Genomic DNA, 70,255 nt, shown 5'->3' on the forward strand with positions numbered 1-70,255 from the left:
CGTTCCTTCCTTCCTTCCTTCCTCCCTTCCTTTCTTCCTTCATTACTAGCTTTCTTATTTTTTTCTTCTTTCCCTTCTACCTCTCTTCCTCCTTTTCGTCAAGTGCATCATCATTCTTTCTTTCTTTCCTTCCTTCCTTCCTTCCTTCCTCTTTGCATGATCTAAAAAAGGCGATGGGTGCGAGGATGGTTTTAATAAGAGTGCACATGAGTTACATTGGTTTAAGTTCGATAAATTCAGATTCACCAAAGACATAGGCAAGAATTGGTTTACTAGCAGGGTGGTGAATGAGTGGACCAGGCTTGGCAGTCATGTGGTGAGTGTCAATACGATGGATGTATTCGGGAAGAGGTTGGATAAATTCAAGGTTAAGTTCGATAAATTCAGATTCACCAAAGACATGGGCAAGAATTGGTTTACTAACAGGATGGTGAATGAGTGGACCAGGCTTGACAGTCATGGGTGGGTGTCAATACGATGGATGTATTCGGGAAGAGGTTAGATAAATTCATGGATAGTGAGGTTAGGTGAGGTTAGGTTAACAGGAGTTGACTTGTATATAGGACTATCGGCCTCTTGTATATTCCTTATGTTCTATCGTCACAGCAGCCACATGCATCATCCTTCCTTCCTTCAATTTTTACCTACTTCCTTCATCACAGCTGTCAGGTGCATCATCTTCCCCTCCTCCATTCCTTCCTTAATGTTTTCCTTAATACAGTTGATTGCTGTGGTAATTTCAAAACTAATATTGTCGGCATGACGAAGCAGCTAATTTGAAAAGAAATTTAAGTAATGAATTTTAAAGAGGAAAAATAAATGAAAAAGAGAAATGTAATAAAATAAATATATGGAAATAAATAGGTATACATAAATGAATTAATATATAGGTAAATAAATAAACGGAGGAAGAAGAAAGGAAGAAGGGAAGGCAGACTGGTTTAATGGGCTGGGATTCACGTGTTCCTGTGACGCGGTTTTGTGGGAGGGAAAATGATCATAAAAAGATTAAAGACCTCGGTGGAAGTAATGGACAGGTGTGTTAAGCCCGCCTAATTACATACATATCCTACCTAGACATTTTATTTTTAGCTTCAGGACCACATACTTTTTTCCCTTACTCCAATCATGAACTTTCTTATAATTTGTCTTCCGCATATCAAGGAAATTTACACATGAAGAATAAAATAAAGAAGAAAATAGCCCCAGATAATTTTGAGAAAGGGCATACATATTGATGAAGAAAAAGTTAATTGATATGAAAAAAGAGGCTCAGAAGAAAATTAAATAGCACTATAGGTAAGTTCATAACGAAGGATATTAATGAAGAAGATGATTTAGTTAACGTAGAAAATAAAGAGAAAGAAATAAGGAAGTGAAGGACAAAATGGAGAGAAGAGAAGAAAGAAAGGATGAGAAAAGAAAAGATAGAAGGAAGTGAAAGAAAAATGGAGAGAAGAAAGAAAAAGAGTAAAATAAAGAAAGTGTGAAAAGGAAAGTGAAAGACGAAATAAAGAGAAGAAAGAAAGAAAAGATAAAAAGAAGAAAGGGTGAAAAAGGAAAGATGGAAGGAAGTAAAAGAAAATAAAGAGAAAAAAGAAAGAAAGAAAGATGGAAGGAACTGAAAGGCAAAATGGAGAGAAGAGAAAAAGAAAATAAATAAAGAATAAAAAGGCGAAAAAGAAAAAAACTGAAGGAAATGAAAGACAAAATGGAAAGAAGAGAAAAAGAAAAAAGAAAGAAAAAAAGAAAAAGCGAAAAAGAGAAAGAAATTAGGAAGTGAAAGACAAAATAAAGAGAAGAGCAGAAAAATAAAAAGAAAAAAAAGAAAGAAATAAGGAAATGAAAGACAAAATAAAGAGAAGAAAAATAAAAAAAGGAAGAGCAAAAAAGAAAAAAAAATAAGAAAGTGAGACAAAATGAAAAGAAGAAAAAAAAAAATAAAAGAAAGAGAGAAAGGTTGAAAGAGAAAGAAATAAGGAGATGAAAGACATTTTTTTTCCATCTTGTTCTTTATTATTTTTCTGGTTTCTTTTTCTAATGAACTGTTTATCGCTCCTCCAAAAACAGCCTCGACAATTAGTTCTTATCGCAAAATCTTCCCGCCTTCAGATACAAATTTGTCCCGTCTCCTTCCCTCCCTCCCTCCCTACTTTCTTTCTTTCTTTCTTTCTCTTTCGCCCTTTCTTTATTTTTTTCTTTATTTTTCTTTTCATTTTGTCTTTCACCTCCTTATTTCTTTTTTTTCTTTTTACAGTTTATTTATTTCTTTGTTTATTTTTTTTCTTCTCTTTTTCTATAATTTTCTTTCACTTTTCCTTATTTCTTTATTCTCATTTTATTTTCTTTCTTTTATTTCTCTACATATATTTATTTTATCTCATTCCTTCATTCTCACTCCTTCTTTTGAGAGAGAGAGAGAGAGAGAGAGAGAGAGAGAGAGAGAGAGAGAGAGAGAGAGAGAGAGAGAGTCTTTGTGGTATTCTCCCTCGGGATCAATAAAATAATCAACTATAGTTCTCTCCCTGACTACCGGTATTTCCTCCCTTTCTCTCCCTCCCTTCCTCTCTTTCCCTCCCTTCCCTCTCTCCCTCCCTCTTCTACTCTCCTCTGTCGTTTCATCTTTCCCGCATTTCTTCCTTCCTCCCTTCCTTCCTTCCTTACCGCATTTCTTCCTTCCTCCCTTCCTTCTTTCTCTCCCTTCCTTCCTTCCTCCCTTACCACTCCTTCCCTCCTTCTTTCATGCACTTTTCTTTTCTTCCATTTTCATTCACTTTCATCACTTTTTTTCTCCCTCCTTCTCTCCTTCTTCAACCCTTCCCTTCGTTATCCCTTATTCCTCTTCTATTATCTCTCTCTCTCTCTCTCTCTCTCTCTCTCTCTCTCTCTCTCTCTCTCTCTCTCTCTCTCTCTCTCTCTCTTTATTTCCTCTTCTATTCGAGTTACATTCTACATTTTTATCATTTTATCTCTTTATTTTGCTTTTCCTTTTCTTTCTCTCCTGTTCCTCTTAATTTCTCTCAAAGTTTGGTCATATTCTACTTATCTTTATCCTTTTTATCTCCATTTATTCTGTTTCTCCTCTTTTTGAAATATTAAGATACACACACACACACACACACACACACACACACACACACACACACACACACACACACACCATTTATACAATCCACCACATATTTCACTCTCCACAACCACCATCATCACCACCTCAATCCACCACCACCACCACCCTCACCACAACCCCTGCTTCTCCAATCTCCATCTTCATCCTCCTCACCACCACCGTCACCACCCACTGAGGAGTCGCTAATGCGTTCTGATCCCATTATGAGTCCGGGCAGCGTCAAGGTGGTGTGAATTACTTTAGTGGTCCCAGGAGAGGCGCGCGGCCCGGCCAGGTGAGGCTGAGATGAGGGGGAGCGGCCGAGGCATACCTGTGTTGTGTTTGTTTGTTGAAGGAGGCTGCGGCGGAGGAGGAAGGAGGAGAGGAAGAGATACTGGATAAGGTTTGCTATAGAAGACATTGGATCAGTTACTAAGGGATGGATGTTCTTTTAAGATGACTCACGGCTTTTCATTGAAGGTTGTGGATGAGTAACTAAAGAAAGGATGTTGATATAGAGATGAGTCAGGGCTAAATTAGAACGACAATGATGGGTTACTATGCGAGTTGATGATGATTTTCTAGAAGACATTGAGAGACAGACAGAGAGACAGAAACAAAGAGACAGATAAACAGACAGACAATGACAGACAGACAGACAGAGACAGAGGGAGAGTAGTCAGGTGGCATACATTCTTTAATAAGTCGAGGGAGGTCATGTGCTCCCAGGAGGTCAATGACACCCTCGTGATGACCTGCCCGCCCCTTGCCTCCCCTGGGACACGCCGCACCCCCTCACCCCCACCCCCCAACACCCCCTTGCTCACCCCACCCTTAATCTTCAGCCCCCCCTTCCCCCCTCGCTCCCTCTCTGTTTCTCTCCTCTCCCTTCCATGCACCGTCCTCCTCCTCTGTTCCAATCTCTTACTTATTTTCTCTTTTCCTTCTTTCTTTTCGCCTCCACTTAATTTTTTCTCCTCCTCTTACTTACTCACTTTTACACTTGCTTTTTACTCCTCCCCCTTACTCATTTACCTTCCTGCTTACCAATTTACTCCCCTTACCTTTTCTTCTGCTCCACTTAATCCTCTACTTACATACCTTCACTTATCTGCTTCTCACCTTCATCTTTATTTTTTCTCCATCTCCCCTCATCGTGTCCCCAACTCATCCCCTCACTCGTCTTCTCCCCTTCGTATCGCTCTCCCCCGCTCCCTACTTCCCACGTGCACTCTTTAACCTTCTCCCCCCTTCGTCTCAGTTCTCCTCGCCTCCCTCTACCTTTCCCTCCCTCTCCTCCCTCAGCACACCTCTCCCCAGCATCATTTCCACCCCCTCGGCGTCTTATCATCTTAGCAAGTCCGTCCAGCTGCTCATCTCCATTCTTCCTCTTTCTCCTCATCTTCCTGGAAACTCCTCGCCGTCTTCCTCCTTCATTCCTCTTCCCATAAAGTGTACCCCTGAAGGCTGGTGATGAAAATATATGATGAATGAATGGTGTATACATGGTAATATAGTGATTGATGTTAATAATGGTGTTTGCAAAAATTATCTGATAGAATTTTGGCACGTAAGATCTTGACCGCATGAAAGAGAATCAAAGACGAATTGTAGAAGAGAGGCAGACAGACAGATAAATAGACAAATAAAGAAACAAATTATGAAAAAAAAAGCGAAAAAAATAATCTAAGTGAGACAGATGGACAAATACAGACAGACACAAAGGAAGCATGAAAGGGAAAATAAGAGAGAGAGAGAGAGAGAGAGAGAGAGAGAGAGAGAGAGAGAGAGAGAGAGAGAGAGAGAGAGAGAGAGAGAGAGAGAGAGAGAGAGAGAGAGAGAGAGAGAGAGAGAGAGAGAGATGCTTAAAAGCCCTAAATACCTTCTTCGGTTGTTTATGTTTAACTAATCTTTACATCATCTGCTTTTCAACACTCCCCTCCCTCTTCTTCCTCTTCTTCCTCTTCTTCCTTCCTCCCTCCTTTCTCTGTTGCTTTCCCTTCTACGTTTCTTTTCCCTTTCCTCGCCTCTTCATATGTACATTTCATGAGTTTCCATTTTCTCCCCTTTCTTATTTCCTTTTCCTTTTTTTCCTTTAATACTCTTCCCTTTTCTTATATACTTTTCTCCATTCCTTTCATGTTATTTTTTCTTCTTTCCGTCTTTGTCCTCCTCGTCCCCTTTCAACCTCTTCACGCACAGCTCCCGCTCTTCTTTTCTTCCTCTCCCTTTTCCCTTTTTTCCTCCCTCATGATGGCCGCTGATGGCACGCTGATGGCGGCGGCGTGGCACTGAGGGCGGGGTCGTGTCGGGAGGCAGGCACGGTAAAAGCACCATAACTCACACACACACACACACACACACACACACACACACACACACTGATGCTCCCATCTTGAAAGTTTAGATCTCAAGGAGGATATACAGAGGAAAGGGAGACCATTCCAATGTTTAAAAGCGGTGAAAGAGGGAAGACTAGGGTTAACTCTTGCATTAGAAAATTGGACAGCATAGGGATGAGCGGTGGATTACAAGGAATGAAAGACAAGCCCGCATCGGTATTGAGACCTTGATCACAACCTTGGCTGGAGACTGACAACATTTATGCTCAAAGAGAGAAAGAATGATTAAGGTTGGTATTGTCAGATGCTCCCACCCCTCACACCAACTATTTCTAAAGGCCAAAAAAGGGGTTAATCGAGTTCTAATGAGTGTCCTTTTAAGTTCACGGTACAGAAGGCGGGCTCAGACTACCACCAGGGTCATAAAAGTACCCCTGGAAATGCCCTAAACTCCCACGAAAGACTAGTAAATTACGTGTTCTTGGGCGCAGAAATGTTTAAAAATATGGCCCTAAGCCTGCCCAGTATCAGACTATTTCAGTGGTTGGTGGCGTAGTTTTTGCGTAGACTCTCGCCTGCTCGTGCTTTTCTAACCTGTTGCATTATACTCCGCTAACTCGCCTCAATACTTCCTTTTCCTTTACCGAGAGCCAAGGAAGAATAGGGTACACGGGAAACAGACTCAGGGCTGGTTAATGAAGGATGCGATTGGCGTCTCTCGTGGGTTGTGAGGTTGAATATTATTTGCAGTGACGCCTTTGCTCTTTGGTTTCCCCACGGCCTCAGACTTACATAGATGACTACTCTTTCCCTTCACTGTTATTATTATTGTTATTATTATTGTTTAAACTTAGCGCCATCGTTTAAAAAGGATGAAAGAATGAAGACAATGGTTAACTCTTGCAATAGAAAGTTGGACAGCATAGGGATGAGCTAGAGTAGAAAATCTTACGCAGGGAGATCAGGAAACGTACAATAAAGGGTCTAATGTCTGTTACCCCGATACACCAAAGATAGAGTAAGGAATAAGGTGAATAAAATAAGAGATAAACAACTAGAGTAAAGCTTGGGAAGGGGAATAGAATAAAACATAGGCAATTTAGAGATAACAAGAGCCCCGCGTCCCACCCCACACTCTCTAATCACTAAGCCCGGACCTGCCTTTCTTTCCGCGAGTCTCCCCTTAACTGCCCTTAATGCCCCCGCAGCTGACCTGAGTTAAGAGTCAAGGCTGGAAGAGTCATTACCTGGCCCAGCTGACTCACCTGGTCGGGGAGCTGATTAAAGAGCTTTACATAGAAGTTATAAATTTCCTTGTGTGTGTGTGTGTGTGTGTGTGTGTGTGTGTGTGTGTGTGTGTGTGTGTGTGTGTGTGTGTGTTCCTTTTTCTCTCCCAAGGTCAAAATACACGAAGAAAACAAAAATATTAACCAATGTTACAATAATTTATTTAGGCCTGTCCACACGAGGAAACTTTGTAACCAAACAGTTTGGAAACAATGCTTCCTGTCCAGACTTGGCGCCTCGCATTGTACTATAATTCACCGCCACTGCCACCGGCCACGCCTGACTGCCCTCACGCGTCACACTCTGTACATATTTACAGCAGGAAAGTTTTACACCAGTACGGACTAGACATATTAAAAGAAATTGCTGAAGTCACATAAATCATCACATACATATGATAGATAGATATAATTAAACAGATAGATAGATGTTTATAGCAAGGGAGGCAGCTCAAGGGCAACAAACAAAAACAACGACCATAAAAAAGCTCGCTAGACGCTGCTCCAACATAAGCTTTCGGGCGGAGGTGTCTTGATACTCTCCTCTTGAAAGAGTTCAAATCGTAGGCGGAAAGAAATACAGACGAAGGAAGGCTGTTCCAGAGTTTGCCAGCCGAAGGGATAAAAAAAATTGAAGATGCTGGTTAACTCTTACATAAGGGATTTGGACAGTATAGGGATGAGCGAGGGTAGTAAGTCGTCTGCAGTGAGGCAATAAGGAGAGAGTTCTTTGACTCCACTCTGTTTAGCCGAGCTGTGTGGGTGGAGCCCCCACACACGAGATGCATACGCCATACGAATCAGCAACAGAGGGGGAAAAGAACTGCCGGAGACGATACAGAACGCCAAACCTACAGGAAGCTGATTTACTGTCACCACACACACACACACACACACACACACACACAATTGTTTCCAAACACTTTGCAAACGCTTGGGAAAGTTTTGAAACAATTTTCCGTGGACAGACATTAAAGTAACACCGGCAGGATCACAGCTGGCAACGCTCTAGGGAAGGAGTCGGGGATGGGGAGGGGATGGGGAGGAAGGGGAAGCAGCAGGGATGGAAGAGTGGGGGATGGGAAGGTAAAGCTGGAGCACACGCTATAACTGCGCGTGGCGGCGGTGCTCATCTCCGTCCCGTTGGCCCTTGAGCCTGTGGTGGGAGAGAGCCATTCATCCGACACGGCCACTGCAGCATCCGGGTTAGCACAGTTTACCTTTCCCAGGTTTCCCCAGGTACCCATTTAACGACTATCCCGAAAGGAAGGATAAACCGCTTGTTGGGCCGCACTCCGACTGTCCAGGCCGGGATTCGAACCCAGGCCCGCAGATTCTTAATTAGGGACGCTAACCACTGCACCGCGGAGGCGCTTGGGGGCAGAAGGTTAATTGTCGTAGGGCTTGAAGAGTCTGGGCGGCTGCCGCGTGCTGGCGGGAGACGCTGAACACGACGCGGAGGACTGGAGTCTGCAGGAGCTGATGGTGGTGGTGACGGGGGTCTGGGGAGTGGAAGGGGCCGCTGTGCTAGAGGGGGCGTGGTAGGAGCTGCAGGGGAGCATGGAGGCGTGGGAGGTAAGGCTTGGGGGGTAGATGAGGCCACACATGCAGGGGTCCTTGAGGGAGGCGTGGCTGGGGCAGGCAGGGAGGTGGCGGGGGGCCGGCGCTGAGGGCAGAGGCGGGGTGAGGGAGTGTGGGGGGGAGTTCTGCGGGAGGGAGTAGGGCGGGGAGAGGATCCCTGGGCGTGGGTATGGATTGAACCTCGGGGTGACGGGCGACTGGTGGGTGAAGCCGTAGGGCAGGCCAGGGGGCGTGTAGGGCTGGGCGGCGGCGGGGTTCCAGGGGGTGTGGGCGAGTGTGGCTAGGGCAGAGGGCGCTCCGTAGGGTTGGTATACTCCCGTGGCGGCGGCGGCGTGCAGGAGGTAGGCGGCGAGGGCGGGGTCGGCGTAGGGCCACGTGATCGCCAGCCGCTGTCGCTTGTCCTTCATGCGTCTGTTCTGGAACCACACCTGCGGGAGGGAGAGAGGCGGTGAGTTGAGGGAGGGAACCAAGGAAGTGAGTCAAGATATGAAGACACATAAGTAGTGGGTCGAGGGAAGGAGCCAAGGAAGGAGGACACTGAAATATTGAGTCAAGGGAAGTTAAGAAAAGTTAGCGTTGAGTAGAGGAAAGGAGCCAAGAAGTGCAACAAGTAGACAGGAAAATGTTGAGTCAAGGGAAGAGTTAGCGTTGAGTAGAGGAGAGCAGCCAAGAAGCACAACAAGTAAAGAAGACGAAAATGTTGAGTCAAGGGAAGAGTTAAAGAGGACAAGATGTGGGTCGAGAGGAAGTGTTAAGAAAAGGAGGAGAGCAGAGGAAAGGAACCAAGCAGTGCAACAAGAGAGGAAGACAGGAACACCAGCATCACCATGGGCACTGTCCTTATATTCCTCTTCATTTTATTTTTCTCGCTTAGTATCGCTTCGCATGGATCCTCATTTAGGTCCTCCTCTACTTAATCACACACGTTGCCTTCCAGTCACGTTACTCTGCTTAATCTTACTCACTAGAATGCACTATATCACCACCCAAAAGACCCACCTTGATGGTAGACTCGCTCAGCTCCAGCTCCTTCGCCAGCTCGCAGCGCCTCGGCCGACTCACGTAGTTCTCCCTCAAAAACTCCTTCTCGAGGCGCGCCACTTGCTCCCTGCTGAAGGCTGTCCTGTATCGCCGTGCCTCCGCTGGGGGCTGCGTGGGGTGCGTCGCCGGCGCGGGGGGAGGCGAGGAACTACTGCTGGGGGCTTCCACTGGACTCTGGCCGACTGGAAGAGGAGGAGAGTTATGTAGAAACGGAAGGCATAGCAACGCTTTACTTATCTCATGGCTAAGAGAGTAAGATGTTTAAAACGCGACTTCAGAGGAACAAGAATCACTAAAGAAAGCAGTAAGGTACTCAAAGGAAAATGTACACGGAAAATAGATAAATTAGAGACACGAAACCTAACAAGAAAACAAGAAAATACACGACTAAGCAAAAAGTAAGACCGTTTGCGACTTCAGAGGAACAAGAATCACTAAAGAAAAGAGCAGTAAGGCACTCAAAGGAAAATATACCCGGAAACCTAACAAGAAAACAAGAAATTACATCACAAAGCAAAAAAGTAAGACCGTAAAGAAAGAGAGATAGAGAAAGGATCAAGATTCAAGAAGTGAGCCAGAGAGGAAGAAAGTCCAAGCTAGCAAATTAAGTCACAAGCAGAAGCAGTCGTTACCTTTCTCATCCTCCTTGCTGGGGTCGTCTCTGGGGTTCGAGGGGGAGGGCGGCGAGGGACTTCTGGAGGAGGGGCTGCTGGGGGGGCTGACGGGCACCTGCTGACCCATGAGGAAAGACAGACGCTCTTCCAGGCCTCCCATGATGACTCGACACTGCACACTCATCCACAACAACACAAGGAAACAGGCGGATGACAACCACGACCACAGCCAATTTCGGGCACACTGAGGAGGACGGCCGAGCGCACCGCCTCTTATGGGCTAACGCGAGGGTCACAGCGCCCCCTGATTGGCCGAGGCGAAGGCAGGGGCGTGGTCTAACTGAAATGACCTCTCCCGCAGCCAATACCACGCGTCCTCCACCACGGACAAACGAAAGTGGTGTGAGAGAGAGAGAGAGAGAGAGAGAGAGAGAGAGAGAGAGAGAGAGAGAGAGAGAGAGAGAGAGAGAGAGAGAGAGAGAGAGAGAGAGAGAGAGAGAGAGAGAGAGAGAGAGAGAGAGAGAGAGAGAGAGAGAGAGAGAGAGAGAGAGAGAGAGCGTGGAGGTGAAGATAGTGTTGAAAGAGGGGTAGGGGCTAAGCTGTTGGTGGAGGGGAGGAAAATATGGTGGGGGGGGGGTGAAGTAGTTGGGGGCGAGGGTGAAAGACAAGAATTCGGGTGATACGAGACAAAGCTGAAAGTCATGCCAGTATAACATGTCTCAGCCTCCGAGTCTTACATATCGGGTTCCCATTACGACAATTTCCCAAGACCAGAGAGAAGGTTAGCCGGGTTTTCTTGGGTGCTTCTCCATACCTGTCAAGCTACTGTGGTGTCTTGCCATAAGATTTTGCGTTAGAGACCATAAGTTTGTGTATAAAAAACGTAAGATTTGACAGGTATGCTTCTTCCGCTCAAGACGCTGAAGTCGTGTAAAACTATCACTAGGATCACAAAGCAGTCCATGAGAATCCCAGCACTTATTCGAGAGGCTTTTCAAACAGGCGAACCGAGGTGACGATACGTTTAAGAATAAGGGTTTTAATCTCAATGAAGGGAATTGAAGCTTATCGTCACTTCTCTTGGACTGTTGAAGGGTACAGGACACCTCGCCTCCCGAAATTGACTTCTCTTTCGGCCACTCCTCTCTTATCTTTTTAGGAGCAGTGAGTAGCGGGCTTTTTTTTTTCATTATTGTTTTCTTTTTTTTATTAAGCCCTTGAATTGTTTCCTTTGCTGTAAAAAAAAAAGTTAGTCAGTCAGTCGGTGGTCCACGGTCTTAATGACTTTACTTCTTAATGAGTCTTTGCAGTGAGAAGTAGGCTTTTTTTTTTTTTTTTTTTTTTTTTTGCTTTTGTGTTTGAACTGCTGTTAAAAAAAAAAAAAAAAAAAAAAGTGTTGGTAGCCACGTGTGTGTGTGTGTGTGTGTGTGTGTGTGTGTGTGTGTGTGTGTGTGTGTGTGTGTGTGTGTGTGTGTGTGTGCTGTACTATATTAGCTTAACGACCCAGCCAATCTCTTTTCTAATATAGCAAACTCACTTACTCATCCTTACTCAGGCGGTGGAGAGCAAAGAAGACAAAGGAGAAGAGAGAGAGGCGGAGAGGCGTAATTAGGATGCGTATATAGGAAAAGGGAGAGACTGAAATGCGAAAGAGGAGGGAAAGAATAATGAAGATAAAGAATAGGAGGGAAAGAAAGATGAAAAACAGTAGGAAAATGAGAATCGGTGACAAGAAAAGAGGAGGTGACGGAAGATGAAGAGGCGAAGAGGAGGGAGAGAGAAACACATCAGCGCTACGAAGAGGAGGAGGAGGAGGAGGAGGAGAAGTAACGGGAGGAAAAGGAGGAGGAGAAGCAAGTGGTAGAAAGGAGGGAGATGATAACGAGGAGGAGAAGAAGGAAGAAAAGAGAACGAACAACCGGAGGAGGAGAAAGAAGAGAATGAAGGAAAAGAAGAACAATAGAAGAAGGAAAAAGAGGAGGAGAAACAAATCCACGAAAGAGGAGGGAGAAGATAACGAGGAGGAGGAGAAGGAGGAAAGGGAGGAAGAAAGGGAAGAGCAGAAACAGGAGGAGGAAAAAGAAGAACAGGAGGAGGAAGAGGAACACATCAAGAACCACCGCCGAAGAGGAGAGAAAGGATAACACGGAAGAAAAGGAGGAAGAAAAGGAATAACAAGCAAACGAAACGAGGAAGAGGAGGAGGAGAAGAAATAGGAGGAGGAAGAAATAGAAACAGGAAGAGGAGGAGGAGAAGAAAGAAAAGAAACAGAAGCAGAAGGAGGAAAGGAGCTGGATTAGAAAGAGACGAAGAAGGAGGAGGAGGAGGAAGAGGAGGAGAAAGAGAAGGAGGAAAAGGAAAAGGCAGAAGAGGAGGAGGAGGAGGAAAAGACAGCGAGAAGAAGAGGAGGAGAAGGAGAGGACGCTGAACACTTCTCACTAGGGCGGCGGCGGTGAAGTCAAAAGGAAGGCCGAAAAGTTTGATCAGTGGGCCCGCTTGTCTCTTGAGGGGCCGGGGCGGGGCGGGGCGGGGCGGGCCATGAGGAGGGAGGGAGAGACCGGCGGGGTGTATGAGAGTCTCTTTGAGGGATTAGCACAGTTGTTAAGAATGGCTTCTCGGGCTGCTAAATAGCGTTGATGAGCGGCTGAGGCGAATTACCGAGGCCCGACGGAACTGGGGAGAAGATTCAACAAAGGGAGAAATGCGCGCTACAAAGGGAGGAGGAGAGAGGATCATTGTCTTCTCCCCCTCCTTCTCTCTCTCCCCCTTCTGAATTCCTCTCCCCCTTTTTCCTCCTCTACCTTGTTTTATTGTTTTTTCTCTCTCTTCCTCTCTTTTCTTCGTTCCATTTTTTGTTCTTGAAAGGAAAACTACGTGAATTAAGGACTATCTGTGTGTGTGTGTGTGTGTGTGTGTGTGTGTTCGCGCGTCTGAACAATTAATTCTCATCTTGTCCTTAAAAGATTCGTTAGCAAGTGCTTGAGATGGGGAGAGGAGAAAGGGGGAGAGGGGAGAGAAGGGGTGGGGAGGAGGGGAGAAAGCTGGGAGTCAGGTGTAAGAGTGGAGAGGTGAGAGGATGGGGGAGAGGTGAAGGGGTGAGAGAAAGAGATAGGGGAGAGAGGAAGCTGAGTCAGGTGTGAGTGGAGAGGTGAGAAAGGAAGAGGAAGGAGGAGAAGTGACATGAGGTGGTGGGGAGAGGTGAGAAAGGAAGGAAGGAGAAGAGGTGCTATACAGGTGAGGTAAGGGAAGGAGAGGTAGAGAGGGAGAGACAGGTAAGGTATGAGAAATGTAGAAGAAAGAAAGAAAGGTGAGTTGAAGGAAAAGAAACGGGAAAGTAAGTGAAAGGAAGAAAAGGAAAAGGAATTGAAGTGAAAGGAGAGAAAGGGAAGATGGAAGGATGTGTGTGTGAGGAAAAGGAAGGAAGATTGAATACAGCAGCAAATGAGAGGAGGAAGTGGAGGGGGCATTTATAGACGCAGTTAGAGAAGGAGGAAGAGAGGTGTAGAAGCCAGTTATAATATACGAGGTGAAAGAGTGAAATAGCGAGTATAGATGAAAGGAATTAGAAAGAAAATATTGGTGTTAGTGATTAGATTGAAGGGATCTTTGTTTTCTTCAACGAGGTCAGGCAAGGATAGATAGAGAGAGAGATAGACAGACAGAGACAAAGAGAGAGAAAGAGACAGAAAGGGGAGATGCTCGACTGTCACTTTCCAATACCATGACACACTATGAAGGTTGGAAGCACAGGTGGGATATGGAGACGATAGAAGGGGTAAAGGGCAGGTGAGATACAAGGAGGTGATGGGAGGGGGGAAGGACAGGTGTGATATGACAGAAGGGGAAGGGGTGCAGGGCAGGTGGGATATGCCGGCCAGGTGACAGGGGTGAGCAGGCAGGTATAATGGGCGCTGATTGCTCTCCACTTCCTTAATCACCCAGTAAGCACCCGCCAACGACCTCACACCACCTTGCCAAGACACCGCGGGGAGGCACACTACCACCACCACCTCCATCTCTTGAGACTGAAGGAGGTGGTGAGGGGGGAAGGCGAAGGCGTTGTTGGTGGTGGTGATAGAAGGAAAAAAAAAAGGTGGAGGTGAATGGTTTGGTGGTTGTGGTGGTGGGGGTGGAGGTGAGGAAGAAGAGGTGGAGTCAAAAGAGGCGATATTGTTAGCGGTGGAGGAGAAAGTGAAGAAGGTAATGATGGTGGAGGGATGGAGGAAAAGAAGAGGGTGAAGATGAGGATGATGGTGTTATATTTTTACGAGAGAAGAAGAGGATGGAGATGAAGGTGTGTGTGTGGGGGGGGGGGTTGATGGCGGTGAAGGAAGTGATGGTGAAGGGAGAGAGGAAAACAGTAAGGATGAAGGAGTTGATGGTGGTGAGGGAGAGAGAGAGGGTTGGGCTGAAGATAGTATTGGTAGGGGGGTGAGGAGGAGGAGGAGAGAGGGTAGTAGATGGGGAAGAAGGGGAGAAGAGAATGGTTGGGGGTGTTTGAGATGGGGACAAGACATGGTGGGGAGGAATAGAGAGGAGCACAGACGTTTATTGTGGAGGAGAGTGGAATGGAGTGAAGTGGAGAGGCCGGTTGTGACTTAGCATAGAGGTGGAGGGGTGGAAGGGTCTTATAATGGTGGAGATAAGTTAAAAAAGAAAGACTGTAAAGGGAGGAGAGATATAGAGAGGAATAAAAACTTGTGATAATGAGGTTGAGAGACGAGAGATTTAAAAGAGAAGACAAGACGTTTAGTGCCCTCGAAAAGATATAAGGAAAGATAAAAAAAAAAGTATGAAGGGGTGATAACGAAGGAAAGGTATGAGAAATGTAGAAGGAAGAGGAAAAAGGTGAATTGAAGTAAAAAAAAAAAAAAAAGGGAAAGTGGAAGGTCTTGAGTGAGGAAAGAGTAGAAAAAAGTGGATTGAAGAAGGTTTGAAGATGAAAAGATTGTTAGGTGGAAGTGGTTGAGGTGGTGCTAATTATATGAAGGACAGGTAGGTTTTGATACAGGTAAACCCACACCTCACTACCACCTGACATCCTCGTCCATGTAGCTATCCAGTCTACTCTTAAAACAAGCTATCGTCCCTGCACTAACTATGTGATTGCTTAGTCTATTCCATTCCCCCACCACCCTATTACTAAACCAATGCTTGCCTATTTCCCTCCTAAATCTATACTTTTCTAATTTAAATCCATTACTGCGTGTTCTATCCTGCTAAGTGAGAGGTGCAGTGAAGGATGCTGTGGGGAGGATAATGAGGAAGAGGGAAGAGGTTTTGATAATGGTGTGGCGGAGAGAGGGGAGATTGAGGGGAGGGAGGGAAGAGGAGAAGAGCACAAGTTGAAAGAAGGAGGAAAATATCAGTTCAGGAGGAGGGAATGGGAGGAGAGATGGGTCGCCGGGGGGGAGGAACGCTAAAATTGAAGTGGAGGAAAGGGGAAGAGAAAGGGAGGAGAGCAAGAATTGAAAGGAAGAGGAAAATAACAGGTGGGTTTGAAGGGAGAGAGAGCAAGAATTAAGGAGGAGAAAGGAGTTGAAAGGAAGGGAAGGGAAGGGAAGGGAAAGATAGGGAAGGGAAGGGAAGAGAAGGGAAAGGAAGGGAAAGGTAGGGAAGGGAAGAGAAGGGAAGGGAAGGGAAAGATAGGGAAGGGAAGGGAAGGGAAGAGAAGGGAAAGGAAGGGGAGGATAGCGGAAAGAAAGGGAGTGAAGAACAGTTAAGGGAGGGGAGAAAAAGGGAAGGGGAGAGGAGTTAGGGGTTTACGTTTAGTGGAGGAGATGAGTTTAGGGAGAAGAGAATGGGAGGGGAGATGAGTTTAGAGAGAAGAGAGAATTAAGGAGGAGAAGAACAGTTTAAGGGAAGGGAGGAGAAGGGAAAAGGAGAGTGAGTTGAGAGAAACAGTTGAGGGGAAGGAAGGGGAAGGGGAGGGGAGGGAGGGTGGTGGGTCGTCCCTTCACCCAATCAACAGGTAGGCGGGCAGGTGAGGTGAGGGGCGCGGCGTCAACAACACACGAGAAACAGGACAGGTGATTGTGTGGCCCAGGTGAGGGGGGGAGGGGGTAATTTATTTTGCATGTTCTTCCTAATATTTTTTACTATAACTTTAATAATTTTCTTTCTGTTCTTTTACTTTTTATGATTTTGTTTTGTTTTGATTTTTTTTTTCTTTTTTTTCCTATTTTTTACTCTACTTTAATCATTTTCTTTCTGTTTTTTATTGTTTATTATTTTGTTTTGTTTTGATTTCTTTAACTTTATTTTTCTCTCACTTTTTCGTATTCTTTTTTTCTTTATCTTTCTTTATCTCTTTGTTTTTATTTCTCTTACTTTTCCTTTATCTTTTTCTCTGACTTTCTTTACTCATTTACTCTCTTTCTTCTCTTCTTTCTTTCCTTCTTTCAATGTTTTCTTTCTTAATTTCTTTCTCATTTTCACTGTTTTCTTTCCTATTTTCTCTCTTCCCCTTCTTTCCTACATTATATTTCTTTCTTTTTATTTATTTCCCTCATTTTTCACTAGTCTTCCAATCCCTCTTTCTGCTTATCTATCTATCTATCTATCTGGTTCTCCGTCTGTTAATCCTTCTGTCTATCTGTCTCTCCCTCTGTTTATCCGTCTCTCCGTCTCTCCCACGCTCCCACCCTTACCAGAGTCTTGATAGCGCGGCATCGTAGTGTTGGATCCCTTTAAATCTGTTCTGATCCTATGCACACACCGAGACTCCGTTATTTGCTCATACAAGATTATAGGCGTTTAGAGGAACACTGTGAACTCATTTGTATCATTTGTATCGTGGGAGTGTGGGAGAGAGAGAGAGAGAGAGAGAGAGAGAGAGAGAGAGAGAGAGAGAGGGAGAGGGAGAGGGAGAGATAAAGGGTTCTGGTGTAGATAGGGTGGGAGACAGGAGATTGTGGGTGGAAGGAAAGGAGGGAAGGAAGGGAGGAAGGCAAGAAGGAAGGAAGAAAATAAGAAAGAAAGAGAGGAAAGAAGGAAAAGAAAGGTAAAGGGAAGAAAGAAAGAATGAAAGAGAGGAAGGAAGGAAGAGAAAGATGAAGGGATGAGAGAAAGAGAAAGGTTGAGGAAGAGAGGGTTGAAGGGAGGATGAAAGAGAGAGACTGATAATCGAACTGCTTTCTTGAACTCACTAAATGCATGCACACACATACCCTTGCCCTTCACCCCCCTCCCAAAGCTTACCTGCACACGACTTTCCACTCTAGCTCATCTCAATGCTGTCCAACTTCCTGATGCAAGATTTAACCAGTCTCCTCATTCTTTCATCGCTTTTGACCGGCAAGTTTCCTTCGTCTGTATTTCCTCCTTACTATACGTTACACTTTTAAACGTCATATTAGTATTTTTTAAAAGTTATGTGGTGGGTTTTGAAGAGGGAGTATAAGGCGTCACGGATAAGAGTGCTTGATTATTTATTTATTTCCCCGGATGCCCTTTACGAGGTCACGGTGCCTCGACGCTGCCCTAAACGACCCTTCATGACCTACTGGCGGGGTGAGGAGTGTTGGGGTCTGGGGTCACGGCCGAGGTCAGGTCACACGAGGCGGGCGAGAGTGTGACCCAAGGACGGAGGTCACACGACAGGAGGCAGCGGGGTCAGCTTTCATTAACCTCGCTCGACTTGGCACCGCGTTATCCCACCGATTAAGGGGATTAAGGCGTATTTGAAGGGTGTCTCTTTCCCTTTATTTGTTTTTATGTCCTACTCACGGGATTGTTTAAAGTGGCTCTTGAACCCCATGTAGGAATTATCTACTTCCTACCCTTTCCTTCTTTTCCTTTCTTTTCTTTCCCTTCCATTCCCGTCCTGCCTCGTCTTCCGTTCACTCTCTCACCGTGTCAGTTTCCACAAACCATTTTTAGGAATTGTTTTTTTCTTCCCCTTTCTTTCCTTCCGTTCCCTTCCTTTCCCTCCTATTCCCTTCGTTTCCATTACTTTCCCTTCCTTTTCCTTCCCTTCCCTTCCTATTACTTCCCATCTCTTCTCGTCTCTTTTCATTGCTCCTTCGCTCCCATCCACTTTTTTCCCTTCCCTTCCCTTCCCTTCCTATTACTTCCCATCTCTTCTCGTCGTCTCTTTTCATTGCTCCTTCACTCCGATCCACTTTTTTCCCTTCCCTTCCTTCCCTCCCTTTTCCAACCTTTCATTGTCTTTCCATTCCATTATTTCCATTCCTTTATTCATTCTCCACTTCTTTCCCTTCATTTCAATTCCATTCTCTATTCTCCCCTTCACTTCTTCCTTTCCTTCTCTTTCTTTCCTCTTCTCTCTCTTTTCGCCTCTTCTCCCCGCATCTCTCAAAGTTGTCTAATGCTTAATAATGTAAATGTATTGCAGTTAGTATAGTTTGAGAGAGTTGAAGCGGCAGAAACAAATAGGAAGGTTAAGTAGAGGGAAGAAGAAGTCTGGGAAGGAAACTTTGTCACAGGAAGAGTGAAGAGAATGGAGGTGAATCTTTGGGTGGCAAAATACTCACTCCCTTTGCGCATTCCTTTTTTTCCTCTTTCTCTCTTTCCTTTTCTTCCTCTTCTTCTTCCTCGCACCGTTTTCTCTTTCACAGCAACTTACGACTTCCCTTCTTTTTTTCCCTTTCCTATTCTCATCATTCTTCTTCCTCTTCCTCTTCTTTTTCCTTCTATCGTTTCCCCTCTCAGTTTTTCCTCTCACAGCAACTTGTCATAACTTTCCCTTTTTTCCCCTTTTCCTATCATCATCATCATCCTTCTTCCTCTTCCTCTTCTTTTTCCTTCTATCGTTTTCCCTCTCAGTTTTCCCTTTCAAGAACTGGTCATGGCTTCCCCTCTTTTTTTCCCTTTTCCTATCCTCTTCATCATCCTTCAGTTCCCTTGTCATGTTCTCCTTCTCCTCTTCTCCCTTTTTCTTTTCCTCTTCCTCTCCCTCTTTCTCCATGCAAACTCTCTCTCTCTCCTCCTTTATCACCTTCCACTCACTCCTCCTCCTCCTCCTCTTCCTCTTCCCTTTATCTTCCCTAATGTATACTCTCCCCTCTTCCCTCCTTCCTCCTCCCTTTTATCATCTATCACTTACCCTTCCTCCTCCTCCTCCCCCTCCTCCCCCCCCTTTGTGTTGTGACAGGGGCGGATTATCGGCGCCTCGGCAGGGGATTGGCGGCCCCGACTCGATGGAGGTTTGGGAAGACAAGATTAGCACGGATCGGACGGTTCTTAGCGCCCTGAGATGGTGTGTGTATGGGGTGAGAGGGAGGGGGGTCGGGGGTAGGGAGGGGGTGTGTGGGGGTGGATTTTTGTGTGTGTGTGTGGGGTGGGGGAGGTCTGTGTCTTTTTGTCTTTCTGTTCCTGTCTGTCTGTCTTTTTTTGTCTGTTTTTTTTGTGTATGTTTTTTGTCTGTCTGTATTTCCGTTTGCCTCATCTAAAAGCGTGGAATGAACCGGTGAAACACACACACACACACACACACACACACACACACACACACACACACACACACACACACTGACAAACCAATCTTACTATAATAATTTTGCTCTCATTCAACAAAATTCACCTTCATCTTTTATTTTTTCTTTACATTTTGTCTTTTCCCTTCGGAGGTCGCCACTATCCACTTCCGTTCTTTCCTGCATGTCTCGCTAACCGTTGGAAGGAAAGAGAAAATAAAATAGGAAAAATATTGAACAGGGAAAAGAAGAAAACTCGAGGGAAAAGGGGAGTAAGGATGGAAGAGGTTGGAAGGGAGGGAGGAGGAAGGAGAAGGAAGGAAAATATTAAAATACGAAGAAGAGAGGAGGTGGATGGGGGAGCGTTGGAAAGGGGGAGAAGAGGTTAGAGGGGAAGGAGGAGGAGGAGGGAAGAAAAGAAAGGGATTTGGGGTTGAAGATTGACAAGAGTTGAGAGGTTGATAGGGAATGATTTTGAAGTATTATAGGAGGTTGAGGAAAGGGCGATGTAGAGGGACGAAAGGAGGGAGGTTGAGAGGAAGAGGAAGGAGGGGTAGGGGTTGACTAGTGAAGGGAGAGAGAGAAAAAAAAAGAGAGAAGAAGGAGGAGGAGGAGGTTAGAGGGGCAATAGGGGAGGAAACTTGCAAAGGGGAGGATGATGGAGGGGAGAGGGGAGGAAGATAAGGGGGGGAGGGGGGGCGGGGGAGCGTGATTGCCCACTGAGGAACCAGCTGAGCCCTGGGACGCCTATTAGAGAGAGAGAGAGAGAGAGAGAGAGAGAGAGAGAGAGAGAGAGAGAGAGAGAGAGAGAGAGAGAGAGAGAGAGAGAGAGAGAGAGAGAGAGAGAGAGAGAGAGAGAGAGAGAGAGAGAGAGAACCATATATATTATTACCAGTATCTTGTAGCTTTGGTAGTATGTATCTGCATTGGGAAATTTCTTAACAACTCTCAATTTCATTTTATTATTAAGTTCATTATACAGAGAATCTTACATCACTGGCACCCAGGTACACTTATACAGCCATTCTTTAAACTCATTGCACTTTGAACTTCATCTTTTCAATCATTCTTCAAAGTTTTTTATATGTGTAACCTTACAATCCCGGTGTGTTATGATTCTTCAAACACCTTATAGTTATACACAGAAAACGTTATTCATCTCATTATTCTTGAAGTTGATTTTTTTTTTTTACGTCTATGCCTATAGCGCCGGTAGGCTTGCTTGAGGGGCCTGGATGGTATTCGACCCCAGCCCGTCATGGCGCAGGCAAGTGTTTATCGTGGCGCCATCTTCTCTTGATTATGCAAAGAACGTAAACTCATTGATATCGCGGTATACATTCACCTCATTATCCTTGTCATTATCTTCATTTATCTACCTTTACCTACCTTCATTAATTACCTTTACTTCACTATCTATTATCCATGTCCCGAAGCTCAGTATATATATGTAGCAAACTGCCTCACTTCCGCTGTAATAAGGTGTCTTTCTTTTATTGTGTATAGGAATCGAGCGGTCGGGCAGGTGGGTTAATAAGTGGTAGGTGAGTGACCCTGATTACCTGGATGTGGGCAGTGATTGCGTCCTGGTGGTGAGTCTGTGGTGGTAATAGGAGCGTTTACAGCCGAGGAGAGTTACAACAACCTGCCTGCCTGCCCTCCCTGCCTCTGGTTACCCCTTAACTATGGTGGTTAAGGTAATTGGACGGTAATTAAATGCCCAGTTTCTGCTTCGGGAGAGAGGAAGAGATGGATAGATAGAGAGAAACTATTATTTAATTTGGAATCTCTTCCTATAATGTTTTCGGGAGCAGAGCTATAGCGGGCTTTTTTTGCTTATTCGTCTTTCATTTTACCCTTGAGTGGTCGTCTTTCTTGTAAACGTAAAGAAAATGCCAAGGAAAAATAATGGTCACCGATCTAATAGGTGGAGTTTCAAGAGCTCCATCTACACCATCATCCTCTTCATCAGCATCAATATTCATTATTAGCCAACTGCAAGACAAATTAACTTAAGACTATCAGTGACTTCTCAGTGGGAATTGGGCTTGCATGGAGACTCGCCCGGAGGGATCATCGGACTTGGCGTCGTAGGGTGGGCGAGGCGACGCACTCCCCGATGTATGCGCCCTTTGATTGATTGATTTTTCATGCATTGTGCTCACTTCTCACTGTCGGATGTTCCTCTCGATCCAACAATCAAAGGTTATATTTTCATCTTTCCACTTGTTTGGTTCTCTGTCGGCCCTGACTTCTGGGTAGCCACTCAAATGGTATATATGAAGGCTGTGCTTAACTTTACTTATACAAGGTTCATGTTTTCGTTTGATCTTTATACTATACGGGACTGTAGGGAAATTTGTTTATCTCTACATGTAAGAGTGTTATTGAAGATGGCGAATGGAGATGGGGTTGGAGAAGGAGGAAGAGGGGAAGAATTTCATGGTGTTCGATGGATAGAGATCGGAGAGGGTCATCAGAAACAGCGACCCCAAGATATAAAAATGGGAAAAAATACCAAGACGGGAGCTGTATAGTCATTCCCTCTGGCTCTGTACTCTCTACGCATTGAAGCTGAACCAAGGGAGAAAGAGTTGAAGGAGGAGGGGAAGAATTTTATGGTGTTCGATGGATAGAGATCGGAGAGACTCATCAGAAACAGCGACCCCAAGATATAAAAATAGGAAAAATAACCGAGACGGGAGCTGTATAGTCATTCCCTCTGGCTCTGTACTTTATGCATTGAAGCTGAACCATGGGAGAAAGAGTTGAAGGAGGAGGGGAAGAATTTTATGACGTTCGATGGATAGAGATCGGAGAGGCTCATCAGAAACAGTGACCCCAAGATATGAAAATAGGAAAAATAACCGAGACGGGAGCTGTATAGTCATTCCCTCTGGCTCTGTACTTTCTACGTATTGAAGCTGAACCAAGGGAGAAAGAGTTGAAGGAGGAGGGGAAGAATTTTATGATGTTCAATGGATAGAGATCGGAGAGGCTCATCAGAAACAGCGACCCCAAGATATAAAAATTGGGAGACGGACGGGAGCTATATAGTCATTCATTCCCTCTGGCCCCGTCCCTCTAAAGGCTGCCACGCTGTCGATAAGGTTTTCACACTTGGCGGGGGGCGGAGGCACGGCCATTGTTTTCTTGTTTTCGAGATCTCGGGAGTTCGTTATCGCTCGTGGCAATGCCCATCTTGTTTTTATGCAGATCGATACAGCGATACTCGGCGGTGGAGGCGGCGTCGGTAGCTTTGTGTCACATCTCTATATATGATGCTGCCTTGAGGGGGGACTAAATGGGTTTGTGTATGAGGGAAAGTGTGTGTATGTATTTGCGTGGGTGGATGGGTGTGGGGGGGGGACGTCTTTGTGTGTGTGTGTGTGTGTGTGTGTGTGTGTGTGTGTGTGTGTGTGCGTGCGCGACAACTCCATTAGGGCTCGTTGCGGGAGTAAGCAAGAGTAAAGATAAAGATATACATCGTAAGGAGGGATGTTTAAGAGCCTTCCCTCCCTCCCTCTCTCTCCCTTCTTCCCTCCATCCCTTCTCTCGTCTCCCTCCTTCCCTCCACCACCGGCCAGTCCATGCTATATTATTGTCTATGGAAGCATCCCTCTCTACCTCCCTCTCCCTCTCTACCTCCCCTTCCCTTCCCTTCCCTCTCAGCCCCGGGTCGTCGTAAAGGTAAGTGCCTACCCATGCTGAAAACGACACAATGGGGCGAAAATGTGCGAAAATGCCGGCGTATTGGTGGTGTAAATCAACGCTCGGAGGTGACAACCCAGGCAGGCGGTGAAGAGCTTTGTGCCGCTTGCCAATAACTGGAAAACTAACTGCCCGGTGTCTCTGTCTGTCCCTGCGTCTGTCCGCTGTCCACCGTCACTGTCCGTTCCTTCTCCTCCTCCTTCTCCTCTTCTCCTTCCTCAGTACCTGTCCGCCCCTATCCTGACCTTCCTTTCTCCCCTCGATATGCGTCAACCTATCCACCGTCTACTCAACCTTTCCCTGTCTACATTTTTTCTACTAACTGGACAACTCACTGCCGATGTTCCTCCTCTGTTTCCTCTGTCCATCTCCATCCGTCTGTTTTTCCTCCCTCCCTCAATACCTGTCCACTCAAACTTACCTTTCCTTCTGTCCTTCTGCCCTGTGTCCCTGTCTTTTTTTTTTGTATTAGTCACTGAAAAAAATATGGTTGCGTCTGTCTTCTCTGTCCAACTCCATCCGTCTGTTTTTCCTACCTCCCTCAATACCTGTCCACACAAACTTACCTTTCCTTCTGTCCTTCTGCCCTGTATCCCTGTCTGTTATTTGTATTAGTCACTAAAAAAGAATATGATTGCCTCTGTCTATTCTGTCCACCTCCATCCGTCTGTTTTTCCTTCCTCCCTCAATACCTGTCCGCCCCCGACCTTACCTTTCCTTCTGCCCTGTGTCCCTGTATCAATTATTTTACTTTTAACTGAAAAAAAAAAATATGATTGCTTCTGTCTAGTCTGTCCACCACCACCGTCCGTTTTTCCTTCTTCCTTCCTCCCTCAATACCTGTCCTCCCGACCTTACCTTTCCTTCTGCCTTGTGTCCCTGTCTCCATTTTTTTTTTACTACGAACTGAAAACTATTATTGCGTGTGTGTCTCCGCTGTCCACCGCTGTCCCTTCCACCGCCCTCAGTATTACCTGTCCGGCTAACCTTACCTTTGTTTCTCCTCCCATCCCCCTTCTTATTAACCTTTACCTGTTTCCCTGTCTCCATGTCTTTTTATATTAACTGAGTATCTATAACCTATGCCTCAACGCCTATACCTATATCTCCACCTGTCCACCGTCTATTTCTCCCATATTCCTGTCTCTTCACTGTCCTTCTTAACGTCAATTCTCACCATTATGTCTGTCTATTCAGCCTCTATCTATCTCTATCTCCTTCTCCCTGCTACCTGTCTCTGTCTACCTCTCTGTGCACTTCTGTACCTGCCTACCTTATTGCTAAAGAAGATAGTTAACGGGGTTCTTTCTAGTATATATTTATTTTTGTATTAGAGAGAGAGAGAGAAGAGAGAAGAGAGAAGAGAGAAGAATTTCCGCATGCGTGAACCCAAATGCAAATCATCTCTCTACTGAACTTGTTGTGTAAATGAGCCGGCGACTCTGAAGACATCTCATCGTGTTTATGACAGTTCACGGGCCGGCTAACTACACACCCTTGTCCCTCCAGCCTCCCTCCTCTCTCTTCCTCTCTTCCAGCCTTCCTCCTTTCCCTTCTTCCCTTCCTGTTTCCCGCCTCTCCTTTTTTCCCTTCTTGCTTCTCACCCTAACCTAAACCTAACCCAAACCTAACCTAAGTCTAACCCAAACTCAACCCAAACCTATCCCAAACCTAACCAAAAATAACCCAAACTTAACCCAAACCTAACCGAGGTCCACCATCATAGTCCGTTCCTTCTCCTCCTCCTCCTCCTCTTCTTCCCTCTTCTCCTCACTCAATACCTGTCCGCCCTACCTTACCTGTCTGTCTCCTTTCGATATACGTCTACCTATCCACCGTCTACTTAACTATTCCCTGTCTCACTCTTTTACTAGTAACTGGACAACACACACTTGGTGCATACTCGGGTATAGACTACAAATACTGAGGTAGACCTTAAACCTAAGTGGCATCAACGTGTTATTTTAGGCAGTCTGGTCCTTCATTTCTTCCTTCCCTCCCTCACTCCCTTCCTTCCCTCATTCCTTCTCTTCATTCCCTCTCACACTTCCTTCCTTCATTCCCTTCCTTCATTCCCTCCCTTCATTCCCTCACTCACTCTTCCCTTCATTCCTTCCATCCCTTCCTCCCTCCTTCACTGCCTCCCTCTCTCTCCCTCCCTTCATTCCCTCCCTCCCTTCTATTCTCCCTCCTGCACTACCTCCCTTCATTCCCTCCCTCCCTTCCATCCTCCCTCCTTCACTACCTCCCTTCATGCCCTCCTTCACTACCTATAGCTTCCAGGCCTTGCTTATAGGAGGAGGTGGGGGAGGAGAGCTGTATAGGCCGGGCAGGCAGGGCTGGAGACACGGCCGCATGCCCACTGTTTACATTTCAGCGGCTACCCCTCCGCCTCTAAATCACGGCTTATCGGGGCCCTCCATCGCCGCCTCCACCGCCGCCGCCGCTGCAGGCACACACCCTCTAGAGTTGTCAAATTAGCAGACGTGTAGACAGGCCGCCCCGTGACCCCCCGGCAAGGATTATCGCGTGTCTGCTATATAACTCGTGTTTACCTGTAGATCACCTGATACACGGCCCGAGAGCGATTGCCTCCACCTTGACTTCTATTACTACTACTACTACTACTACTACTACTACTACTACTACTACTACTATAATTATTACTACTACTACTACCACTACTACTACTACTACTACTACTATTACTGCGACTGTCACTAGTAGGTATTCTCGTGCGTGGTTGTAGTGGTTGTGGATGTGATTATAGTAGGTGAAGTAGTAGTAGTAGTAGTAGTAGTGGTGGTGGTGGTAGGAGGAGAAACTGTGGTGAAACTATGACTATTACTATGATTAAAGCATTGATTAAAACTATGATTAAAACTATGAATTAAAACTATTATTATTTGCTCTCATTTCAAGTCTAGGATGAAATGCATGAAATAGGTCAACGCTTTTACCTCCTCTCCCTCCTCCTCTTCGTCCCTCTCTCCTCTCTTCCTCCCCTTCACTCTCATGCTCGGGCGGGGAGGCGATACGGCTGACGCGGGGGTGTGAGTGAGGTGCGTCCACGCCTGAAGGGAAGTGCTTACCTGCTGGAGGAGGAGGAGGAGGAGGAGGAGGAGGAGGAGGAGGAGGAGGAAGAGGAGGAGGAGGAGGAGGGGAACGATGATTTACAGTCTGCAACCTCAATTCTTCCCTTCCCTCTCTTTTTCCTCTTCTCTCTATTCTATTGTCTCTCCCTTTCCCAGTTTGACATCCTTATTTACGTACCTGTCCTCAACCTGTCAACGTGGGCTTCCCTTCTCTTCCGAAATTTCTCTCTCTCTCTCTTTCTCTCTCTCTCTTTTTTTTTTCTTCTTTTTTTTTCGTGCTGTGGATTGTGTTGTGGTCTTGCCCTTACCTCGCCAACGCTTGCATATTCTTCCTTCCTAAACTCCCTTTCCCTAATCTTTCCCTCCCTAATCTTGTGCATATTTTTCCTTCCTAAACTCCCTTTCCCTAATCTTCCCCTCCCTAATCTTTTGCATATTTTTCCTTTCTAAACTCCCTTTCCCTAATCTTCCCCTCCCTAATCTTTTGCATATTTTTCCTTCCTAAACTCCCTTTCCCTAATCTTTCCCTCCCTAATCTTGTGCATATTTTTCCTTCCTAAACTCCCTTTCCCTAATCTTTCTCTATTTTATTTATTTATTTCATTGATTTTTGGACATTAATATTATTATTAGTAGTAGTAGTAGTCGTGGTATTAGTGATGATAGTAGTAGAAGTAATAATTATATTCATCCTCTTGTAATCTCTTTCTATATTCTTGCGTTAATAAGTCGTAGTATTAATAATGATAGTAGTAGAAGTATTAATTATGTACAGCCTCTTGTAGTCTCCTTATATCCTCGCGTTAAAAGGGAAAATAGAACCAATTTCCATGTTTCTCACCACCAAGATGTCATATGCTGAGAGCCAACGCCGAGTGCCAGTCAAGTCCGCGGCCCTTTGCTCAGAGTCCCTGCCAGCAAGCACCACCACAGCGGCGTAGGCGTGCTATTTTAGGCCCAGAGAAAGAGAACGATGCGGGCCTGGGAGTGGGTGTAGCTGTGACGTTTGCTCCTGCTTCACTAAACCACCTTTATATCATCATTATCTTGTCATTATTATCATCGTCTTTTCAGCCATTACACACACACACACACACACACACACACACACACACACACACACAGATCAGACCACGGGTGAATGAGAGAGAGAGAGAGAGAGAGAGAGAGAGAGAACATCAAGTCCCGTGTGGTCTAGTGGCTAGGATACGCGGCTCTCACCCGCGAGGCCCGGGTTCGATTCCCGGCACGGGAAGATATTTTTATTATTAGGGTTTTGTTTTAATATGGTGGCAGTGTTTGCGAATTGTGTAAATTTGTCCTTTTTCAGCGGCAGTGCACGTTTTGGGGTACTTTGCTGCCGATGAGAGTGATGATCCTGCCACAGCTTATTAAGAAGTGTTTAACATTTTCCCGTGCATTCATCGAAGGGTGTCGGCCGCGCCCCTCCTTCCCGTGTTGTGCGTTCCCGTGTTGTGCATCACAGGACAAGGAACAGGAAGTTGTCACGCCCAGCCTCGTACTCTGGTCAATGCTCCTCACGCTGGGCAGTCCACACATTATGAGAGACAGGTGTGACTGCGCGGGCTAGCTGTTATCTGAACTGAGCTGATAACAACAACACATCCAATCTATTGATATGATCGCACGACGTTAAAGACACGCACGAACCTAACCAGGGAGACCTTTACTTTCTGCGCGTATTAAGACATCAGATATGAGCTAAGTGTCAGCAGCCTGCTTGGAAAGGACTATCCTCCATCTATGATCTAACTATCCTTGTTGCTTTCCTATCCTCCACCTCACTGTCATCTACTGCCTGGCCATCTTCCTCCTCCTTCTCCTCCCCATCTTCTCCCTGTGCTAACCTCCTCCCCCTTATCTTTTCCTTCCCTTGCTATCCTCCTCCTCCCCACCTTTTCCTTCCCTTGCTATTCTCTACCTCCCCAGCTTTTCCTTCCTTGACCGTCCTTCTCCTTCCCATCTCTTGCTTCCCTGGCCGTCCTCCTCTTCCCCATCTCCTCCTCCTTGCTCTCCTTCTCCCCACATCTCCTCTAGCCCTCCCCTATTCCTGTTCCCTATCGTCTCTTACCCTTGCTCTCCTCATTCTGCCCTTCTACTTCCTCCTCTCCATCCTCCTCTCCTTCATCTGACTCCTATTCCTCATCCCCCTTCTCCTCTTCCTCACCGTCTCCTTCCCTATCCTCCTTCTCCCCATTCCCCATCTACCTCACCTTCCCCACCTCGTCCTCCAATTCCCCTTCCCCATCCTCCTCCTCCCCATCCTCAAAATCCTTCTCCTCCATCCCGCCCTGGGCAGTGATCCGTAATTATTCCGCTAAACGCGCCCGACCCAGCTACTTATAACCCACTCGGCCGCCCACCTGCTGATTTATCGCCAGATAGAGCCAGGCTGTTTTCTCGAGGCCGGCGACCCAGCGCTGCGACGGTAAACAAGAAAGCAATAAAGGCCTTAATGAATCCATCAGCTCAGATCCGTATCCTAGCCTGGCCGCGGCGCCCTGGACACATGCGGCGGGGTTTGTGTAAGGCGGGGTGGAGTTGTTGTTTTTTCGCGTGTGGGTTTTTTGTAAGCTTAAATCACGGTGGGGATGTTACTGATGGTTGGTGGAGGGGATATCTAGCGTGATGTTATGGACAGATGCGGCGGGGTTTGTGTAATGGGGAAGGGAGGGGGTAGTCGTCTTTTATTGTGGTGTTTTTGTAAGAGTAAGTCACGGTATAGGGATGTTACTGATGGTTGGTGGAGGGGATATCTGGAGTGATGTTATGGACAGATACGGTGGGGTTTGTGTAAGGGTGAATGGAGGGGGTAGTCGTCTTTTATTGTGGTGTTTTGTAAGAGTAAGTCACGGTATGTTACTGGTGGGCGGTGTTATAATGTGTTGAGGGGAACCTTGCCCTGATGTTCCTGTTCTTTGATGCGGCAGGATTTGTGTAAGGGGGGAGGGAGGGAGGGAAGGGGTGACTTTATTTGTGGTGGTTTTGTAAGAGTATAAGTCATGGTAGGTATATAATGGTTGGTGCTAGTGTGCATGGGGTGAAACGTGGTGTGATGTGACGGTTGTTTGTGGATGGGAAGAACGTGTTTTATATATATTTTGTGTGTGTGTGTGTGTGTTGTCCTTATAAGAGTAAGTCCGGTAGGTATAGAATTGTTGGTTGAGGGCTCAGTGTGTTGAAGGGAGACGTATAGTGTGCATGATGTGACGGCTCTGTATGGAGAGAAAGAACGTATTTTGTACCTTATTTTTATTTTTAAGTTAGACAAGCATTTGTTAGGTTGTGTTACTGTGTTCAATAAAGCCTTGGAGTTTTTATATGAATAGGGAGAACGCTTCTTTAGGTTTTCTCCTAAACCTTTTACTACTTTTTTTATCCCTTCTCACGTTACTTCTTTCTCTTTTCTTCTTTCGTTAACCATTTCTCCTTCAGTTCATCATTTCTGCAGTCGTCACTCCTCCCTAGACTCTCTTTCTCCCTAATACTGCTTCTTTTCACTTTCCAAGCCAGTTCTTTCTCAGTTCTTTTCCCGCGCCGTCGCTTCACCCTTGAGCCGCGTCCCTGCCTTTATCGCGCTGCTCCCCGGCGTGAGGGCATCGGGGTCGGGGCGGGCAGGGCAGTGAGGTCAGGAGGGCGGCCGCGGGTTACTGCCTGGAGGGGCCGTAAAGCGTTATCGTAGACTCGTGTCGACTAATGGACGCCGCTACTGTGTGTTGTGTGTGTGTGTGTGTGTGTGTGTGTGTGTGTGTGTGTGTGTGTGTGTGTGTGGACCCTCTACCTACCACTGCCACCTTGCTCCCTGCCTGCTAAATGGTCACTAAAGGAGTCTTACCTCGTTCCCTCTCTCCTCCTCGTTCTCCTTCTGCTGTTTCTGCTGATTTGCCTCCTCCTCCACCTGCTGCTGTGTCTGCTACGCCTTCAGTCTGTTCCTCTTACTGTGTTCTGAATTTCTCCGCTCTTTTCTTCTCCTTTCTCTTCTCTTTCTTCCCTCGCTGAGACTGTAACGGTATATTAATCCCTTCTTCATTTATTTTGGCCTCAGGAAAGTTGAGAGGTAGTTGTGGTAGTGTCCTTATCCCTGGCTGGTTCTTCTGTGTTATGTTGTAGTCAGTTCCGATGAAGGGAAAGAGTGAAGTAAGCATAGGAGAGAGAAGGAGAATATCATGGAGGGAGAAGAAAAGAGTAAAGGAAGAATAGGAGAGAGAAGGAGAATGTCATGGAGGGAGAAGAAAAGAGTAAAGGAAGAATAGGAGAGAGAAGGAGAATGTCAAGGAGAGGAGAAGAAAAGAGTAAAGGAAGAATAGGAGAGAGAAGGAGAATGTCAAGGAGGGAGAAGAAAAGAGTAAAGGAAGAATAGGAGAGAGAAGGAGAATGTCATGGAGAGGAAAAGAGTAAAGGAAGAATAGGAGAGAGAAGGAGAATGTCAAGGGGAGGAGAAGAAAAGAGTAAAGGAAGAATAGGAGAGAAAAGGAGAATGTCATGGAGAAGAGAAGGAAAGAATAAAAGAAGAATAGGAGAGAGAAGGAGAATGTCAAGGGGAGGAGAAGAAAAGAGTAAAGGAAGAATAGGAGAGAGAAGGAGAATGTCAAGGAGAGGAGAAGAAATAGTATACGAGCCTGCCTTAACATTCTCATAAGAAAAGGAAAAAGAAAAAGACGAAGAAGAAATGAAGAAGAAAAAGAAGATATGAAAGAGGAAAAGGAGGAAGAGGACGAGGAAGAGGAGGAGGAGGAGCAGAAGCAGCACCTGACCTCTGGAAGGGAGGGTGGGAGGGGTCGGGCGCCATCAGAGGTCAAGGCAGCGTGGCCGGCGGGGCGGGGCAGGCGTCACTTCGATCATGGTAATGGGGCAGCGCTATCCATCACGGGGCGGGGCGGGGCGGGGCGGAGGGCGGCGGAGAGAGTGAAGGGGAAGGAAGAGGGTGGCAGACAAGAGGATGGGAGGCTGGACAAGAAGGGTGAAGGAAAGGGAAGGGAAGGGAAGGGAAGGAAAGGGAATGGAAGGGAAGGGAAGGGGGAGGAAGGGGCGGGGACGATACTGTGATAGAGGAGATTTTGTGCACCTTCCTTTTGTATGTTCTCAGTGTTGTGTGTGTGTGTGGGAGTTATTGTTATTAATGGTTATTTCTATAGGGTGGATCGTGTACGCTAACATACATGCACACACACATATCTTCTCATTATCACCATCATCATTATTATCATTTTCTTCCATCATTTGTATTTGCACACGGAGAGACAAAGGCCTATAGTAACCCAATGTTCTCCACCTCTCTGTCCTGCTTTGGGGAACACTCTAATCTCATGTCTGCTGTGACTTTTCTTATAACAGCTTCTGGTTGTTACTCTGTTTTTATTTTTTCGGTTATCCATCTGATGTCAGTTTCACGCATGTTCCACCTGCCTAAGTTCATTTCTCATTCTTTAGTCATTGATAATCTAACTTTTTCTCAGTTTCCCAGTCCATGATCCTTGCCTTCTATCTCTCCATGGCGTATACCCAGCATCCTCTCTCCATTCCGTTTAGTGCACTCTTAGCCTTTCCTTTATAATGCTTTTCGTGAAGAGCCAAGTCACTAAAACGCATGTTAGGACAGGCAGGATGGACTAATTGGGAGAGGGAGAGGGAGAGTGGGAGGCTGCTGTTCCCTGTGTTGATAGTATTAACAGAAGCACTGTCTCTTTCTTATATTTCTTTCCGATTTACTCTTCGTGACAACAAATCTCTTCACACCAAAGCTTGACACACATGACTCCCCTCCCCTCACTCGCCCTCATCAACCATCCCCCCCCCACACACACACACACACACACACACACACACACACACACACACACACACACACACCGTGGCGGAGCTGTACAGGTGGATCTGACGCACCAACACGAACACCACTAATGAGCTGTCAGCAGGTGACGGCTATGATCGGGAGGATGTATCAGGGCGGGGGCGGGCAGGTCAGAGGCCGGCACAAGGCCCTGGGCCGGCCATGGGCGTCACGCGACCCTAATTTGAAGCCGCGCGGGGCACCGCCTGGAGGACCCTAATGCCTCCCCGACACGCCTCCTGCAGGGCGGTGGGGGTGGAAATATTATTATTATTATTATTATTATTATTATTATTATTGCTGACAACTATAACACTTTCAGTATCAATACGAATAAAAAACACACACACACACACACACACACACACACACACACACACACACACACACACACACACACACACACACACACACAACCACACGCACACCCACCCACCACACACATACGCATGCTCGCAAGCACGCAAGAACACACGAACGCACTGCAGCATAACAGGCGTAGCAAGGCAATGTGAAATCTTCTCAGCTAGTTTTCATTTGGTGACATTGTTCCTATGTGAAGTCATCCTTTGGCCATTTTCTCCATCTAAGTCATTGGTAAATGTAGATAATATTTAGTTACATATTTCATTGCTTCATACATGAAAACTGTTGCCTAACACGATAAAAATGGCCGTTAAGTTTAATAATCAGGAATACAAATTGATTCTCGTCACCCAACGCTGATCTCGGCCATCCATCATTCCTCAGCCACGCCTTCCCTCGGTGCAGGATCTCTTTCTTACCCCTGGGGAACATTTCCGCCCCTGGAGGCCCTCGCTTCCTCCCTGAGGAAGCCGCCTCTCCCTCCATCCCTTGACGACACCGAGCATTAGCCTCATTTGCGTCTTATAAGCACAATTTAATTATGAAATGTAAATAGCGGGAAGGACTCTTACAATGCCTCTTTCGCGTTACCTATCCTCATCATCATTATCATCACCCTCGGCCATCATTAGTCTCCTCAGTGACGAAGCCTTTCCTGAGTTTTCCGCCTCGCTGTCTTGTAGTATTGTGTTCCCTCCTGCTCGTGCAAGTGTTCTAAGTTTATCTCTTCACTCTCTCCACCGGTCCTCACAGCTGGGTGTTCACTTAGCTGCTTTGCTCGTCCATCTGTCATCAGTATTACTCTATTGACATCCACACACCAATATCGCCACCCTCATTAAATAATCGCCTAAGTCATTTTTCAGTGATTTCCAGGTTTTTGTCTACATCAATTTTTTTTTAACATATGACGACCATTTCTGTATAGTTACCTTCATTATTCAGGGTTTGAGTGTTCTGGAATTGGCCTCTGCATTTCTGCCCAGATCTTAAGCCAAATGAGATGATGACAGTTCTTTTCTGATTTCCTGAGAAGTAGAAAATAATGACTTAGTCGGTTTGTTTACGAAGGTGACGATATGCACCATCTGAAAAGGAGTTTTTTTTTTTTCTATCCGTCTTATTAGTTACATAGCGATTTTTATCTAATGATGTATAGATGAAGCATTTATTTAGCTATTAATCAGTCCATTACACTAATCACTCAACCCAGAATGAAGTTTTATGTATAGTTATTTGCATCGGCCAGCATTGTGGGTTTGTATGTTTGTGTGTTATATTTTGGTTGGGCTTAATTGGGTTTTCGGTTGTTTTTGTCAGTTTGGTTGGGTTGTTCCTTGTTTTTGTTTTTGTTCTTTCGGTAACGGGATGGTTGAGGAAAACGCGAGGATCGAGAACGCGAGGATACACTTGTAGGTAGAAGAGGAATAGTCACTGAGCGAGAGAAGTAACGTTTTGGGGAGAAGGATCGGCCGGGTGACAGGGGCGGGGCAGGGCACGTAGGCGGGCGCGCGGGGGTTACCCTTGACACGGGGGAGGGCTGCAGGGTGATTAGGGAAGGTGGGAGGGGCCGAGGGCGATCACGGGAGGAGCTGCTTGGGGACACACACATGTTAGCCACGCACTCCCGCCTTGTCTTCTAATCACTTATATCCTTTCTGGGTGTGTGTGGGGGAGAGGGCGTAGAAGGGGGTTATGTGTGTGTGTGTGTGTGTGTGTGTGTGTGTGTGTGTGTGTGTGTGCGTGGACGTGTGTGTTAGGAAGGAGGGGAGGAAGGGAAGGGAGGGAGGCAAGGGGCGGGGACGCAGGACGGAAGAGGAGCAAAGGGACGCATTTCAGCTCGTCACAACAAGCGGCGCGGAGTAAAAGGTTCCCGCCGATAACATCAAGGCCCAGGAAGTGCTGCCGTTCCCTCTGCGTCCCCCTTAACACACTGCCCCTCCCCCCTCCCCGCTCTTTTCCTCTCATCTCCTCTCCCTTGTCTCTTTCCTTCTATCCCCCTTTTCTTCTCTTAACCCTGCCTCCTTTCTCTTTTTCATAAGAACATAAGAACGTAAGGAGTCTACAAGAGGCCGGTTGGCCTATACAAGGCAGCTCCTGAAAGTCTATCCCCACCTTACCTCACTATCCATGAATTTATCCAACCTCTTGTTGAATGTATCTTTGGTATTGGCAACCACAACATGACTGCCAAGCCTGTTCTACTCATCCACCACTCCATTGGTGAACCAGTTATTGCCTATGTCTTTGTTGAGTATTGAATTTGTCTAACTGAAAACCATTGATACGTGTCCTACCTGGTTCTTTTACAACCAAAACCTTATTGACATCCCCTTCATTAAAGCCTTTCATCCATTTATAGACCTCGATTAGGTCTCCTCGCAACCTTCGCCTTTCTAGAGAGTGTAGATTTAAATGCTTCAGTCTATCCTCATAAGGCAAGTTTCTCACCCCTTGAATCATTTTTGTCATCCTTCTCTGTACAGATTCTAACATCTTGATATCCATTCTATAGTAGGGGGACCAGAACTGAACCGCATAATCGAGATGAGGTCTAACTAGTGCTAAGTAAAGTTTGAGGATGACTTCAGCGCTCCTATAGCTTACGCTCTTTAGAGATGAAACCAAGTACTCTGTTTGCCCGATTTTTAGCCTGAATGCATTGAGCCCTAGGACGGAGGTCAGCGTTCACTAAGACTCCTAAGTCTCTCACACCCAGACCTGCTTAGAGGTGTGTCATTTAAGGAGTAATTGTGTGAGGGGGTAATCCTACCTATACACTCAAAATACTTCACTTCCCGACATTGAATTCCACATGCCACTTCGCCGCCCAATCATAGTCTGTAAAGTTCATTCTGGAGAACGCTAGCGTCCTGGTCTGATTGGATTACTCTACCGATCTTGGTATCATCTGCGAACTTACTGACATCACTATTAATTCCTATGTCCAAATAATTGATGTAAAATGATAAAAAGCAGAGGACCCAGCACCGACCCCTGTAAGACTCCACTCACAACACTGACCCATTCAGGTTTTTTACCATTGATTTGTGCTTCCTACCACTAAGCCACGCCCTGATCCAGTTGAAAAAATATTGTCTCCCATGAGTAACGACCGTGACAGGACTCGAACCTGCAATCTTCGGATCCGAAGTCCGACGCCTTATCCATTAGGCCACACGGTCTTATGTTTCATCTCCCTCGTTTGTTTGTCTGTTGCCTCCTCTCCTCTTCTTTTTCCTCTTCTCCCTATCTCCCTCTCTTAACACTGAATTCTCTCCCCTCTCTCTTCTCCCTCTCTCTTCTTCCCTTAGCAATGTTCCTCCCCTTCTCTTAACACTGACTTCTCTCCCCTCTTTCTTCTCCCTCTTTTCCCCTCTCTTCCCTTAGCAATGTTCCTCCCCTTCTCTTCTCCCTCTTTTCCCCTCTCTTCCCTTAGCAATCTTCCTCCCCTTCTTTTCTCCCTCTTTTCCCCTCTCTTCTTCCCTTAGCAATGTTCCTCCCCTTCTCTTCTCCCTCTTTTCCCCTCTCTTCTTCCCTTAGCAATGTTCCTCCCCTTCTCTTCTCCCCTCTTTTTTCTCTCTCCTTCTCTCCTTCTCTCTCTTCCTCTCCTCTCTCTTCTCTCTCTCTCTCTCTCTCTCTCTCTCTCTCTCTCTCTCTCTCTCTCTCTCTCTCTCTCTCTCTCTCTCTCTCTCTCTCTCTCTCTCTCTCTCTCTCTCTCTCTCTCTCTCTCTCTCTCTCTCTCTCTCTCTCTCTCTCTCTCTCTCTCCTTCCCCTCATTCCTTCCCTTTTCACCATTTCCTCTCCTTCCCCTTATACCGCAGTTTCCCCTCTTTCTTTACCTCTATCTCTCATTCCTTACCTCTTTCCCCTTGTTCCTTTCTGCTTTTCCCTTCTCCTTTTCTCTTTTCATTCTTTCTTCTGCTTTTCTTACAGCTGCATTCCCTCTTCCCTTCTCGCTATCCCCTTCTTTTTATCTCTATACCCTCATGCATTTCCATTTCTTCCCCTTTCCCTCCCAACATCCTTTCCTTTTCTTTCCTCAACACTGTCTCCCTCTCTCCCCTCTCCTATGTATACAAATTTCCGAGGCTCACTTCCTTATTTGTTATTTCTTATTCATTAGTTATTCCTTATCCTTGGCAGTTATTGTATAGTGGTATCGTAGTGTACAGACGGGACATTTTACAAGCATACTTACTTTTCCTTTCGCTGTAAACTATTCCTCCTGAGCAAAGTAAACTCCTCTATACAGCTAGCATGTCTTCGCCTCTCTCATCCCGTCTCGGTTCCTTCCTCCCTTCGTACCTGTCACTTCCTCCCCTTCCCATTTTCCTCCCCTCCCCATTCTTTTCTCCCCTTCCCATCTTCCCCCATCCACCCATCTCTTCCCTTCCCTTCCCTTCCCACCTTCCTCTCCACCCGCACCCATTCCTTCCTCTTCTTCCCACTCAATCTCTCCTCCACCCACCCATTCCTTCCTCCACCCATCCATCTCTTCCTTCCCTTCCCTTCCCACCTTTATCCACTCACCCATTCCTTCTTCCCCTTTCCACTTTCCTCCACCCACCTATTCCTGCCTCCCCCCATTCCCGACTTCCTCCACCCTACCATTCCTTCCTTTCCTCCACCTTTTCCTCGCCTTTCACGTCTCGGCTGCTCCCGCCCATTCTCTCCTCTCCTTCCCACCTTCCTCCTCCTTCCTTTCCCACCTTTCCCTTCCTCCCCGTCCCCCCTTCCTCGCCCTTCACGTGCACAAGGCAGAGGGGGCGCAGCGCCTCGCCCGCCGCCCGGTCCGCCCCGCGCCGGCAATATAAAGCTTCGGCCAATCTCGCGCTCAGGGCTGGCGACCATTTGATGAAATTACGCGGCTGGATTACCATCAAGATCGATTTGGCGCGAATGGCTTCCAGGGGATCAGTCGCCATCGCGGTGTAATTGGACCAAACTGGCGGGGCAATTGAAGCCTTGATAGCACCGCCGCCAAGCCCTTGCCCTCCCCTGCCCCCCGCCGCCCCCCTCCGCACGCCGCCCCTGGCTCAAATCTGCCTTAATGAAACCCTAATTGGTGAGGAGGTGCCGCCGCGGCCCGCCCCTCGCACGCCCGCCCCGGCCAGGCTCGGCGGTGACAAGTGACGCCCGCTATGATGCCTCCGCTGCTTCCCGCCGCCGCCCGGCCAGCGACGCGGCCCTGATACGCCCTATTAAAAACTGCCGGGCTCGATTTTTAGTGGCTCCGCGAGATTTATTGGATGCAAGAAACTTTAAGGGTAGGAAAAATATCTCATTATATCACAATCAATTCTGATCAAAGTAATTCAGCGGAGCCATTAACCGCGGCCGCCAATGGGAGGCTCGGCCCAGGCGGAGGCGGGGCCCGGCGGCACCAAACTGTGTGGTTGGCAAACATGCGGCGGAGGGCGGCTCTCTGCCCCGCCCACCGTGACGTGGCCAATCAGCGGCGGGCGTCCCGGGATGCTGCAAGTGACCGCCTCTGCCTGCTGGTGACGGTCGCTGCGGCAGTATCGGTGTCGCGGGGTTATTTTGAGCAGCACACCTCGCCCTCCCTTACCGCCGGCCGCTGCCCCGCCTCGACTCGCTTCTGACAGTACAACGGGGAGGTTCAGTTCGCGAGACAACCTTGAGTTCGAGGAAGTGAGGAGGATGCAGCCCTTCCGCGGGTCCCCTGGCGTGGTGGCAGGGCTGGGGGAAGGCATGGCTCTCCTCGGGGGACATCACGCGCCCGTCAGCCCCCCGTGCAGCCCCCAAGCGCCCAGCGTTACGCCCCCCTCGCCATCATCACACACGCCGCCGTCACCCACGCCCGCTTCCTTCATCCACGACAACAACGGCAACCTGAAGAAGCCGCGAGCAGGTAAGGCTGAGGCGACGTGAGGGTGTGGCAGTGTTGATTGGTCAAGGTGTGGACCCGGGAATGTGACTCATGCCTTGTGTTGTCCCTTAGAGAGTCCTGCGCCCCGCGTGACCCAAGGACAGCCTGCAGACACTCTCCCGACGGGGCTACATCAGCAGCCCCCCTCAGACCCGCCCAAGGAGGGGTCGCCGTGCCCCCCAACACAGTCTGCGGCAGACCTGCGGCGCTACAGGACGGCCTTCACCAGGGAGCAAATCGGCAGACTTGAGAAAGAGTTCCTGAAGGAGAATTACATCAGCCGGCCGCGGCGATGCGAGCTGGCGCGGGAGCTGAGTCTGCCCGAGTCGACCATCAAGGTGAGGCTTGCTGGGGCTGGTGTGGCATGGTTTTGCCCATCATGATGTGGCTCTATAGTATAGTAGAGTTTGGCATTTTCATAGGAAGTTACACTATTTAAGAATTATTGTAGATATTTGTTGAGTGGGTGGATCTCCTTAGCTATATTAGCCATGCATGGTGTGGTTGTTGTACAGTGGATTGGCCTTTGATTCTGGGTGTGGCTTCTGAATAATAGAGGAAGGGAGACTCAAACAATGAGTGTAGCTCCCTAACATAAGACGTATAGTTCTCTTACACTTTGTCACTTCAAAACACTGCAGTGGATGTTGTTCCCTGAGACAGTATACAACCGTTGTAGTTCCCTGACACTTCATGTTGTTGACACTTGGCCCCAGGTGCGCCTCCCTAACGCTGGCCCTCCCGCAGGTGTGGTTCCAGAACCGGCGGATGAAGGACAAACGGCAGCGCCTCGCCCTGGCCTGGCCCTACGCCGATCCCGCCCTGGCCGCCTACCTGCTGCACGCCGCCGCCGCCACGGGGGCCTACCCGCCCTACCTGCCGCCAGCACTAGGTCACGCCGTACCCTGGGCCGCCGCTGCCGCCGCCGCACAACTAGGGACACCTATGTTCAGCACCCCCGCCCATCCGCCCTCTGCCGCCCGCTTCACGCCATACCCCCGCCTACAGCCCCCCATCCTCTCGCCGCCGTACACAAGGCCGTCAGAGCTGCCCGTCCTGACCCCGCCCGCCGCTCTCAGCCACTTGTCCTCCTGCCCCGCCCGCGACTCTGTCAAGGTCGGAGGTGACGGCTGCTTCTGTGGCTTCCTGTACCCTGAGCTGAGCCATGCCATGTCGCCCGCGCTGGTTGGCTCCCCCGCCCCCCCATGCTCCCTCAGCAGTGCCGCCCCCGTCCAACTCCACGGTGGTCGCCGCAGCCCCATCGGGCGGCCCTCCGCCACCGCTGCCAAGGACGCCCTAGGTTCCCCGCCCCACAAGGCCCCGCGTGGCCTTTTCCAGCCCTACCGGGATGACCTGGTCTCGTGAGGTCACATTGGGAGACCCTCTGTGACCCATCTCTAGGCTGGCCAGCGCCGTGACCTCAGCAGCGGTGCGGCGACCCTTGCCACTGCCTCACGTCCTCTGGGGCCAGCCCGCCAGGGCTGCGCGAGGCACGTCTGGACCACTCCTCCCTAGTCTGCAGGCGTCGTGTTACCCAAGATGTTATCCATGTACAGAATCTGTTAATAAATCTATTTTCAGTTATCCTCCCTTATGCTCTACCATCCTGCACCCATAGAACTAACATTACTATCAGCATTGTCATTATTATTATCATTACTAATAGCATTATTATTGTCTTATTATTATCATGATTATTATTATATCTATTGTCATATTTTTTTTATAATTATTACAATCCTTATCATCTGCATTATGATCATCATCATCATCAATTTTTCTCATGGAAATGAAAGTGAAGCTTAAAAGCAAAAAAGAACAATAATAATAAAAAAAAAAAAAACGATAAGATGGGAGAGATTTCAAGTAAATCCCACGAGAGAGAGAGAGAGAGAGAGAGAGAGAAAAGCAATGTTACGTCCCGTGTGGTCTAGTGGCTAGGATACGCGGCTCTCACCCGCGAGGCCCGGGTTCGATTCCCGGCACGGGAAGACGTTTTTATTATTAGGTTTTTTAATGTGGTTGTGGTGTTTGCGAATTGTGTAAATTTGCTTGCTTTCAGCGGCAGTGGACGTTTTGGGGTACTTTGCTGCCGATGAAAGTGATGCTGCTGCCACAGCTTATTAAGAAGAGTTTAATGCATTCTCCCGGGTTTTAATCGAAAGGTGTCGGCCTCGCCCCTTCTTCCTAAGAAGATGGAGAGTCTCTTAATTCCTCTGCTTCCCTCACTGCACGTGCATGTAGCCGCGTGGAGGCAGCGCTGAACACTCGCCTGACTCACACACTATTGACAAAACTACAGTAGAACAAGACAAGAATATTTCCACAACTGAACAATTAACCAAAACTATCTCCACCATGGGCACCCTCAACACTATATTCCTTCTCCACCACGCACACAGCACCTACCGATCACTATACAAATATACTCATAATAACTAATATCGAAACACTTAGACACCAATGGATGCTGCTCGGTCCCCAAAGTTCTGCCCGTTCCATTTAAAGACAACATTCCTGGGCACGCATTCCACGGCCCATAGTTCCCAGTGTTTGAGGGATGGAAGTTACCCTCGTGGAAGTCTTTCTGGGAGGAGGTTTATGACGCGTGATGGTGGTGGTAGTGGTGGTGGTGGTGGGCCTCCGGTGTGTGAGCTGTGGGTGAGGGTAGCCAACACCCAGCGGGGAAGGGCGGCGGTGGTGACGGACGGTGAGGGTGTTGTGGTGGCGGCGCTCTTGGGGGTGGTGGTGGTGGTGATGGTGGGGGTGGTAGAGTGCCGGTGTTCAGTTATTTGTGGTGATGCAAGAGGTCCTGTTGTAGTTGATAGTGGAGTAGCGTAGTGGTGGTGGTGGTGTATTCGTAGTGATGAGGGCAGTGGTGTATAGCGGTTGTGGTGAAGCGTGCCTAGTGATGTATTAACTATTAGTGATGTATTAATGGTGGTAGAATACATTAGTGCATGGTAGTTTTGGTGGATGGTAAAAACTTGTGATTCTAGTAGAGAGAACGAGTGTGCTTGCCTAATGATGGTTGTAGCTGTTGTTGTTGTTGTTGTTGTTGTGGTTTTATAAGTGGTGGTGGTGGTGGTGGTGACATGCAGTGGGCAGAGAAACAAACGTACGCAGTGTCTTCTTTATTCAGTGGATTTTAAAACTAATTGCATATATTGTTTTGTTGCTACTGTTAATGATCATACGTTGTTTTTTTGTAAGTATGGTAGGTGGTAGCAGAAGGGGTGTTGGTGATGCTTCATGTAGTGGTGGTGGTGGTGGTAGTGTTAAAGGTATGGTGGTGGTGGTGGTGGTCGTGGTGGTCGTGGTGGTGGTGGTGGTTGAGGCAGCTCCAGCGGTGGTCATGGTGGTGTGGAGTTAGCGGTCCAGAGGGAAAGTATAAGCAAGCATAGCGTGTCACTTTTTTTTCCTTTCCTTTCCTTACCTCCCTACCTTTCCCTCAGACTCCTCCTCCTCCACCTCCTCCCTCTCTCTCTCTCCCTCTCGCTATCCTTCCCTTCTCCCTCCTTCTTCCCCTTACTCCCTCCCCTACCTTTTTTTTCTTTCCTTTCCTTTCCTTTCCTTACCTCCCTCTCAGACTCCTCCTCCACCTCCTCTCTCTCTCCCTTTACTCCCTCTCGCTATCCTTCCCTTCTCCCTCTTCTTTCTTCTTCCCCTTACTCCCTCCCCTCACTTTTTTTTCTCCTTTCCTTACCTCCCTCCCTTTCCTTCAGACTCCTCCTCCTCCACCTCCTCTCTCTCTTTCTCTTTACTCCCTCTCGCTATCTTCCCTTCCCTTCCCTCCCTCCCTCCTTCTTCTTCCCTTGTCCCCTCCTCTCATCTTTTTTTTCTTTTCTCCCTCCTTCCCTTTCCATCCTCCTCATCCCCTCTCTCTCTTACTCCCTCTCCCTATCTTTCCTTTCCCCCCTATACCTACACCAACCCCCTCTCCTCTCTCCCTTCTCTTCCCCTCTCCCTTCCTCCTTCCTTCTCCCTCCTCTTCCTCTCTCTCTCTCTCTCTCTCTCTCTCTCCCCCCCCGTTTACAGCTGGGTGTGACAAGTTCCCGGGTTCGTCTTGGTTTGCGAGGGCGTGACGGAGCTGCCAAGGCCTCCTCAGGGAAGATAATGGTGGGAATCTTTAGTTAGGGTCCTCCCCCCCTTCTCTCTCTCTCTCTCTCTCTCTCTCTCTCTCTCTCTCTCTCTCTCTCTCTCTCTCTCTCTCTCTCTCTCTCTCTCTCTCTCTCTCTCTCTCCGACAAGAATAACAATATCTTTTATTTTACTCGTTTTTCCGTTTTTTTCCTTAATATTTTGGTGTTTTCCTTAATTGCTGTTTCTGTTTGTTTTCCTTGTTGTTTTTGTGCAGTCTCTTAATTAAGTTTTGCAGGTGTTATTTTCTCACCTTTTCTCTCTCCGCGTTTGTTTGTTTTTCGTCTTATTTACTTACGCTTAGAGACGTGTTGTTGACTTAAGAAATCTGCACCTTCCACTTCTTTTACAACCACACCTGTCACCACCTTTTACTACTACTACTACTACTACTACTCACACTACTACTACTTCCACTACTACTACTACTTCTACTACTAATAATAATGGAACATCCAGTCTTAGCATATACGTTCTTAACTCCCTCCTGAAGAAAGACAAACCACCTGACTCCCTCGAAAACGTACCCATGCATACTTCCCTGCCCTAACCTACCCTGCCTTTCCCTTCTCCCGTGTTCCCTCCTCCCTCTCTTCCTCTCTCTCTATACCAGCCGTCTCTCTTTCCCACTTACCACCTTGCTACAGCAGCCCTCTCTTCATACATTGCCTGTCTCTCCTCTCCTCTCTCTTTTCCTTCCTTTCTTCAAGACTCGAATACTTCCTTCACTCCTTACCGACACCATCCCCCTCCCCTCTCTCTCCGTCATCTTCCCTTCTCTTCCCATCTTCTCCTTCCTTCTCCCCTTCCTCCCTTGTACCTCCCTGTATTTCCCATGTACCGCCACCTTGTCCCATGCCAGTCTCCACACTTCTTGTATATCCTGCTTTCTCCTCAGACCACCTATATCTTTGCTTGCTTAAGACTTATGCGAACTCCGCCTCACTTGCCCTGTTACCATACATCCCATTTATGTCACTCTCGTTACTCTCTATTAAAGTCTTTTTCTCCCTGTCTTACCCTCCTCTTTCCTTTCACGGGCTATTTTTCTTTCTATAAAAATCACGCAACCTCTCCGTTCTGCACCGCCTCGCTTTCTCCCGCCTCCCCGCCCTGCCTTCATGCCCTTCGCCGGCCTCTTATCTGCGGGTGCCACGGCGCGTCTCTGGGCACCTCCAGCATACCTCCCCGCCGCAGGACACGGGCGCTAATGAGACCCAGAGTGAAGGAGAGCCGGTGTTCCCAGGGCCGAGGGTTTTTCACAGGCCTTGGATGGGTGCGGGTGGGCTCGTGTACGATTGGGGGAGGTTGTGGGGGTTGGGGAGGCGTATTCGTGTTTTTGTAGGGTAGGGGAAAAGGGGAATGTTCGTGTGTATGTGTTGGGGGAGGGAAGTGTTCGTGTTTGTTTGTGTGTGTATGTGTATGTGGGGAGGAAGGTAGTGTGTGTGTGTGTGTGTGTGTGTGTGTAAAAGACTAAGGAAAGTGGAAATGGAAGGAAGAATGCAAGAGTATTGATTTTTTTGTTGTTATTGACCTTTTTTTTTTTTTTTTTCTTTTCTTTCAGGTATGGCGTTGGAATTATCGGCATACATAGATCGTCTGTAAGTGTTATTTTTCTTTTCGTTTTTTTTTTTATTTCCTTTCAGCAACAATTATCTTTTCCTTCATACTCACAATAACCATGCTAACGTTTAACATCCCTCAAACGGTCCACTGACAATCACTCACTCACTCACTCACTCACTCACTCACTCACCCTCACTCATTCACTCACACACTCAGCCATGCGCACAGTCAAGGAAGGCGTCGCTCGGGGGTCACTGTTCTCGATATTTACCGCGACGACCTCGAGGCAACACACAAGACAGCGACGGAGATACAAAAAGAGCGATAGTTCCTTCCTTCCTTCCTTCCTTCCTTCCTTCCTGAACTCGGCGCCGGGGGAGTCTAAAACAGTCTTCGTGTTCTCCATTATAGCGTGCCGTGGGTGGGTCTCCGTGCATGTGGCTTTGTTGTTGTGGAGAGTTTGTGGTGGTCAGCGAGGGTACGAGAGATGAAAGACGCCCGCCCACCCTTAGACGGACACACACACACACACACACACACACACACACGCACACACACCATAAAGAAACACTCTCTTGTTTTCTGCATATATTTACTTTACCGCCCGAAATATCATCACAAACACACAGTCAGCCAGCCATGTTTGTTTGTTTGTTTGTTTCTCTGTCATTCCCGTTCACCAATCCGTTTCAAGTCTTTCATTCCCGTTCACCAATCCGTTTCAAGTCTTTCATTCCCGTTCACCAATCCGTTATAAGTCTGTCATTCCCGTTCACCAATCCGCTATTAGAGAAACAGCCTCGTTCTTCCGTGAGGTCAGTCATTCAAGTCTTTCTTTCTTTCGTTTTCCACCCAATCCGTATCTGTCATCTCTGTTTTTCCACCCGCCGCTTAGAGAAACAGCCTCGTTCTTCCGTGAGGTCAGTATCTCGGCAAAGCTTCGTTCGTTCGTTATATTTCGTTATTTTATCCGTACGTTAGCTTGCGCTCTCTCTATCAGTCAATCAGTCTTTTTATCCGGCAGTCAGGTTACGCAAGGCACCCATATGTCCGTCGGTCCGTCTGTCTGTCCGTCCGTCCGTTCGCCCGTACATCATGGCCAGTCATCGCGAGGCAGCTTCCTCCTCCTCCTCTTCCTCGACATCATAAACCAGACGCCTCGCACCTTTATGACGCGATAACTCACCTGCCGCGTCGGGCCTCACCTCACTTACCTGGGGTCGTGTTACCTGTGCGGGCATGCGTACACACACACACACACACACACACACACACACACACACACACACACAGAGACACACACACTATCTCCCTCTATCTCCCTCTATCTATCTATCAACACAGGCATATCACATGTGAGGCATTTCTCTGAGTCATGATCGAGTTAACATGTTCTGGGCCCTTCGAGAAACCTAGTGTATAGATTTGAACAACTCTGCTACCATGGAAAGTGCATGGAGGTGTATGAGGGAAGGGGAGGGGAGGGCCAAGAGAGGGGGGGAGGGGGGAGGGGAAATAATGGAAGGAAAGGGAAGCAAGGCAGAGTAACATTGAATTTCGGCGGGTTTGAGTATTATGTCCGATTATATATACGAACGCACAGTAGAAGGGATGAATGACATGGGCGTATCTATAAGTTCTATATCAAAATACCTGAGTGTACTGAGAAGCGACACCGTTCCCCCATGCATACACAGTTATTGGAGGCCACGTAAAGACACTCCCACATTCTTGATCATATTTAGACTTCAGGAGCATCCCATAAATAGGAAAAATAATAGTATAATTTTTCCCATGAATTAAATAAGATTAAATCGTAAAAAATAACAGAAGTCATATAAGAATCGCATAATTTGAATAGGAAACAAAATAGCAGAGTGTACAAATTATACAAAACGCACATCTCGTCATCTTTACCCGGCGGAGTGGAAGATACAGACGTTATAGAAAGTTGTCAAGGCCTTCGAAAGTTTACTCCGCCTCCGTCTTAGGGCCATATTTTCAGACACTCCGGCGCCCTAGTCACATATTTAACAAGGCTTTCATAAGAGTTTGAGGGATTTCCATGGGTAGATTTACGACCTTGGTGATAGTTTGACCCTTCTTCTGTACATTGAACCTAAAAAGACACTCGTTGCAGCCAGACTGACCTCCTTTTAGACCTTTGGGAATAGTTGATGTGAGAGGCGAGAGCGTTTGACAATACCGCCCTTGGCTACGCGGGTGACGCAGTGCCGGGCAACGAGCGGCGGCGGCGGGTAGCGGCGTCCTCGGCCAATGATTTATGGGCGAGGCGTGACCTTGGCGCCCGGACCTCCCGTTGGGCCGCCGCCGTGCGAAAGTGACCACTGGAGTTTAAAAGTCCCGCTGGGTGTAAAAATTTGGCAAAGGTCGACTTGATTTGCATATTTTTTCCTCCTTGTTTAGTGGAGGTCCTGGAGGGCCTTTAAAGTTTGGGGCCTTGTAAAAAGACACCAACAGTCGCCTTCTTGTGGAGTGAATGATTCGAGTCTTTCCTCGTCACTGATAGCCGGCGCTCTCATCGACTTATTTATCTGTCGCCAAGAGTTTTCTAAAGATTTCAAGGCAAGTTCCGCATCTTCCTCAACATGGGAAGAAAACTCAGGAGACGTGGTGATCAGATTTCCTTGCCGGACTCAGCAGATAGCAAGGTGAAGGTGAATGTGCCTTGGTGTTGGAATGCTGAGTTCACTGACGGGGATGATGGGGAAGGGGAGCTGATTGGGGGATGAGGGGAATGGATAGTATGTCTGAGTGAAATATTTTTGGAAGAAGAGGAAAGAAGAAAAGACTGAAAAAATACTAAGGAGAAGTAGGAGAAAGAGAAGGAGAAGGAAACTGTGAAGGTATAGTAGATGATGAAAATTATATGATATGAGAATAATAAAAGAGAAGGAGGAGGAGAAGGGAGAAGAAGAGGGGAGAGAGAGAGAAAGAAAAATAAGAGGAGGAAAAGGAGAAAGGAGAAGAAAAAATAGGAATAGGTAAAACAAAGAAAATAAACAAAAGACGGAGAAGAAAAACAAAAAAACGAGAAAAAGCAATAAAAAAAGAAAATGACAAAGTTGAAGTTGGACGAGAAAAACAGAGGGAGAGGGAGAAAGAAGGAAGAGGAGGAGGAGAGAGGACGAAGGGGGGGGATGAGAAGGGAGAAAATGAGGGGAGGGGGAGGGTGTTATTAGCACTGAGGAGCGAGATTGGTGACAGGTAGGCAAAGTTAGCGTCGGAGGGGGGGCAGGGGTTACGGGGGGAGGGGAGGGGAGGAGGGGAAGGGAAGAAGGCAAGGGAAGCGGCAGGATCCTCAAACGCGCCCCCCCTCCCCAAAAAAATAAAGTACCTACATTTTATTTGCCTCGCATCATGGAGGTCCTGAGTTAAGTTAGTTGGTAAATATAGAAGGTTGTTTTTTCGTCTTTCTTTTATAATTTTCTTGAGTGTTAAGACGTTTTCCTGGTGTGTTAAAGATAGCTGTAACGAAATCACTATCAGTAGGTGGTGGTGGTAGTAGTAGTAGTAGTAGTAGTAATAGAAGTAGTAGTAGTAGTAGTAGTAGTAGTAGTAGTAGTATAATCAGTATTGTTACTATTAGCATTGTCACCTCTATAGAATGCAATGAATGAGAACGCAAATAACTGCTTACTTATTCACTTATTTATTTACATATCTATCTATCTATTTACTTATTCTTTACTAAGAGAGAAGCAGACGAACCTTTCCCATCCCTTAAAACAGCGCAATAAACATTTATCTTCCGCGTTAACTATGAAATCCAGGCGAAGGGAACATAACCCAAGGCCGTGTCGAGCGAGGCCCTCAGTCACGGCGGCCTGGCGATGGCGGGGAGGGAGGGAGGGCAAGGGGACCATCGCGAGGGGCCCGACAACCCATCTCAGGGCTCCGTGACGTGCCCTGGAACCGATAGTGTCATCATGGTGCATCAGGGCATGGCGGGGCTTTATGGCGGAGGGACGGGGCATCGGTGGGCATTCCTCTCCCTCCTTAGGCCGTGACGGAGCCGCTGAGAGCCCTGGCGTCGGCCGCAGGTTGTTGGCTGGGCGATTGAAGGTGAAGAAGATACCTCGATGTCGCCGCTGCCCTTCGTCCGTCTGTCTCTGTCTTCTCTGTTCACCTTTTTCTCTTCTTTTTTCTTCTCTCTTGTTGCTGAGGTCGTCTTACGTTTCTGATTCTGTGTCTGTCTTTCTCTCCTTCCTTCCTTCAGCGCTTCTCTGTCTGTCTCTCTGATACTCTTTGTGCTTGTCTGTCTCTGTCTATTTGTCTGTCTGTTTGTCTGTGCTTTCCTTCCCCTTCCCCCCTTCCCTAAAAATCTCAACTTATTTTTACGTGCGAGGAATCCTGAAGACCAAATTCTATACTGGATGTCGTATAGAGAGATAGATAGAAAGATAGGTAGATAGTTTCATGACCAAAAATGAGAGAAAATATTATAGTAACGCTTATTTATTTATTATATATTTTCCGCTCTCAAATACTTCGGTGATATTGATCGGTATTGATTTGTAGTAGCTTGTTTGAGTTATAAATTTAAAAAGCGCATCGTATATCTCTTCATAACGTCAATCCGTTTTATCATCAACTTTACGAACAGGATAAACAAAAAGGAAACATTGTATAGTAGTAATCAACCCACTCCATCAAAAAAACACAACAAACAACAACTTCACTACATCACAAACACAAGTAAACATCGTAGCAATTAGCAAACAAAATCCCCCCCCCCCAACCCCCCCCCGCCTCTGAAAAAGTTCCCAAGCCACCACCTGTCACGTTTACCTGCCCACGCCAATCCCCCCCCCCCCCCCCCCTCGCCACGCTCACGTTTACCTGTGCTAATTACTCTCCTGCCCACCTGACGCCTGGTCGAAAGGATTACTCAGGAGTGTTAATGTTCCCACTCGAGAAAGGGAGGGAGGGAGGGAGGGAGGGAAAGGGGGAGGGTATGAACGGGAGGGTAGGATATGGATATACGGTGGGAAAGGATGGAGAGAGGGAGGGAAAGAAAGGGAAACTTGTAGAGCGACAGAGGGAGGAAGAGAAGAAAATGGAAAAATGGGAAGGAGAAAGGAAGGACGGAAGAGAAAGGGAAGGAGGAAAGGGACGGTGAGAAAGGATGGAGGGAAAGAAAGGGAAACTGGAAGAGCGACAGAGAGAGGAAGAGAAGAAAAATGGAAAAATGAGAAGGAAGGAGAAAGGAAGGGAAAGAGGGATGAAGGGAGAGGAGGAGGAAGAGGAAAGAAGAGTCGTAAGGAGGGAGAAAGGAAGTGAACGATGGAAACAAAGAAAGGAGCTTGGAAGAGGGAAAAGGGTTGGAAGGATGAAAGAGAGGGAGAAGAGAAGAGGAAGGGAGAAAGGGTGCGTGAGGTAGGAAATTAAGAGGACTAGGAGAACACAATAAAAAAGGGTGATTTGGACGAGAGAAGGGAAAGAAAGAGAAGGGTGAAGGGAAAGAAAAAAAAAATACCACGAATAGCAAATAAAGGAAAAGAGAAGGAAAATAATGAAGTCACCATAAGGGAAAGAAATAGAGTGAAGAATGATCAGAAGAAAGAGATAAGAAAGGAGGGCGAAGGATAGATGGGAAGAGAGAAAGATGAAAGGAGAAAGAAAATCACTAAGAGAAGGAAAAGAGTTAGGACGAGTTTATATCATTTTCCTCTTTGCTTCATCTTAAGTTTGTCGTGTCCTCATCTCGTCCACAATTCGGCAGCATCTCAACTTCATCTCCATCTCATTCTCTTCTCTGTTTCATCTCGTCGAGTTTTTTGCTTCGTCTTAACTTGATTCATCTCGCTCTCATCTCGTCGACAATATCCTCAGCATCCCAACTCTGCCACATCTCTTCCTCGTCTTCTCCTCTCCGCGTCATCCCTTCTCATTTCTCTATCATCTCATTATCATCTCAAATTCATATGTCGTTATCTGAAGTTCGTCTCGCTCTCATCTCGTCGACAATATCCTCAGCATCCCAACTCTGCCACATCTCTTCCTCGTCTTCTCCTCTCCGCGTCATCCCTTCTCATTTCTCTATCATCTCATTATCATCTCAAATTCATATCGTTATCTGAAATTCGTCTCGCTCTCATCTCGTTGGCATTCCCTCAGCATCTCAATTTTATCTCATCTCCTCCTCATCTCTGCTTCATCTGCTCATCTCGCTCTTGACTGGTTCATTTCACGTTTTTTTCTTTCCTCATTCCTCTTTCATCACCGAGTTTCTTAGTTTTTTTTTTTCTTCTTCAAACTTTCATTTTTCTCATTTTCTTCTCCTCTCGTTCATCTGCTAAAGTCAACGCTAATGTCTTCTTTTTCTTCCAATCGCTTTTATTCTCCCCGTTTCTTTTCTTCTTTTCTTGTTTTCCTCTTTTTTTTCCTTTCTAGTGATTTTTTTTATTTCCTATACTGGGTTTTTTTTCTCCTCCTATTCTGTCTTTTCTCCATTTCTTTCTTCCTCTCTATTTACCCTTTTCCTCCTCTTCCTATACTTCTTCTTCCTTATTTTCCTCCTTTCCTTTCCTTTCCTTTCCTTTTCTCCCTAACCATTCCTTTCCTTCGCTTTTCTCCTCCTGCTCCTCCTTCTCCTCATCTTCCACCACCTCCACCACCACCTCGTCCTCCTCCTTCCTCAACCTCCTCCTCCTCCTCCTCCTCCTTCCTCAACGTTGCTAATACCCTCCCGCTCCTCTCCCGACTAATGGCTGTTATAGACCAAATTGCCTCCATAAATTGGGCCTGAATGGTCTGGCCAGATTGTCAACTTATCTGCCGCGCTCCTCACTTTATTTTCCTCTGCATGATATCGCAATTATTGTCAGAATCGCCGTTATGGACCCGGCCGGGGATATGAACAGCCAATCCTAGGGCGAGGCTGGGTTTGGCGGGCTGTTAACTTCGTCCTTCGGCTACCCTGTGTCCTGACGTGGGTGCCGCAGCCTCCACGGGGGTTTCTCACAGCGAGGAGACCCGGGGTAAGCATCGCAGCCTCTTTCCAGGGCTCTTATATTCGCGGGGAAGGTCCGTGGTCGCGAAGGTTTCCCCGCCGCCGATTTCCCGTCCGACTCACTTTTCAGATTAAGTCGTTCCGAGTCGTCCCGAGAGGCCGCGTGATAACAACGCCAGCTGCTCCCCCATTGGCCGACACTCAATTAAATCCGAGGCTCCCATTGGCTGAGGAGCGAGACGCGGACCAATGGCTGACGTCGGATGGGGAGCAGGAGTATGGAGGAGGAGGAGGTGGGGAGGGAGGTGGGTGGAAGGAGAGCAGGAGGTGGGTGGATAGGAGAGGGGTGGAAGAGGGTGTGGATCGAGGAGGAGGAGGTGGAGGGGAACGTAAGAAGGGAGAAGCAGGGAATAGAGGAAGAAGTGGAGAGGTGAAGAAGAGAAGAGAGGGAAAAAAAAAGGGGAAGAGGAAGAAGCGAAAGTGGAGGAGAGGCGGAAAAGAAGAAAGGAGCAAGAGGAAAAGGAGGAGGAAGAGGAACTGGAGGAGAGGTGGAGAAGAGGGGAGCAAAAGGGGACAAGAAGGAGGAGGAGGAGGAGGAGGAGGAGAGGAGGAAAGTAAAAGGAGACTGAGAGAAGGAGGAGGAGGAGGAGGAGGAGGAGGAGGAGGAGGAGAACATGAGGGGGGCTGGAGAGGGAAGAGGAGGAGGAGAGGAAGAGGAAGAAGGGAGCTCGCGTTCTGTATGGAAATTCGGTGACAACTCCCCTCCCCTTCTCTCCTTCCCCATTCCCATCACCTCCCCTTCCCATCATCCCCTTCCTCTCTTCCCCCCCATCCCGATACCACTTCCTAACCCCTATTTTCCCCCCTCGAGGCCCGCTAATAAAACATAATTGAATAAACGGCTCCCAGATTAAGTGGCGGCGCGGCGCTCACGGAAAACAACAAATGAAGGCGGAAAAGCGTTCATGTGCGCCCTTACTTTACGGGGTTAAGTTGGGTTACGTGGGGGGAGAGAGAGACCAGGGCGAGTTTATGTGGGAGGTGGTAGTGGTTGTGGTGGAGGTTGTGCTCATAATGGAGGTGGTGGTAGTGGTGTTGGAGTTGTTGATGGTGGAGGTATTGGAGGTGGTGGTGGTGGTGGTGATAGAAATGGGGTCTTTGGTGATAGTATTGGTGGTGGAGGTGGTGTTGATGGTGATGACAGGTAGTGGGGAGGTTTAGTGTTAGTAGTGGTGGTGGTGATTGTAGTGGTGGTGATGAAGCTGGAGGTGGAGATTATAGTAGTGGAAGTGGAGATGATGGTGGTGGTAGTGGTGGTGGAGGTGGTGGTGGTGGTGATGGTGATGTTGTTACCTGATTTAGTTTACCTGGGTGAGAGAGAGAGAGAGAGAGAGAGCAATGAAGAGTTTGTTCTCCCTTTTGTTGTGGTTCTGTTGTACCTTTTGAAGTTTTAGTGGCCTGGGAAGGAAGGAGGAGGAGGAGGAGGAGGAAGAAGAAGAGGAAGAAGAAGAAGAGGAGGAGGCGTAGGAGATGGCAGTCTTTCAAGAGGAAGAAGGGGAGGAGGAGGTGAAGGAGGGAGAAATGGTGGTCTATAAAGAAGAGAAGAAGGAGGAGGAGGAGGAGGTGGAAAAAGAAAAGCCGGAATAAAAGGTGGCGTAGGAAGAGGCTGAGGAGGAGGAAGAGAAAGAGAAAGATGAGGAGGAAGGAAAAGAGTATTAGAAAGGGGAAAATGAGGAGGAAGGGGGAAAGGGGACCGTATAGGGTTGCACTAATTATATAAAAAAAAATATAGACGAAGGAGATGAATGAGATGAAGACAACACAACAGCAATGATACAGCCACTGATTGTCATATTGTATTTCTGCCTCGGAAACAACAACGCTTTTCTATGTTTATTTGTCCTATAAATCTTGTTAGTACTTTGATCTTTTCGTGTCATTTTCCTTTGTTCTGTTACGTGAGACGCTTTATTTCTACAACAGACGTCTTTCGGTATATATATTGTGCTGGTGAATTCTGTTATAGCAAATCCTTTTTTTTTTCTCACTTTACTTAGCGACAGAGCATTGAAAAGTCGCAAAGTGGATAGGAGAGGGAATAGAAGGGGAGTAGACAGAAGTAGGAGGTAGAGGAGGAACAGGAGAACAGAGCATTGAAAAGTCGCGAGGTGGATAGGAGAGGGAATAGAAGGGGAGTAGAGAGAAGTAGGAGGAAGAGGAGGAACAGGAGAACAGAGCATTGAAAAGTCGCAAGGTGGATAGGAGAGGGAATAGAAGGGGTGTAGAGAGAAGTAGGAGGTGGAGGAGGAACAGGAGAGCAGAGCATTGAAAAGTCGCTAGGTGGATAGGAGAGGGAATAGAAGGGGAGTAGAGAGAAGTAGGAGGTGGAGGAGGAACAGGAGAAGGAAGCAGTAGACGGTGGAGAAAAAGCAGGTGGAGGAGAGGTGGAGATACGTGAACCAACATCATTGATTAGAAACAGACAAAGATTAAGGATAACATTATGTCGCTCAAGAAAGAAGTGATATTATAGGAAGGTCATATCAGGCATGGGAATTGGCGAAATGGATTAAATTGGGCGTAGGTGCTGAATTCAGTTAGGTTACATTGGGTTAAATAGACAGAGTTCGGGGTTAGTGGGTCAAATAGAGTTGGGGTGGTTAGGATGGGTTAGGTTATGCTGCCCTAAGTCTTGTGTACTGTGCTAGGCTGGGTCTGGATAGATTAGAATAGGATAGGATAGAATTCAAGCAGGGTCAACAGACTTTATTATTTCTTATTTTTTTGCCCTAGAGCGGCCTCCTACAGTCTAAAAATAAGGCTTTGAAGTGGCGATTAGTTGACGTGCTGGAAGGGAAGCTGCATCAGGCTCAGAAATTCGGTCATGAGGAACGAAGACCAGAAACGGGAAAAAAAATATATAACCTCTGTGAAATTGGGCTGAAACTTCATTATAACTACATCCATCTTCAAGTGTAATACCATCTGATCCGCCTTGAATAATATATACTAAACCGCTGTATGAACTCTATAATACTTTAAGAGAAATGTTCACACTGATAGAGCTAGATACATCGACTTATTGTTATCTTCTCAAACAAAAAAGGAAAATAGATCTCACCCGCCTAGAATAATAAATACCGACTCTATAATATTTTAAGAGAAGTTTTCACACTGATAGAGCTAGATACATCGACTTATTGTTATCTTCTCAAGCAAAAGGAAAATGCGATCTCACCCGCCTAGAATAATATATACTGAACCGCTGTATGAACTCTATAATACTTTAAGAGAAATTTTCACACTGATAGAGCTAGATACATCGACTTATTGTTATCTTCTCAAGCAAAAAAGGAAAATACGATCTCACCCGCCTACAATAATATATACTGAACCGCTGTATGAACTCTATAATACTTTAAGAGAAGTTTTCACACTGATTGAGCTAGATACATCGACTTATTGTTATCTTCTCAAGCAAAAAAGGAAAATACGATCTCACCCGCCTAGAATAATATATACTGAACCGCTGTATGAACTCTATAATACTTTAAGAGAAGTTTTCACACTGATAGGTCTAGATACATCGACTTATTGTTTATCTTCTCAAACAAAAAAAGGAAAATAATGAGCCGTTTCTTTTCCTTCTTCTATAATATATCCACTTCCACCCATCTTCTTTGCGACATAACACTGACGTAACGGTTTATACTAACAGAGCTGGATTCACTGATTTCTTTACCTCTTAGAAAAAAAAATAATACTGAGCCCTTCTTTTTCTTCTATAATATATCCACTTCCACCCATCTTCTTTGCGACATAACACAGACGCAACGGTTTATACTAATATAGCTAAATTCAGTGACTTCTTTACCTCTTAGATTAAAAAAAGAAGAAAATAATGACCCTTCTTTATTATTTAACCTTACACCCATCTTCTTTGCGGCATAACACAGAGGCAACGGTTTATATATACTAATAGAGCTGGCTAGATTCACTGACTTGTTTTTATCTTCTCAAACAAAAACAAACAAAAAACAATGCCATTCTTTTCCTTCTGTTTTGTTTCCTTCACATCCATCTTCTTCCCCTCATCCTCATCATGGCAGGCGGACGTTCTCGCAGCTGCACCTTCATCCCCTCTCCCCACCACACCCACTCACCCCTTCACCCCACCGTCCACTCCTCCCCTCAACCCCCACAACCACACCTACTCCCCTCTCACCCCATGACCCCCTCGTTCATTCCTCCCCTCTCCCTACTCATCCCCCTCACCCCCCCCACAACCACACCCACTCACCCCCTTACCCCCCCCACCTCAGGAAAACCTCAGCCACCCCTTGAGGTCTCCTGAAGAAGCTCTGAGCAATAATTGGCCGTGATGGGGAACAGGCCAGTCGCGTGCCCGTCTGTAAACCAACCTTTTAGGCGAGACCCAAACAACGGCGGCGGCGGCGGCGGTAGTGGTGGTAGCGGCGATGGTCTTAATGTCTTCACGAGGGTCCTCTTGTTGTTGTTTCCTGCCGCGAGTTGGAGGAGGAGGAGGAAGAGGAAGAGGAAAGGGGAAGAAAGGAAAAAGAGAGCAAAAAGAAGGAAATTGGTTGTGATGATGATATAGAAGAAAATGAGGTGGAGAATGAGGAGAGAGAGAGAGAGAGAGAGAGAGAGAGAGAGAGAGAGAGAGAGAGAGAGAGAGAAGATATAAAAAGGTAATAATAATGGAAATAAATGTAGTAATAACATCAACAATAACAACGGTAATAACAACAACAACAACAACTACTACTACTACTACAACGACAAAAACAACAAAAAGACAAAATTAACAACAAAAAAAGATGGAAAATAAAGAGGAGAAGGAGGAGAACGAAAAACAACAGAACCAGAACAAAAACAACAATAACAAAAAGAGGAGAAACAGGAGGAGGAGGAGGAGGAGGAAGAGGATCAGGAAGAGAAAGAGACACCCTTGACCTTCCTCTTCGCCTCATCTCCCTCAATCCTCCTCCTCCTCTCGTCCTCTCAAAGTAACTCCAAGTTTCCCACCGAGGCGAGAGGCTTCTAAAGGGTTCCATATCGATAAGGAATAGAGGGAAAAGGTGTTGGAATGCAGGATAAAGGTTCGGATTGTGTAAAACAGGTGGCACCGGTATTAAGAAGAGAGGAAAGGAGATAGAGACGGAATGAGGAGGAAACGAGAAGATAAGAAAGTACATGTGAAAGAGGGAGAAGGGAATAGAGGAAGAGAAGGAGATTAAGAAGGAGGGAAAATGAGGAGGGGACGAAAAGAGGGAGATGTGAGAAGGAGAGAGGTGAAGGTGACTGACTGAGAAGGAAAAAAAGGAGGAGGAGGAGGTTAAAAAGAAAGAAAATGGATAAAGGGGAAAGGAGGGCGAAGTCAGAAAGGATAAGGGAGGTAAAGACGAAAGAGGGAGAAATAAAGAGAGGAAGAGAAGAAGGTTAAGAAAAGAGGAAGAGAGGTAAGGGCGAAAAGAGGGAGAGATGAGTAGGGTAAAGAGGGAAGAGGTGAAAGAGGGAGAAATTAAAAGAGGAAGAGAAGAGGGTTAAGAAAAGAGGAAAAGAGGTAAGGGCGAAAGGAGGGAGAGATGAGTAGGGTAAGGAGGCAGAGGTGAAGGAGGAGGAAGCGAAAGGAGGAAGAGAAGGAGGAAAGGCTGCGGGCACTGTGTGGGGCGCCTTGTGTTCCTTCGTCCCCTCCCGTAATGACACTCGCCGCCCTAACCACAGGCATCTCCCCTCGGCCTCCCCTCGTCCGTCTGCCCTCTTCAAACCCTCTGGAGTCTGATTCAAAGGCGCCTCACACAATCCCTAGCTCATAACTCCACATTCAGAGGCATTCAACTACCTGACCATGCATAGGAGGAAAGAATCAAGCCGAGGGTGACATACAGGATTGAAAAGAGGTTATATATGAGAAGAGAGAAGATCAGACAAACGCAGATTACCTGAGATATCGAAAGAAGGACTTAAACACCTTTCCATACATAGGGAGAAAGACTCAAGCCGAGGGTGACATATAGGATTGAAAAGAGGTTATGTATGAGACAAGAGAAGATCACACAAACGCAGATCGCACGAGATATGGAAAGAAGGATTTAAACACCTTTCCATACATAGGGAGAAAGACTCAAGCTGAAGGAGGCATAGAGGATTGAAAAAAACGTTCATGTGAGAGAAAATAAACTCGAGAGATCACACGAGATGCCAAAAGAAGCATTCAAACTCTTTTCAGAGCATAAAAGGAAAGATTTAAGTTGGAGGTAACGCACGGGATGATAGGAAGACTATGTGAGGTGCGAAATACCACAGACCAGCACAGACCACGCAAAGCAAAAGACCACATTCCCTACCGCATGCGATTTTAAAGTAAGAAGAGTTTCAAACCCCTTTTCATGCATAGAAGAATCAAATCAAGATGAAATAAACTTGACAAAAGGCATGAGAGTTTTGTAGAGAGACACGAGCAGACCAGAGACTAGCTCAGACCACACAAAACAAAAGACTGCATGCGATTTGACCCCTTTTCATACATAGAAGGTTCAAATCAGGATAATATGAACTCGGCAAAAGGCACGAGAATTTTGTAGAGAGACACGAGTAGACCAGAGACCAGCTCAGACCACACGGGACACCCAACACACTTCCTGCTCCCCTCACCGCAGACCGAGCAGCCCCAGACGCCCTCCGCGGCCTCGCAGCCTGGAGGGTCCGGCCGTGTGGCGCGCTGACTGCCCCGCCGCGACACTAAACAGACAGACAGACACCCGCACTGACAGGACTCGCTGCGTCAGGCTCGCCGGCCAAGGATGAGGTCGAGGCGGCCTCCCGTGTGGCGTGTTTTGCTTTGCTCTTAGTGAATGCCATGGCTGGGGTGGCGAGCCTCAGCGCGGGGGCTGTCACGGCCACGCACGGCGCCCACAAATACTGTCAATGGCTGCCAGATAACGAAGTTCATTCATTTGAAATATATAGAGAGATAACCCGGCCAGAATTTGAACCACCATCGCGGTGTCGTCCACTTCCCTCGCCCACGAGATTAAAAGTGAGAGACAAGATAGCGGAACACGCCGCGACGGTGGTTTGACTCCCGGCTGGGGTATTTCAACTTGCTTTAGTATGTCGATACACACTCTGAAGCTTATATACATCGCATTCATGTCGTATAACCACCCAGAGCAACACAAGGTAACACTAATTAGATCCTCCATTGGGCTTCTTCACTCCTGTGACGGCGTCCGGTTCGGTCATGACCAATGGTTCTTGGCCGAGGCCAGGCGGCGGGGAGGTCAAGCCGAGCTGCAGCAGCGGGAGGCGACACTCTCTGAGGTTGTTTGTGTATCTGAGACATTGCTGGATGCTAAAAGCAAACTGTTTGTACGCTGTCATTGGTGAAAAGTCAGACTCCAGTCAGGCTTCAGTCCGGCGTTTCGGTTTTCTTTTAACTCTGTCTCGCTAACGCTCTCGTGTATACGTAACAAAGGTGCAGGGAGGCTTGAGGACGGAGGGAAGGCAGGAGGACAGGGAGGGAAGGAAGACTGAGTGAGCCTCCCATCTGTCGCCTGCCTCAGCCGAGGTTGACAATTTTCCTTAAGATGTGTAATAAAAATAAATCTCTACAAGAAATTTCCACTAAGATGTCAAGCAGAGAGAGGGAGGAGGGTAGAAGGGAGGGGGAGGGAGGAGGGCAGAGGAGAGTAGGAGGAAGGGAGGAACAGAGGGAGGAGAGAGTAAGAGGGAGGGATTACGTAGGAAAAGGAGAGAAAGGGAGGCAAAGTTTTGTTTACATGTTTCAAAGAGTTTCCGAAATGGAGAGATTAACCCGAGAGAGAGAGAGAGAGAGAGAGAGAGAGAGAGAGAGAGAGAGAGAGAGAGAGAGAGAGAGAGAGAGAGAGAGAGAGAGAGACAAAAAAAAAAAACAGACTAAAGAAGGAACGAAAAAAAAGCCACTAAAGAAAACATAAAAAAAAGTTACAAAATGGGAGAAAGAAAATTCATTGTCAAGAAAAAAGGAGAAAACAGAATGAAACAAAAAAAAAAAAACACTTGGCTCATGTAAACACACACACACACACACACACACACACACACACACACACACACACACACTGTTCCATCAGGGCAGATAAGAGCCTTCGAGCGAGCTGGGAGCCGTGACGCAAGACTCCCCTCCCGCCCTCCTCCAATTTGCCTTAATAGCGGCTACCAGATGACTATCACGCCGAGGAGGAGGAGGAGGAGGAGGAGGAAGCATATGAGTGAAGAAGGGAGATATGGCATGAGAAGTATGATAGAAGATAAGAGAGGGAAAGAGAGGGAGAGGATATGCGATTTATGGTGGAGAATGTTAATGGAAAGAGGAGAAGGAAGATGACGAGGAGATGGGAAAGAGGAAGGAGATGAAGAAGGAGAGGAAGGAGAATGTTAGTTTGCTCGTTTTGGGATGTTACTTTGTCTTCCTTTTTCTCTAGTACCATACCCTCCTCCTCCTCCTCCTACCTCCTCCTCGTCCTCCTTCTCCGTATGAAGACCCAACCAAGCGACTCAACATCCTTACGCTGGAAAAGAGACGCTTACAAGATTTGATTTATGTCTTAAACCACCTGAAGAAGTTAACCCGTCCGCTGCGATTTGGCCTTCACTGATAGCCTGGTTACATACACTCCCAGGTCTTTCTCTGCCTCTGTGGTGGATAGTGGAGTGTTTCCCATGTGGTATTGGTGTGCTGGATATCCCCTCCCAAGATGCATGACTTTACATTTTTCTTCATTGAATTGTAGCAGCCACTTTTTGTTCCATTTCTGTTGCTTGGTGAGGTCTTCTGGTAGGAAATTCGCAGTCAAGGGGCTAAGTTCTGTGGATCTCCATGTTGAGCTCCAAACGATCCCAAACTATAAATAACGGTCTGCCGATTAAAACAAGGCGATGTAGTATAACCATTAGCAGAAGTTTTTCCTCAAACCGCGAGTCATCCGTCAATGGAACAAGCTTCCCTCAGAAGTAATAAGTGCGGAAACTATGAACCCCTTTAACCCTTTGACTACGGATTTCCTACAAGAACACATCATCAAGCTACAACTCAATGAAGAAAAATGTAAAGTCCTGCACCTTGAGAGGGGATATCCAGCACACCAATACCACAAGGGAAACACTCCACAATCCACCACAGAGCCAGAGAAAGACCTGGGACTATAGATGTCTGCTACAACTCAATGAAGAAAAATGTAAAGTCCTTCACCTTGAGAGGGGATATCCAGCACACCAATACCACAAGGGAAACACTCCACAATCCACCACAGAGCCAGAGAAAGACCTGGAACTATAGCTTACCAGGATAACAGTGAAAGCCAAATCAATGCCAATCGCAGCGGATGGGTCAAGAATCGCATTGACTGCTACTTCGCTGCATCAGGAGTGAACTGAACATACTTTCCGAGGTGCTTTGATCTGCTCTGTAGCCACTGGAGAGCCTGTCAAGGGTATTAACAAGAGCGGGTATAGCCTCGTCATGAACTGATAGGCTTGGTGTTACCTGTCATTCCGTGTTTCCATGTTTCCCGTTCTTCACTGTAATATTTTAATCTCTTTCGTATTTTTCTTCTTTTTGTTGTAATTTTATCTTTTTCTTCTTTCCTCCTCTTCCTCTTCCTTCTGCTCCTTCTCTTCCTCCTCCTCCTCTTTTCCTTCTCCTTTTCTTCATTTTAATATTATTCCTCCATTTTTTTTTACTTGTTCTTTTGTATTTCTTCTCCTTTATTGTAGTGTGTTGTATTTTCTTTCTTCCCTCTTCCTCCTCCTCTCCTCCTCCTCCTCCTCCTCCTCCTCCTCAGAACTTGATGAACTCCGACAAGAATTAACAAACAGCCTTTAGCCTTCGTGTTAATCTTGCCCTTCGCCTCTCCCCTTTCTCCTTCTTCCTCCCTCCCTTTCATCCCTCTCCCCAGCAGCACCCATTCTCCCCCCTCAAAGATTACTGTATACACCGTCCTTTCTTCCCTCCCTCTTCTCCCTTTCTCCCTTTCTCTATAGCTAGTATTCACCCCCTCCCACTGACTGACCTCTGACCTTTCTGACCTTTTTATTCCTCCATCTCTCTCCTATTATCTTCCTCCTCCATTCTTTCTTTCTTCCATAGTGCTTTATACAGCCATGGACCTCAAAGTCTTTTCCTCATATCCCTCTTTCTTCCTCCTTCTCTTCTCCTCTCTCCTCTGTTTCCTCCTATTCTCTTCTACAACCTCTTATCTCTCTCCTCCATCTCCCTCTTACATCCTCCATTCTCTCTTCTTCGTTGTATCGTTCTTTATACTACCATACACCTCAAACTCTTTCCTCCAAATCCCTCTTTCTTCCTCCTCCACACATTCTCCTCTCTCCTCTGTCTCCCTCATTCTCCTCCACAACCTTCTGTCTCTTTTCTTAATCTCCATCTTCCTCTCTCCACCTCTTCTTTTTCTTCCTTCTTCATAACCTCTTTCTTCATCTCTTCAAACGCAGTGTTCATTTTAATTTCACACAGAAAGAACAACAAATTCGTGTACCAAATCGTTGTATCGTTAACTATAATCTATTTTTTTTTAGCTTGTGTAGAGTATTAATTATTGTTCATATTAATTTCACACACAAAGAACAACAAATTCGTAGTCCAAATCGTTGTATCGTTAACTATAATCTTTTTTTTATTAGCTTGTGGACAGTATTAATTGTTTCTGGTTTAGTCACCCCGTTGCAAGATTTCACGAAGGTCACGCCAAGACTATATATAACCTTTGTTTGGTCAAGGCGTCCCCTCCTGAGTAACATTAGTGCCTTTGTATATAACATGCGATTACCTTTATCCCTCCCTCCTCCTCCCTTTCCTTTCCTCTCCTCTCCGGCCCTTCTAATAACCTTTCTCCCTCCTTTCCATCAGTGTTTTCCGCCTCTCACTTTCTGGACTGAAGACAGGGATGGAGGGATGGAGGAAAGTGGAGCAGTAAGTAGCGGACCTTTTTTTTTTCATTATTGTTATTTTTTAAGCCCTTGAGCTGTCTCCTTTGCTGTAAAAAGAAAAAAAGCAGGGAAGAAGTGGAGGGGTTGCAGGGAGAGTGGATGGTTGAATAGTAGGTGGTGGAGGGGTAGAACAGGTGTAGAGGAAGATGTGGAGACGATGATGGAAGGCTCGGAGATATAGGAAATGGATGGTTTTGGAAATGACATGGGAACAGAGCAGAAGGAGGTGGTAGTGTTTAGGAGCAGCGAGTAGCGGGCTTTTTTTTATTATTGTTTCCCTTTTTTGTGTGCCCTTGAGCTGCCTCCTTTGTTGTAAAAAAAAAAAAGAGCTAGAGAAGGAGGTGTAGGTAGGTATGTGATTGAGGTGGAGGCGGAGGTGAAGGGTTGTATTGATAGGAAAGAAAAGAGCTGCAGGAAGTGAAATAGTTTAGTCCTCCATAGAAAGACAAGGAGACAGAGAAGAGATCAGATAGCAGTGTTTAGGATAGAGCTATAGAGGATAGGATAGGGAGGTAAGGAAGGGATTGAGGAGGAGGTGGAAAATAGGACAGGATAGAAAGGAAAGAAAAAATGCTGCAGGAGATAGAAGAGAGGAAAGACAAGGAAATAGAGCAAGAAGAAGGTGGCAGAGTGCAGTAGATGGAAGGAAAGGAAAGGGAAGTAAGAAATGGAAGAGAAAAAGACAAGAAGCTGGCTGCGTGTGGAAGGTAGGAAAGAACCAGAGGAGGGGACAGGTAAGGTTAGGAAGGGAAAGGGTTAAGGAGGAGGCTGCGGAGGGATAAGAAGTATACGAGAGAAAGACAAGAACACACAGTAGGAGGAGGAAGCTGGCTGCATGTGAAAGACAGGAAAGAACCAGAGGAGGGGATAGGTAAGGTTAGGAAGGGAAAGGGTTAAGGAGGAGGCTGCGGATGGATAAGAAGTATGAGAGAGAAATACAAGAAAACACAGTAGGAGGAGGAGGAAGCTGGCAGTATGTGGAAGATAGGAAAGCACCAGAGGAGGGGACAGGTAAGGTTAGGAAGGGAAAGGGTTAAGGAGGAGGCTGCGGAGGGAAGGGGAGTGAGGTGTTTAAGGAGGACAAACTCAGGTAAAACAGATAAGTAGCCAAGCCCCAAACATCGCTACTGTGCTGACCTGCCTCGCCTCGTCGCCCTGATCACAATCCGCCCATTAAGATCAACGAGATTTTACGGTCATGATCAAATCGTGTGTGACCAGCGCCTTAGGGGGAGGGGAAAGGGGTGTAGGGGAGGGAAGGACCATTACAACTGACTGACCTCTGACCCTCCGTGACCTCAGCTGATCTTCGAATGGGGGAAATAGAGAGAATGGGAGACTAGGAGAGAAAAGAGAAAGGAAAAGATAAAAACGATGCTAAAACTTCTTCCGTAAAGCTTTTCGGATAAGGAAGTAGAGAGAATGGGAGACAGGGAGAGAAAAAGAAAAAGGAAGGAAGGAGGGAAGGAGAACATGGGTGACAGGGAGAGAAAAAGAAAAAGGAAAAGGAAGGAAGGAAGGAGAGAATGGGAAACAAGGAGAGGAAAAGAGAAAGGAAAAAGATATAACTATGCTAAAACTCATCTTTCTAGCTATATGCCTTCTTCTTCTGTCAAGGTAACTTACGTGAGTGTTTTAAATGATGTGAAAATTATGTTAGTGTGAAAGAGAAAGAAGCTTGGAAAAGAGACACACTAGGAAGCAGGGAGGTAGAGAAAACAAACACACACACACGCACTCACACGCACACACAAAAAAAAAAAAACGTATTTCTACCCATCGTTAACTACCGTATATAACTGAGGTGAGAGTTTGTTTAGATTTGGTTAACCCGGTAGCTGTGGGGATCATGTTTCTTAAAGGCTCCTCTAAGCAAGAAGAATGAGCAAAAATCATCACTCACACAAACCATTTCACTATATATCAATGCATTTATGATCAGTTTATGCATCATCTATTTTTTTGAGGGGGTTTATATCATGGCAAAGATTTAGCCCGTCGCTGCTGTATACACGATAAAGCCACAAATTTGGCCCGTCGCTGCTACCAGGTTAAGATGATGTTACTACGAGAGGGAAAAAGAGAGGGAGTGAGGGACAGAGAAAGAATATAAGGAATAAAGAATTAACTTAGAACCAAAACATCACTCAAAACTACCACAACAACACCTAAAGGGAATTGAGGTGACGGATTCTTCATGTTAGATTAAATACAAGTCACTAGCAGTAGGGAGTAACCAGTAAGAGGTAGCAGGTAACTAACAGGTAGATTAACAGCTGAGCGTAACAGGTGTAGTTGTACAGGTGTGTGTGAGAGAGAGAGAGGAACCCATGACGTCACTTAAAGCCTTCGAGTGTGTACGGGTGGGGGTGGGAGAGGGTGGGACGTGGGCGCTCATCCCCGTTTTCTACACAGTGGTGGGTCGCGCGGGTCACAGAAAACGCGACCTGAACAACGATTAGATTTTATGGTTGTCGCGGATTCAATGGGGCGACTCATTGCTTGCCAGGTGGCGGGGAAAGTGTCAAAACAGAGGATTATTACGAGCTTCCCCGGGCTAATTTATGGCTTATGGGGGGATAGGGGCAAGGAGAGGAGGCTGAGGAGGGGTTAAAGCGGCAGGGGGTGGCGGAGGGAAGGGGCGATGAGGCAGGGGATTGGCATGACTTGGGGCCTCTCACTCCCTTGGTAATCTGACCCGCTCGCTCGCCCTCACAATGTTCTTAATAATCTGCGAGCTCTGACTTTGTCCACGACCTGCCTGCCTGTGTATGTGGGGGGAGGGGGGGGAGGAGTGAGGGGAGGGGGGAAGGAGGGAGGGGTTGTGTGTGTGTGTGTTTGTGTGTTTATAACTATTTGGTGCATCTATGTAACTTTTAACTTCAGGATGTGACGTTCTCTTATCACGAATTACAGAACACACACACACACACACACACACACACACACACACACACACACACACACACACACACACGCCAATGCAATGGATGAAAGACACAACGCAATAAAGACAAGGACAGCCCATTAGTCCTCCTCCTCCTCCTCTTCCTTCTTCTCGTCATGTTAGGAAAATGGCGCAAGACGGAGGAAACTGTCCAAATTCCCCGGTTTCCTCCACTCCCGGACAGGGGTGACGAGGGAAGGGTGGAGGGAGGGAAAAAAGTAGGGAAATGCAGTACAGGGAGAGATGAAGGGGACGGATGTCGCGGGGAAGTAGAGAAAGGGAAGAAAGGGGGAGACACTGTGGGCAGGAGGCCCGGCAGCCACCAGCCCCTTTGAGGGTAAACGTCACTTTCCCTTCCCGGCACATGTTTTTAATCACACAGTACAGACAAGTACTGCACAGACAAGTACACAAGTACGATAGGCAACAAGACTTCCACCATGAAGATCCACGCTGAGGCGTCGCTGGGTAAGAGAGCCGGTTTGATTTGGATACATTCAGATTCAACAAGGACACAGGCAAGAATTTGTTTAGTAATGGAGTGGTGGGTGAGTGAAACAGGTTTGGCAGTCATATTGTAAGTGCCAATACGATAGATACACTCAAGAAGAGGTTAGGAAACTTCATGGATAGTGAGGTCAGGGGGGGCTGGGTTTACAGGAGCTGCCTTGTATAGACCGACCGTCCTCTTGCAGACTCCTTATGTTCTTATAAGAGCTTAGAAAATGAAGCAAGGTGAAAGCTAAATTAAACAACTCAACTAAACCAAGGAAGAAAAAAGGACTCGCAAGTTGTATGTGACGCCTCAAAAATGATTAAGACAGAAAGAGAACGGCTGATGCAGGAGGAGTGGAACTGATAGAGGTGATGTTAGTGGTAGTGGTGGTAGTGGTAGTGGTGGTGGTGATGGTGGTTGTGGTGGTGATAGCGAGTCAGAAACGTGAATGGAGGTCTAAAGAGAGGATGAGAGGGAGGTAAGGAAAAGAGGAACTGTGAGAAACGAAGAGGAGGTGCAGAAGGCCTTGGAAATAGAGGAGAAAAAGGAGGAAGAAGAGGAAGAAAAGAACAAGAATAAGAACAGGAACGAGAACAAGAAGAACAAGAAGAAATAAAAAGAAAACAAGAAAAGTAAAAGATAAACGAAGAAAAAAAGTTGAATATAAGGAGAAAATGGAAAGGGAGAAAGAGAAAGAGAAAGAACAAGAACAAAACTAAGAGGAGAGAAGAAGAACGAGAACAAGAAGAGGAGGAGGAGGAGCAGGAGGAGGAGGAGGAGGTGTCAGGCCAGATAGTGAGACGGAGGTGTGGGCGTGAGAGACACTTAATATTATGGCCATCTGTCCTGCACACACACACACACACACACACACACACACACACACACACACACACACACACACACACACACACACACACACACACACACACACATTTCCCCCCCCCCACCCCCCCACATACTTATTGCTTTAGAATATAACAAGCTTTATCTTTTGCTGCCCTAAGTCTGTTTCCATGACCATAAAACACACACACACACACACACACACACACACACACACACACACACACACACACACACACACACTTATGAATCACCTCGCCAACACGCACATTCCACACACTTACCGGAGATGAACGTGCCCGGGCTGCGCCTCTGACATAATATCGCCAGCACTCATTTATATCCCGCGGCCTTATCGCCAGAACGGGACTTTAAAAACCCCATCCAGACAACGCCGCCACCACCACCACCACCACCAGCATCCCTCCTCTCTCCCTCCTCTCCCTTCCTCTCTCTCTTCTCCCTTCCATATGTCCAGCTTTTTCCCTATACCTCCCTTATTCCCTTGTCTCCCTCCCTCCTCTCCCTCACTTTCGTTCATCTTCTTCCCTGTTTCTTCTTTCCCTCTTTCTCTTCCTTCCTTATGTCCATCTTCTTCCCTAAACCTCCCTTCCTTTCTTTTCTTCCCCTTCTTTCTTTCCCTTCCCTGTATCCATTTTCTCTTCCCTTTAATTTTCTTTCTTTTCCTTCCTTTCTTCCTCTCCTTTTCTCTCTACTCCTCTTCTTTCCTTTGCTTTCCTTTCCTCTTTCTGTTATTTGTTCACCATACATTTTCTTTTCCTATACTTTGTTCTTCCTTCTTTCCTCTCTTCTCTTTTTTCCATATTCCCATCTTTTTCCTTCCCTATACATTACATTTTTCTTCCCTCCCTTCTTTCTTCCTTCCTTTTCTTTTTCCTTGTATTTTTCTTCCTAGCAACAGCCTCTTTTCCAAACATCTTCTCTTTTCCTTATCACTTTCCTTCCTTCCTTCTTTTCTTCCTTCATATCTCCCACATTTAGCGCACTGCTTTCCTCTTCTATAGTACTTGTAACTCTTCATCAGCTCCTTCCTTCCTTCCTCTCCCTTCTTTCTTTCTTCCTTCTTTCCTATTTTCTTACTTTCTTTCTTTCTTTCTTTAGCTAGTTAGTTAGTTAGTTAGTTATTCCTTCCTTCCCTCCTTCCTTCCTTCCTTCCTTCCTATTTTCCTTCCTTCCTACCCTCTCTCTCTTCATTATTCCTGCCCTAAACACCTATATTGAACTCCCACTCTATTTCCGCCTCCTTCCTTCCCTCTTCTCCCTTCCTCCTCCTCCTTCAAGACTCTCACACCGCCGCAATAAACACAAGAACAAGAGGCCGCCGGTCAGAACTCGCGCCTCGGGGTCTCACACGATGCCCTCTCCTCTCTCTTATCCGCTCGCAGCTTCCGCGTCTCGCCCGCTCCCACGCCGCCGGATGCTGCCGCGGAGGAAGTGACCGAAAGAGAGGAGGGTTGGGGTATAGAATGAAGGTGCTTATTATAGTGGAGGAGGAGGAGGGGGAGGAGTGGGGGTTGGAATATTACTGTAGTCCTTCCTCCCTTTTCATCTACTTGTCCCTATCTCCTTTCCTTCCTTTCCCTACCCTCCGCATCTTCATCCATCTTCTTCCTTCCTTTCGTATTCCTAAATCTCGGTATATTGCTGAATCTCCTACCTCCCTTTTCTTCCCCCTTCCCCTCTTCCTTTCTTTACCTTTTCTCTCTTATCCTATTCCCCACCTTTTCTTTCCTTACCTCTCCTGCCCCATATACTTCCACCCCCCTTTCTTTACTATCCCTTCTCCTTCTTTCCCATTACCTTCCCTTCCTTATCTTACCTCTCTCCTCCCTCTCCCTCCCCTCCTCATCCATCCCTTCCTATCCCATCGTTTCGAAAGGAGTAAATAACAGAAGCATATTATTTTTTTCTCTTATCACGAATTGAAGGAGAACACGCACACACACACACACACACACACACACACACACACACACACACACACACACACACACACACACACACACACACACACACACACACACACACACACACACACACACACACCAATGCAATGGATGAAAGACACAAGGCAATAAAGACAAGGACAGCCCATTAGTCCTCCTCCTCCTCCTCCTCCTCCTCCTCCCCTCCTCAACCCCAGTGATGTTATATACCTGGACTTTCAGAAAACCTTCGCCCCCTCTTATTTATCCTTAACTCTGATTCCTTACCTTAGTTTCTCATACATTTCCCCTCCTCTCCCCTTTCCCTTACCCCTCCCTTCCCCTCCCCTCTCATTTATCCCTAACTTTGAATCCATACCTTTTAGTTTCCCATACATTTCCCCTCCTCTCCCCTTTCTCTTACCCCTCACCCTTCTCCCTTCCCCTTTCGCGTATCCCTAACACCCGGAATTTACGCCTTCGGTTCCCCTTTGCGACATAATGGAGGCGGGCGACCCTTTCCTCGTGTCTGTATTATCTAATCAGTACCGGGGGCCTCAAACGCGCCGCCCCGACACCCTTGACTTAGCAGCGTTGTTCTCGCCCAGACACGATGCCCTCCACAACCTACGCCGCCAGACAAGGCCTCTAACATCGGTATTCTCAGCCGCTCCCACCTCTCGCATGAACTATTTCCAAGGGCCAGAAAGGGGGTCAATCGGGTTCTCATGGATGTGTTCTTAGGTTCGTGGTGCAGAGGAAGGGTCAGACTACCACTAGGGTCATTAAACTATCACTGGAAATGCCCCGAACTCCCTATGAAAGCCTTGTGAGTTTGAGCGCTGAAGTGGGTATACGAATATGACTCTGACACTCCTTGGGCCGGCGCGCGGTGTCGATCTTACAAAGTGGAGAGCGCCCGGGGTCAGATTACAGGTGGTATTGATTATGGTGGTGGTGGTGGTGGTTGGAGTTCCTAAGGCGAGGGTCCCACGGTGTTTCTTTGAGTGTGTGTGTGTGTGTGTGTGTGTGTGTGTGTGTGTGTGTTTCTCTTTGCTGATGTTTGTCGGTGTTTGAAATTAATAGCTTCCTTTTGTTCTCGTTGTTCTTGTTCTTCTTGTTCTTGTTCTTTTATGTATGTGAATGTGTTTCCCTTAGCAGTGGGTGAAGATACGAAGGGAAGGGAAAGGAAAGGAAGACAAGAAAGAAAGGAAGGGAGGGAAAAGGAAGGAGCAGTAAGTAGCGAACTTTTTTCATTATTTTCTTTTTTTTACGCCCTTGAACTGTCTCCTCTGCTGTAAAAAAAAAAAGGAAAGAGGAAGGGAGAAGAAGAGGGAGGAAAAGAAGAAGGGAGAGTAGGGAAAAAGAGGCAAGAAAAGAGGAAGGGAGGAAAAGAAAAGAGAATGGAGGCAAGGAAGAAAGGGAGGAGAGTGAAAAGGGAGGGAAAAGAAAAGCAAGGAAGAAGAAACCCTCCCTCCGTTCCTAGCGCCCTTTCCCCTCCCTTCGTCCCTTCTCCCTTCCTTGCCACCAAACCCTGCCATCTCTTCTTCCCTCCCTTTTCCCTCATCTCCGAATCAGCCATACACCCCTACCTACCTACCCGTCCCTCCCCTCTCTTTCCCTCCTCCCTCCCTTTCTCCCTCCCTTACCTTCCCTCTTCCTCGCTCCCTCCTCGCATCCCTCCCTCTCCCTGGCCCCTCCTCCCCCCCTACCAGCCTCCCCCTCTCCCTGCCCTCATCCCTCCCTCATACCTCCCTCTCCCTCCTCCCTCGCCCCTTCATTCACAGTTCTGGTTCATTAAAGGAGGGACGCCGCGTGACGAGGCCGCCGACATTTCAGGACCCACAAAAACCAACGACGGACGACATACTGCTTCTTAGTGGTCGTTGGAGACAATCATGGAGGGGGGAGAGGGTCGGGGGGTGGTAGCGGGGGGCAGTATGGGGTCGTGGCGGGTAGCTGTAGGAGGGGGAGGAGAGTGTCGTGAGAGGCAGGAGGAGGGAGGA

At 47.0% G+C, this 70,255-nt stretch overlaps 2 protein-coding genes and 3 non-coding genes across 5 annotated transcripts; 3 read left to right on the forward strand and 2 right to left on the reverse strand.

Moving 5' to 3' along the window:
- Positions 1–7,765: 7,765 nt before the first annotated feature.
- LOC127003914 (segmentation protein even-skipped-like) lies at positions 7,766–10,100 on the reverse strand. The gene is made up of 3 exons (XM_050871018.1): positions 9,973–10,100; positions 9,318–9,603; positions 7,766–8,746 (listed from the first exon to the last, which is right to left on the reverse strand). Exons 1-3 carry the CDS (start codon positions 10,098–10,100, stop codon positions 8,126–8,128), a joined length of 1,035 nt encoding a protein of 344 aa, XP_050726975.1. The 3' UTR covers positions 7,766–8,125.
- Positions 10,101–27,399: 17,299 nt separating this feature from the next.
- Positions 27,400–27,471, forward strand: Trnae-cuc (transfer RNA glutamic acid (anticodon CUC)). Its single transcript has one exon. It is a non-coding gene; the product is annotated as a tRNA-Glu (tRNA).
- An 8,074-nt stretch (positions 27,472–35,545) lies between these two features.
- Trnar-ucg (transfer RNA arginine (anticodon UCG)) lies at positions 35,546–35,618 on the reverse strand. Its single transcript has one exon. It is a non-coding gene; the product is annotated as a tRNA-Arg (tRNA).
- Positions 35,619–37,713: 2,095 nt separating this feature from the next.
- Positions 37,714–39,910, forward strand: LOC127003935 (segmentation protein even-skipped-like). Its single transcript, XM_050871033.1, has 3 exons — positions 37,714–38,308; positions 38,399–38,664; positions 39,074–39,910. Exons 1-3 carry the CDS (start codon positions 38,098–38,100, stop codon positions 39,689–39,691), a joined length of 1,095 nt encoding a protein of 364 aa, XP_050726990.1. The 5' UTR covers positions 37,714–38,097; the 3' UTR covers positions 39,692–39,910.
- Positions 39,911–40,245: 335 nt separating this feature from the next.
- Trnae-cuc (transfer RNA glutamic acid (anticodon CUC)) lies at positions 40,246–40,317 on the forward strand. The gene has a single exon. It is a non-coding gene; the product is annotated as a tRNA-Glu (tRNA).
- The last annotated feature ends 29,938 nt before the right edge of the window (positions 40,318–70,255 follow it).

The sequence above is a fragment of the Eriocheir sinensis genome, chromosome 26, assembly GCF_024679095.1.
Source record: "Eriocheir sinensis breed Jianghai 21 chromosome 26, ASM2467909v1, whole genome shotgun sequence".
Lineage (NCBI taxonomy): Eukaryota > Metazoa > Arthropoda > Malacostraca > Decapoda > Varunidae > Eriocheir > Eriocheir sinensis.

Excerpts from the sequence above, each read along its gene's own strand:
- LOC127003935 (XM_050871033.1), top strand. The coding sequence starts at position 38,098 with ATGCAGCCCTTCCGCGGGTCCCCTGGCGTGGTGGCAGGGCTGGGGGAA. Across the intron at positions 38,309-38,398 it reads CCTGAAGAAGCCGCGAGCAG|AGAGTCCTGCGCCCCGCGTG; the intron begins GTAAGGCTGAGG and ends GTTGTCCCTTAG. Across the intron at positions 38,665-39,073 it reads TGCCCGAGTCGACCATCAAG|GTGTGGTTCCAGAACCGGCG; the intron begins GTGAGGCTTGCT and ends GCCCTCCCGCAG.
- LOC127003914 (XM_050871018.1), bottom strand. The coding sequence starts at position 10,100 with ATGGGTCAGCAGGTGCCCGTCAGCCCCCCCAGCAGCCCCTCCTCCAGA. Across the intron at positions 9,604-9,972 it reads GGTAACGACTGCTTCTGCTT|CCATGAGATAAGTAAAGCGT; the intron begins GTGACTTAATTT and ends TTACTCTCTTAG. Across the intron at positions 8,747-9,317 it reads TGAGCGAGTCTACCATCAAG|GTGTGGTTCCAGAACAGACG; the intron begins GTGGGTCTTTTG and ends TCCCTCCCGCAG.